Source organism: Pteronotus mesoamericanus, unplaced genomic scaffold (genome assembly GCF_021234165.1).
Source record: "Pteronotus mesoamericanus isolate MK-2021 breed Mesoamerican mustached bat unplaced genomic scaffold, CSHL_Meso_final contig_263, whole genome shotgun sequence".
Classification (NCBI taxonomy): Eukaryota; Metazoa; Chordata; class Mammalia; order Chiroptera; family Mormoopidae; genus Pteronotus; species Pteronotus mesoamericanus.
Window position 1 is genome coordinate 622,781 of NW_026555112.1, and position 70,779 is coordinate 693,559.

Sequence of the window (70,779 nt, forward strand, 5' to 3'; positions counted from 1 at the left end):
AAACACTGTCATCTTATAACAGTTAAATAACACTAAAAGGCAGAAAGCAGAGATTTAGTCATATTATAATTCTAATCTTTGAAGATTGAGAATACTAGCATTCCTTGCACGAACGAAGTCCCTTTAAAAATTCTATTTCATGTTTTAGAGATTTAATTCCTTTTAGGCCACAGATCCTTCAAAAAAGCTCTTGTTTGAGAACCGTTCACATCTCGTGAGAATAAATGAGAAGCAAAATGTCAGTTTTGCCATGTCCATCTTTCACAAAGACAAAAATATCAAAATTAGTTGCAGATCCATGATACATTATTTTGAGGCAGACACAGTGAAAACAACGAAGAGAATTAAGACCAGCGGTGGTATCACAGATAAACGAGGCTCCCCAACCACTTTTTGTTCTTATTATTCAAACCGCAAAACAACAGACTTCACAAGAACGCCTTAGGAGTCTCACATAGGCACAAAATGCTTCTGGGAATGAGAGCGGTTGACCGCCCACCATGGTCAGAAGTTAAGGATGGCGGCGCTGGGGATCTGCCTGAGCCATGGATGTTGAGTACAGAGTTCCCGCGGGACGCACCCCCCCCACCCCCCGCTCCTGCCTGAGTGACCTCCGACTGCGCACTGGGACATCAGAGATGTCCGGTGTGCTGGCAGAACAGGAGTGTTTATCAGCATCACAGCAGCGGTCTCAGGGGAGGACACCCAGAAGCACTGACAGCGCTGAGAAATTGCTGTTATTATCCAGACAAATGTCAGCACTTAAAGCTTTGAGACTTACATTTATAATAATAAACTTGCAGTAATGTTCCATTTCTGGTGGATAATGTTTCAGATTTATTATTGGATCCGAGAAGTTTGTTCCAGGACAATGATGTGGACACAGGCCTGCAGGGGCTGTGCTTGGGGCACAGGCTGACAAATGCCACCTGTTAGCCACGTGCCGCAGATGAGGAGATGTCAAAACGAGGGCCAGAGACAGCGAACGGCGCTCCCTTGGTGACGCCGCCAGGTAGAAGCCACGTGGTGGCTGGGGCTGTGATCTGGGCTCTCGTCCCAGTAAGGGCTTCCTGGAGCGGAGGTGGGGGTCACAGCGACTCGTGCCATGCAGCTACTCCGGCTCCCAGTCCAGCCCCGGGGCCCGGGGAAGACAACCTGGGCTCCTCCCTTGACTTCGTAGGTCCTGGCTGTTTCTAACCGTCCTTCTTTGGGCTCAGCCTTTCTGGTGTGAGCTCGCTGTCAGGGAATTGCGCCTGTATCTCCTCACTTTATTTTCAACCTGACCTCACCTCCACATGCCCGCCCAAGTGGAAGGAGGCCCCAGGCTGACTCTCCTACGTAGAATTGTTGTGTCTCTGTCTTGGGCCCAATTGTTCCAACACACGATCCTTGTCCCCTTCACATCCGGGGCCCCACCCTGGTGGTTGCTGTACCACCCAGGGTCCTTCTTGTCCTGCCACTCTCTCAGCATCCCTTCTGACCCCGACCTGACCGAAAAAGACGTGCCGCTTATCAGAAAGACACTGGCTGAGACTGAGGAAGTGAACAGGACAAGTGGGATGGGCGTGCGGGTGCCTGAGAGATCCCCCGGCCCAGAGGGGGCCAGGTCCCCGTGGACGCCACCTCCCGGAATTCATTAAATAGCCAGGGAGTCGCTCCCCTCGGGGCTGGCTTGGGACAACCCTGGGGACAAAGGGCCTTGGTGTAGAGACTTAGTGAATCAAACATGTGGATGAAATGAGGAGGCATGGCTGGGGGCCAGGCTTCGGGACTGTTGTGGAAGGATAAAAAACTGAGGCCTTTCAGATGCCGCCTGAGTTGCCACCAGTGCCTTCAGTGGCAACAGTTTCGTCATGCGGAGTGAGTTCCTACAACCCTGTTCTGTCCCAAGTGCTTTATCCCATTCTACACAACAGAAAACTGAGGCACAGAGAGGTTAAGTAACTTGCCCAAGGTCACACAGCAGCAAGTGGCAGAGCTAAGATTTGAACTCAGATGGGCCGGCTCCAGCTCTGTAGCTCACTAGTCACCACAGGGCATTGCTTCTCTTGATACTTCCTCCCCAAGTGGACCCTTATAGCTGATGGTCATAGCCGGACCCAGGACTTCCCACAAAACTCCTTTGTCATCGTTTAATTTTCAGATATTTCATTGTTTTCTATTTTAATGTGCTTATAAAAAGATACTATTTTAAAGTGTGTAGTTATGACAGTGTTTATAAAAAGGTTTCGCTTCAATCATTTCTTGTGTTGCATTTTCCGTTTACTGCTTCACGGCTGCCTGGCTGGGCCCAGCCCCCGTCCCTCAGGGCAGCTGGAGGCTGAGCTGCCCCCTCCCCCCGCCCCTGCAGGAAACGCGCGTTCAGGGTGGTGATGGGGGGGGAGCACGGAGAGCACCAGATCCCACAGCGGGGGCCTCGGGTGCACCCCCACCCCGGGCTGAGCCCCGTTCCTGTCCTCAGACCAGGACCTCCCCCCGAGGGAAGGGTCAGCTCCACTCTCCCTGGCCAGGGGTGCCCTTCCTGGCAGGAAGGACTCAAAGAGCCAGGAGAGAATGCCCATAGCTTCCCCGCCCTTTCTCTCTCTTCCTCCCAGCCCTTTACTCCATTCCAGGAAAAAGGCAGGAAAAAAGCAGGTTCCGGTGTCTGGATTCTGAACGTCAGGCAGACCTGCCTGTGGTCTACACTCTGCCTCTGGCTTGATAGATCAGCAGGTGGGACGCCCAGTTCGAGTGCCCGGTCCTTTGCCTGGCCGGACAGAACCAGAGCAAGAAGGGAAGGGGTGTGGGCTCTGGAGCCTTTATCCTCAAGGAGTTACTCGTTTCATTCATTCATTCATTCATTCATTTGGTCAGTCACTCTTTCCACACAGTCCTAAGGGCTGCCTCTGCCAGCGTGTGTGCAGACAACCAGAGAAAGAGGTAGTAACCAGGTTGGGGGTGGTCATGAAACACAAGGACACCAGGACCATGCGGAGAGGTGCAGGGTGGGGGGGACTAAGGGGAATAAAGGTGATTTCAGCCAACACTGGCTGAATGAGGGCTAAGATGTTCTGTGCTGGGTGGCACCTTGTTGACTCCCTTCAGAACCTTTCTGAGGTTTGTAGCCCATCACCTCCAAGTAACAGATGAGGGTCTTAAGGCTTAAACTAACATGCAGATAGTTTGCATACACGTACTGTCGGAGTTTGCTCGTGGTTTTGCTCAGCGAAGTCCCACAGACTGTGGCTAAAACAAGACACATTGATTTTCCCATTGTCCCAGAGCTTGGAAGTCCTGGATGACGGTGCTGGCTGGTTCAGTTCCTGGTAAGAGCTCTCTTCTTGGCTTCTAGGCAGCCACCCTCTCTCCAAGCCCTCCGGTGGTAGAGAGCAGCGGAGTCGGGGTGGGGCAGAGAGATTGAGAGCTAGAGCGAGCCCTTGGGTGCCTTTTCTTTTAAGGACACTAATCCCATCAAATCAGGACGCCACCTTTAGGACCTCATTTAACTTTAATTACTTCCATGAGGCCCTGTCTTCAATGCAGTTGCATGGGGGGTTAGGGTTTCACCATAGGAATGTTAGGGTCCCCATTCAGCCCGTAGAATTCACACGCTGAGCAGTAGTGGAGGTGGGCGTTCAGCCCAGGCCCCAGTGGCTCTGGGCTCTCCCCGGCTCGGGACATTGCAGCCACCTCCCCCCTCGTCCCCCTGCGGCCTCGGGGGAGGCTACACAGAAGAGCTTGGCATTGAGCTGACCGTTGAAGGAGGGTGTGTTGTGTTCACAGGGAGACAAAGTGGACGTTACCCCAAGGAACATTTGCAAAATCGTAAGATATAAGATAAAAATTGATATCCTGGTGTCCACAGTTCTAAGAAGCTGGGTGACCCTGTGAAGAGCCACTTGCGCAGAAACGGGCCCGGGCATCGCTTCCTCTTTCTGCTTCTCGGTTTCCTAACAACGTCAGCATAAATAGGAAGCGTGAGAGGCGCTCTGCTGCCTGGAGACTCCGGCAGCAGCTTGGTGTGTCCCACCTCAGAGAGGTACGGCCCGGCCTCGGGGGCCAGGCTGACAGGCGGGCGGGGGGCAAGGGGATGTGGGGAGGCTGGGACGGAAGGGACAGAGAGAGCCTGGGGGTGTCGGAGAGGCAGGTGTGCTCTGGGGACTTGGGGTGGTTAGGGTTTGACCTCTTGGAAAGACCTGAGCCTGGACTCAGCTACCTACCAGCTGGCTGACCTGGGACAAGTTACGTAACCTCTCTGTGCCTTAGTTTCCTCACTTATACAAGGGAAGGGGGAAGATAGCATCTGCCTCAGAGGGCTGTGGAGATTAAATGAGCTGATGCTGCTAAACCCATTGGGCAGCCCCTGCCAGAAATCAGCTCTCAATGATTCTCAACTATTTTTATGGGGAACTCAGTCTCTTACTTGGTTTTTTGCTCTCACTAGAGAGCAAATACAGGACATCCAGTTAAATCTGAATTTCCAACTCCCCTCAAACTCACCGTCTTCATGCAACTGGAGTTTCAAATAGCGCCCTTCCCCAACTACTCCAACACATCCAGTGAGTTTAGGGCATTGGTTTTATAATTAAAAAAAAATTTATTGCATTCTTTTCCAGTTAACAATGTTCGAACATTTTGGAATTAACATCTTGGACTTCTTTCTGATCTATGTCTGTCGACCTCATTCATTTTTAACACAGGTTTTTACTTTAGAATGTACAAAAAGTGTTGTTATTAATTTCTCTATTGGTGAATATTTAAGTTGTTTAGAATTTTCTGGGCCCACAAACATGGCTGTGATGTACAGGAATTTGTGAACAAAAGGTAACAAGAACACTTTCTCTGCCATATATTGAAACACACTATAAAGCTAGAAAGCAAAATCAAAATGGCGGGGCACCTCTCAGAGAACAATGTAATAAAATCAAAAGCTTAGAAACAGACCAAGTGCATACCAGGAATTTCTATATCATAAAAGTGGCATTTCAGATACATGGACAAAGAACAGGTGATTCAACCAATAATGCAAAGACAGCTGGGCCTCCCGCTGGGGGAGGGCAGAAGGCCAGCTCTCTGTCTCACAGACGTGCATTCCAAAGTCATTAACATTTTACATGAACAGGCCAAAACACAGAAAGAACTAGAAAAAATAAATAAATTAGGACAAATGCACTTTCGACATGGGGGAGGCCTTGGTGAGGTTGGTACCAGCCTTGGAGCCACGCTGGCGTCTCCTGGGGGGTTTAACAGGAGAATCTGCTTGTGGACACCCACAAGCCTCACGTACACAGTTAAAAGACAAACCACAAACTAGGGGAAAACAATTGGCACCGTGCGTGAAAGACCATACGTAAGAGTTTTAGAATCTTCATCAGGAAAAGATGAACACCTGGCAGAACGAAGTTCATTACTTCATGAACTTAGTCCAGTAAAAAATACCAAGGCCGGGGAAATATAAAAGTACGTGCAAACTTGAAAGGTATCAAATAATGAAAATTAAAACAATTTAATGCCATCATTTTTGCATGTCAGGAAGGCAAAGACTTAAAAGAATCATAGTCCCCTCGTAGGCCTAGACATAGGCCAAAAGCCCTCATGCTTGGCTGGGCGGTCGGGCTCGCACGTCTTTCTGCAAGAGGGAGGCTGAGACTATAGTCGGACCATAAGCCCGGATGTGCGCATGCCCTTCCTGTCATTTTCCTTTGCTGAGCAGTCCTTTCCAGCTTCCCTACAGTTGGCGAGGGCCCTGGACTCCCCTCTTCTCCTGAGTTTTCCGGGCCCCACCAGCCTGGGTGAAGGAAGGTCAGCCAGGAACGAGCACCACACGCTGCTTGGCCCCGTGGCCTGTCCCTGGTGCAGGTCCTAGGGCCCTGACACTCCCCGTGGCCTTGCGGAGACCCGCGGGGGGCTTCCGTGAGCTCAGAACAGTGCTTCCCCGGCCACACCCACTTCTCGGAGTGACAAGCTGGTGCTTGGTCGCCACAGGTGGAGCTTGCAGTGCCTGGCGAAGGCAGGTGCAGTCCTGTGCTGCTCTGCCAGGCCCGCGACCCTCGATGGTTCCCGCCCCGGCGCAACCCCCTGTCCGCCACCCCTGCACCTGGCCTGGACTCTTGCGTCTGTGCCTCCAGAAATAGGTTGCAGACACAGGTCCTCCTACACAGGCAGACACGTCTATGTCAGAACAGGATGTCACCGAGACGTGACCTCTCGGAACATGCTTAGCTTGGACCTCACACTCACTCTAATAATAAATCAGCGAAAAGAGCAACAAGAAATGAGCAAAAGCAGGAAAACCTGGTAATAAAGAAAATGAGGGCAAATGAAATGAGTGTGTGCAGAATGTTCTAATAATTCAGAACCTAAAAATACGTGAACTTGAAAGAAACGTGTGTATGTCGGTGGGATGGGGCAGGAGAGAGAGGCTCTTGCCCTTGCTGAAGGCCGACAGAGAAGTTAGGCGCTTTGCTCATTTTCCTGGTCTCCTTTCCTTGGCTTTGTAGAAATGAGGGTGGGAAAAGCCAGAGGCTGGCAAGAGAAAAGCAGGCGGGCGAGGAGGCAGGCGCTCTCCTCCCCGTGCCCCCCGAGGTCTGCAGGCTCTCAGCACACCTCCCCGGGCCTGCTGACGTCCCAGGGGGGCAGCGACAGGTAGTCTTGCTGCTTCAGGGCTTTGAAGAGCTGAATGGCTGGCACCTGGGGAATGGCCTGGCATGGGGGCTTCTTGGCCTGGAACGCCGGGTCCAGGTCCCTGATCTCAGGACAGGGTCCAGGGGAGGGGGCCTTACTGTGCGGTGAGAGTGGGCCGGACCCGATGCCGGGGAGGAAGCAGTAATCGCCGACCTGCTGCAGCACCAGGAGCCCCTCGGGGTGTGGGGAGACCGGGGTCCCATCGACCCGGGGCCCCCTTGGACTCAGGGCGGGGCTGCTGGCTGCAGGAGGGGCAGGACTGCCCAGAGGGGGCTGAGGGGGCTGGCCCATGGTTGAGGGGAGCTCCACATAGCTGTCGAACGCTGGCTTCCCGGGGGCCGGGGCTTCAGGGGGCCCGCCAGCCAGTCCAGGAGAGAGGCTGAGGTTCTGGTCTGGGGGGAGGCCCAGAGGGGGCACCCGAGAGGCCGTTGGCGCCCCTGCGGGTGGGGCGAATGCCAGGTCTGCAGGGTTGATGTAATCAGAGGCCACGACGCTGTCCTCAGGGCGCCCAGGCCCGGTAGACAGAGCTGTGGGGCTGTCCTTCGTGCCCTGGACACCCGTCGCGAGCCCAGGTGCAGGAGGGACAGCGTCTGTCCCTGACTCCAGGGAGGGGCTCCCCTCAGCCCCAGGACAGGGTCTTCTCTCTACACCCCTGGCCTGGCCCTGGCCCAGCACCCGGGCCAACGGGACCAGCTGCACTTGCTCCCCTTCGGGCAGGCACATGTACTCCAGGGACCCTGTGGGCAGCGGCTTCTGGCTCTCACCTATCTGTGGGAGCGCCTCCTGGCCCACAAGCTCCGGCAGGGACAGGCTGTGTGGTGGCCCCAGGTAGGGGCCGTTGAAGTCAAAGCCAGAAACCTGGCTCTTAAGTCTGCTTGAGGGGGATGACAGGCAGGGCACGGGACTTGGGGGCGGCTCCGTAGGCAGGTCTGAGGTGGCTGGAGTCGTTTTAGGCTCAGAGGGTGAGTCACGGGCATTTTTAGGGTCCTCTACAGTAAGATATGACACCTCGCTGGTCATGCAGTCTACAGGGGACACCCTGTGGGAGGAACAGGAGCAGAGATGTTGGGACCACCCTGGGCAGACATCTTGGTTCATGCAGGAGGGGCTGTGGAGGACGTGGCTCTGGAAGGTCAGGGACCAGCAGGGTCACAGAGAGCACAGAGCCGGGCCAGGGGCGGTGGGAGGTTGGGGGGCGAGCCCAGAGCAGGAAACCGGATGTTCCTTCCGTCTCCTTGTGGATCCGGCCCTCCAGCCTCCATGCTCTTGAGCAACAGCTTCCTCTCTCAGGTGTGTCCCTCTCATTCCCTGCTCCTTGGTATGGCCCCAGCAGGGCCAGGCCCGCGCCCAGCCTGTGCCTGCCCAGCCCTCCCTGCGCTCCTCATCCCCAGCGTGCAGCGCCCTCTCCTGAGGGTTAGCGCAGGGCTGGCGGCTCGGGCGCAGACCAGGAGGGTTTGGGGCTCCTTGGCCGCCCCTGAGGCCGCGGCCGTGCGGGCAGCAGGGCGCGGAGAGGTTATCTGTGGGACCCGAGCTATGGCTCTTGCTAGCCTAGGCATCAGGAAGTGCTTCCTGCCGTCCCTCTGGGATGCCCCTTGCCTTAGTGCAAGCCACCGCCCTGGACCTCTTCACACTGAGCCCCAGGCCAGAGGCCACCTCCTCTGAGCCTCCGATGTGCACAGTGGGGCCACCCTCCCACCTCCCCGGGACCCCAGGCCCAGACACTCACCACCTCTCCAACCCAGGGAAGTGGCTGTCCCATGGCCCCTTGTGTGAGGGGCTCTTGCGGGTGAGCGCAGACATGCTGTCTGGGAGCCGGAGCCCCAAGCTCCCGTTCTGGAAGAGAAGGACATTTGTGCCCCTGGGTGTGGGGCCTGGAGACGGTGACGGTGGGGGAGGGCTGCGGGGCGATGGGGGATTCAGGGAGTCCTCAGACACGGGAGAAATCTCAGCACGGTCAGGACCAGACACGGCCTTCTGACACCAGGAGGGGAGGCCAAAGGAGGGCCGGGACTTCGCTGGGGCCCTCCACTCCAGCACTGAAGGACGGGGTGCCTGTCTGCGTGAGTCTGCTCGTCCGCGGAGCTGCTGCCTCCATGCGCCCCCCGGACTGTGCACACCGGCAGCCTCCGCAGCCCCCTGGAGACCCTCTGCACGCAGAGCAGGCCCCGCCTGACCAAGGGGCTCTGCCACTCTGTGGTACTCTCGGCCTCCGTGACGGGCCCCCAGCCTCATCGTCTGCCCACCTCTGTCCTTCATGACGTGGTCCTATCTCATGCCCCACTGGCTACATGTGCCTTCTGCCTACAGTGATCTTTCCCACCTGGCACCACGCAGATCCCTCAAAGCTTAGCTCTGCTGTCCTGTCCTCAGGGGGCCATTCTGCCTCCCACCCACCCTCGGTAAAACTAACCCCTTCCTGGGCCCACCTTTGCCCTCCCAGCATCTCCACACTCAACTCTCTCCTGCTCCACGTGGGCCCCTGAAGGCAGGGCACCCCATGCATCTGCAGGGCCCAGGGGTCTTCAGGGATGAACTTGCAGGTGCTGGCCTTGCTCTTAGAGATTCTCTGCCCCCTCCTGGCCACCTGTGCCCCACTTCCAAGGGAAGGAGGATGGGCATGGGTACATGGGCACTGGCACAGAGGGGCCCTTACCCCCCCAGCTGCCCTCACAGCCAGATCTTACCTGGAACAGGTGGCTCTTACTGGGGTTGGGTATTTTCTCCTCCCACTTCCGGTTCAGCCTAGAAAGACAGCAAGGAAGTGACAGCCGCCAGAGACCTCAGGGCAGCTGCCCATATTCATGTACAGAGGGGAAACTGAGGCCCAAGGAGAGGGCGAGATATGTCCAAGAACCCCCAGGGGGTGGGTGGCAGAGCAGGGACTGGAGTGATCAGTGCTGGGATCCCCGTGGCCCCGGGGGTCTCAGGTATCCCTGCCCCCACCCATCATGGAGCCCCCTTACCTGTACCCATACATGCCACAGAAGCGCAGGGCCGGGAGTAAGGCGAGGGTGGCGAGGACCAGGATGAAGGCCAGGCCCCACATGGGCAGCACTTCAGGGTGGCCAGGAAAGAAAAAGGAGCATTAGCATCTGGGGAGGGAAACGCGGGAGGCTCTGGAGGGGGGGCGGGGGGGGCAGGCGGGGCCCGGCCAATGCTGGTGAGGTATGGAGGGGAAGAGGGGCCAGACACAGGCTAAGAAGAGGGCCTTGCTCTGCATCCCCCCAACCAATGTTTTGGTGCTAAAGAAGACACAGAGGGGTACAACTTTACCAGTGGCAGGAGGTGCCTGGGGCAGGGGGGCAGTGACTATAGCCCATGGAAACCATGGGGGACTTCCTGAAGAAGGTTGTACATAGGCATACCCTGGGGATATTGCAGGTTTGGTTCAGATTATTGCAGAAAAGCCAATTTTGCCATGATGTAAGTCACATGAATTTTTTGGTTTCCCAAGGGCATAACAATGTTATGTTCACACTATACTGTAGTCTGTTATGCATGCAATAGTATTATGTCTTAAGGAACAATGTATAAAAATAAAACACCTAGGAAATAAATTTAACCAAGGAGGTAAAAGCTCTGTGCCTGGAAAACGTCAAAGAAAGAAACAGAAGATACAGATAAGTGGAAGCATATACCATGTTCACGGAGAAGAATGAACATTGTTAAAATGTCCATACTACCCAAAGCAATCAATACATTCAATGCAATTCCTATCAAAATACCAATGGCATATTTCACAGAACCACAAAAGACCCTAAATAGCCAACACAATTTTGAGAAAAAAAGAACAAAGTTGGAGGTATCACTGTATCAAGATATCAAGCTATACTATAAAGCTATTGTAATCAAAACAGCATGGCACTGGCATAAAAGTGGACACATAAATCAATGAAACCAAATAGAGAGCCCAGAAATAAACCCACCTTATATGCTCAATTAATATATGGCAAAGGAGGCAAGAACATATGATGGAGTAAAGACTCTATTAAAAAAAAGGTGTTGAGAAAATTGGACAGATACATACAAAAAAAAAAAAAAGAAAGAAAGAAAGAAAGAAAGAAAGAAACTAGACCACCTTCTTACACTCTATACCAGAATAAACTCAAAATGGATTGAAGACTTAAATGTTAGACTTGAAACCATAAAACTCCTTAGCAGGAAACATAGGAAGTAAAATCTCTGACAGTTCTCTTAGGTTTTTTTTAGCCTGATATATTTCCTTGGACAAGAAAAGATAAACAAAAGAAAAGAAAAAATAAACAAATAAGACGACATCAAATGAAAAAGTTTTTGTATAGCAAAGGAAACTATCAATAAAATGAAAAGACAACCTACTGAGTGGATGAAGATATTTGCCAATGATATATCCTGTAAAGGGTCAATATTCGTATTTTATAAAGAACACAGACAACTCAACACAAAAATAAAAATACACCAATCTAATTAAAAAGTGGACAGAGGCCCTGACCAGCATGGTTCAGTTGGTTGGGCTTCGTCCCATGAAGTGAAATGTTGCTGGTTCCATTCCTGGTCAGGACACATGCCTGGCTTGTGGGTTCAGTCCCCTGATGGGGTTCATGCCAGAGGCACCTGATCGATGTTTCTCTCACATTGATGTTTCCCTCCCCTTCTCTCTAAAAATAATTAAATAAAATCTTTAAAAAAAAACGGGAGTACAGAGGACCTGAATAGGTACTTCTCCAAAGAGGACATCCAGATGGCCAGTGTACATATGAAAAGATGCTCAATCTCACCATTCATCAGAGAAATGCAAATTCAAACCACAATGAGAGATCACTTCACACCTGTCAGAATGGCTATCGTGAATAAATTTAATAAAACAAGCACGTGTTGGCAAAGATGTGGAGTGAAGGGAATCCTCATGCACTGTTGGTGGAAACGCAGGCTGGTGCAGCCTGCAGGGAAAGCAGTAGGGTGCTTCCTCAAAAAATTAAAAGTGGAACTGCCTTATGACTCAGCAATTCCGCTTTCAGGTAAATATCCAAAGAAACCCAAAACAGCGATTTGAAAGAATATTTGCTCCCCTATGTTCATAGCAGCGTTATTTACAATAGCCAAGATATGGAAGCAACCCAGGTACCTATCAATAAACAAGTGGATAAAGAAAAGTGGTCTCTATACACATATATACAAAAGGAAATATTACTCAGCTTTAAAAAGAATGAAATCTTGCCATTTTTGATAGCATGGATAGATCTAGAAGGTATTATGCTAAGTGAAGTAAGTCAAATGGAGAAAGACAAATGTAACTTCACTTACAAGTGGAATCTAAAGAAGAAAAACAAACAAAATAGAAGCAGACTCATATATGCAGATAACAGACTGGCAGTTGCGGGGGGTGGGGCGTGGAGGACTGGGTGAAAAAGGCGAAGGGATCGAGCAGTACTGATGGGTAGTTACAAAATCGTCACAGGGATGTAAGCACAGCATAGGGAACATAGGCGATGGCACTGTAATAACTGTGCATGGTGCCCGGTGGGTACTGGGGATATCGGGGGGAGCACTTTGTAAAGTGTGTCGTTATCTAACCACTATTCGGTACACCTGAAATTAACATGAAATGGTACTGAATGTAAACAGTGATTGAAAAGAAAAATTTAAAAAAGTACATATTTTAAATAAAAATACTTATTGCTAAATACTGTTAACCATCCCCTGAGCCCTCAGCAAGGGGTAATGTTTTTGCAGGGGCGGGGTTTGCCTCCATGTTGATAAGCGCAGTGAGGAGAAGCGCAATAAAAGGAGGCACACCTGTGAGGCTGGGCCTTGGGGACAGGGAAGACCAGAGAGGCAGGGGTGGGCACAGCTGCGCTGATGGAGAGACCAGCAGGTGCACAGGCCGCCCCCGGGGCCCCCGCACTTCCTGCTGGGCATCCACCAGCCCCTCAAGGGCTGGGCCCCTCCAGGACACCCCTCTTCTCCTTCTCCTGGGAGCCTCGTGCTTGCCTCGTGGCAACCAGTCTGGTAAAAATGAGAGGCAAATGAACGTGGCAGGTTCAGGGGCATAGGGAAGATTAGAAGCCAGACTCAGACCTTCCGACCTCAGACCTCTGTCTGTGGGCCCTGATGTTTGCTGATAGTAACTAGAATCTTGGGCTGAGTGACCACTAGGTGGAGGCTGATACAAAAGCGAATGAGACCATGGGTCATATTAATAGAGAGCCGAGGCCCAGTCTGAGGGAGGAGGGATGGTGAGACCTGCGCTTCTCTGCCCTCTCAGGGCCTTATCTGCAGCCTGTGGCACACACCAGGCGTCACTTTCCAATGACTGTGATACATGGGAGGGAAGGATGCTCAAGTGAGGTGGGGGTCACAGCTGTGTCCATATCGCCCCTATCACTGTAGCTGGGCTAGAGCGGGAGAGGTGGGCAGAGGCGGGGGAGACGTACCCCACTCCGTGTCCCAGGAGCACTCCTCACTCCACTCGCTCCAGATCCCGTCGTAGCCATTGTCGGGCTTGACCCGCACTCTCGCCTGGTACCTGGTGGAGGGCTCTAGAGGTGGCAGCGACATGATGTGGGCGTTCGGGAGCGGCTCTGTCTTGCTCTCCTGTGGGTGTAGTTGTGTCGGCAGGGGCGCTGAGGTAGTTTTCGGGCTCCCGTGAGCACAGCTGCACGCTCCGCCCACCCCAGGACCCCAGGGCTCTGCTACCTGCCAGCCCCCTTCTGTGGTCACAGTCCCCAGGCCTGAGGCAGGAGGCCTCCCACCAGGAGGACCCTCCTTTAGGCCCATAGACAGAGAGCCCTCTGAGTGGGACCAGGGGCCATACCCCTACACTGCGCCCCGGTGCCGTATGGTGACAACACCAAGGCCCAGAAACCCTAAGGGGGTCACCCTGTTCCATCTTCACCTTGAGACCCCTCAACTTCCCAGCTCCTCTGGGGCTGCCTGGACCCCAATTGTGACCTCCCCAGACTGCCGTGCAGGGTCTCTGGGTCTGGGATAGGGGGTTTAGGGGGGCGGGGCCTAACCCCAGATCTGCCACTGACCCATCCCCTCCTGGCCTCAGTTTCTCCCTTTGCAGCCTGAAGGCCTGGGGCTGGCTCCGAGGTCCCGGTCTGGCCTTTGGAGCCTCAGGCTCTGCACGTGGACCGAGGGCTGCCCGGGGCCGGGCCCTGCCAGCTTCATCAGGCACAGCTGTGTTCTGAGAGGCTGACCCTCCTGTCCGGGTGAGATGCCTCTGAAGGAATGCCCCCTTTATGACCTGGAGAACTCTTCGTCCGGCCTCTCTCCGCCCTCCGTGCCCGGACATCTAGGCTCGCTTTGATATTCAGGGTCGCCTGTGTTACTATTGGCCGAGTTGCCTCATTTCTCTGATTTCACTCCTTCACCAGAGGATGAGACAGTGACCCACTGATCACCTACGGTTGTGACCGCCGAGTGCCAGTGGCTCCTTCTGACTGATCAGCTGCAGGAGCCAGGCCTCTGACAGGTGGCACCTTCCCAGGCTTGGCTCACGTGCGCCCCCTGCCCCTTACCCGCCACCACCGCAGGCCCCTCCAGGGCACGTGCCCTCACCTGCCACGAGTCAGCAGCTTTCTTGTACTGGACCTCGAAGGTGTGCACGATGTGCGAGTAGGCCATCTTCTCTACTTCCCAGTGCAAAATGTAGCCGTCCCCGCCCTTGGTCACGTTGAGCTTCGGGGGAGCCATCTGGACTGGAGGAAGGAAAACTTTAGGGAACAGTGTTCCTAACATTCCTCCCATGGAACATTCCTTGCATTCCATGTTGGTCCCAGGCGCTGTCTCCAGTGGCCCAGGACCCCAGGTCCCGCTCTTCTCAGGGTCTTTGCACCTCCACCTCGCCACATCGTCCGTTTTGATGCGAGCCGCCCTGTTCTTGGCTGATGCCGGGTCTCACCTGTTTTGCAGTGAGGTGACCCAAGGCACAGGTTACCGTGTTTTGCTGTGTATAATGAACATGTTTTTGCCCAAATGTTTGAGGGAAAAATAAGGATGTGCATTACACACGGATAGTACTAATTCTCATCCATATAAATGTTTTTAATTCTTTTATTTATGCTTATGCATTAAAAGCGTAACTCTAGTAAGCAATAACGATATCCATATGCAAAATAATACCCTGGAATAGGATATCGGTTTTGTTTCTAAATACAAATAAATAAAAAATTGCATTAAACAATTCGAATGAAAGATTTTTTTCCCTGAAAGTTTGGGCCAAAAACGTGGATGTGCATTATACATGGCAAAATACGGTATTCACAGTACTTACGTTAAAAAAAAATCACTATAATCGGTTCTATTCTAGAGCCGTGACTGTTCTAGACATGCTCAATCTGCATGAATTAGTTCCCTCAATTCTAACAACAACCCTACGGGGGTTGTCACATTTTGCAGACAGAGAAACTGAGCCCCAGAACAATTAGTCGCTTGTCAAGGACAGGCAGCTAACAAGGGGCAGAGATCAAGGTTGTAACCTGGCTGATCCCCAGAGACTAAGTGGTAGACTGTAGCCCAAGTGACTGAGACAAACTGACTCCTGCCTGGAGACGGGGTGGAAGAACTCGATCACCCCGAGATGGCGTGGGGGTCCCTTTGAGCGGGTGCTTGCCACATAGCAGGAACCAGGGACATTAACCTGCAAGGAGCGTTGGCTTATTTGCCCACAGCCAGATCTCATCTGAAGAAGTGAATCTAGGTCAATTATTTTGAACACTGAAAAGATCCACTGGGGGAGAACTCTGGAAACCTGAGAGCAAAACCCAATCAGGGAAGGAAAAGAAGAGTTTGGTGGCAGGACCGGGGGGCAGGGCTGAGAGCGGGAAAGCTAGCGCAGCTACAGGGTTGGAGAGGCAGGCAGAGCTCAAGCAAAGCAACGGCAGGGGAGGGGGGGATGGGCGTTCGAGAGGCACTCCTGGAGGATGCCGATTAATCTTCCTACAGGTTATTTGTCGTTGCCATTGTTGTATTATTTTTTAAATATTTATTTATTTTTAGAGGGAAAGGAGAACGAGATGGAGAGAAGTATCGATGTGTGAGAGATACATTGATCTCTTGCCTCGTGCACGTCCCCAACTGGGGACCTGGCCTGCAATCTAGGCACATGCCCTGACTGGGAATCGAACCAGCGACCTTTGGGTTTGCAGGCCAGCACTCAATCCACTGAGCCACACCAGCCAGGGCACTGTTGTGTTTATTGCTTCCTGAGAACTGAAAGAGGAGATTCTAATGACCTTTGTTTACTTTATTCACTGGACTGCGTTTGTTTCTTGAAAGTGACAAACGTAAAGATGGTAACATTGGGAACCCTGAATTTACACAGGTTACATATGCAATGAAACACAGCTGTCCCAAGATCCTCTTGTCCCCCCATAGAAGGCTGAGGGCAAACTCACTGTTCTCTGAGCTCTTTATGTACTTCTCTTCCACCTTCGGCTGAACGGAGACGATGTACTGGCTGTGGTTCCCGGGGTCGGCCACGGGCACCTGGCACCGGTGCCGGATGTAGTGGCCGCAAGCCTCCTTCAGCACCGGGGAACATTCTTTCTCCCTGAGAGTCACGGCAGAGGTGAGGGCAGCAGGGGCCAGGGACCACGGGAGGGGTGAGACCATGGGATAAGCTGTGGCTCCTGCTGGGCACCCAGGGGCAGGAGGAGACCTGGGGAGGGCAGGGGACAGAGGAGGGGAGAGGACAGAGGAAGAGGATACTCACTCTGTGTTGGGGCTGGGCTTGTAGAAGAGGGTGAAGGAGACAGAGCTCGTCACCTCGGACCTCACTTCCCAGGAACAGCTGAGTGTGGCACCTCCGTCAAAAAAGCACTGGAGGTTCTGGGGCTGGGCCTTGTCCCCTGGGGGGTGGGGTGGGGGAAGACAGTCCATCCCTCACTCCCTTCTCCATTCATTCCCGAGCTCTTGGTGGCTGCCCACCATGAGACTCACCACAGAGAGGTCCTGGGCTTTAGGGCCCAAAAGCCCAGGGGTTAAAGTTCAGCCTGAACCTGCCAGCTGGGTGCCCACAGGTCAGAGAGTGAGCGAATTTCATGAACCCTCAGGCCCCCGTGGGAATGGGGACAGCGCCTAGTCAGGGTTTGGGGATTTCACACAAGAATGGTGTTTTGTCTGCACATGGCACAGCTCTCACGAACACCCAGCTGCTAGGCAGCCACGGTTCGAAGGCAGACGGTGTGTAGGCCCTGGGGCCCAGAGTGGGCACGACGCTGGGCTGCCTCTGCAGAGTCGCACGGGGCAGCTGGGCCCCGGGGGGGGGGGGGGGGGGGGGGAGGGCGGGCGACCTTAAACACAGGCCACAGAGGTGGGTGGAATCCGCAGTGCAGACCCCTGGGCTCCGGCTGCTGGGAGCTGCGATGAGCCGCCCTCCCCACAGAGGGGCCGCTCCCCCCTCGGCGCCCTTACCTGTCTGGGAGTCCCAGGAAACTTCTGGACTCCACGGGCTGGGCCTGCCCGAGAGCTTCGAGCCCGGGCCCAGCCGGGTGCGCACTCGGGCCACGTAGGTGCTGCTGGGCAGGAGGTGCTCCGGCCCCAGATCGGCCTGCGGGGAGGTGGTGTAGAGGACGGAGGCATCCTATCGGGAGAGAGGGGCCGTTGGAGCCGCTGCAGGCTGGGCCGGGTTCCTGTGGGCTCAGGGCCGAGCTGGCCGAGGTCCCTACCTCCCAGGAGTCCTGACGCCGCTTGTAGACCACCTCAAACTCCAGGTTTGACAGCCACTGGCCCTGGGAATCCGCGAGGGCCATTCTCCAGGTCAGCAGGAAGCGGTCGCCGGCAGTGCGGATGTAGATGTCCTGGGGCGCGGGGGGCCGCACTGAGGGAGAGGAGGCCAAGGGACTGTGAGGGGCTGGGCTCTGGTGGGGGCGGTTAGGGACCTGCACGGTCTTTGTGTGGACAGCCTGGGGTTCCGGGAGGAGCGCTGCCCCCACCAGCTGACCGACCTTGGACAAAGCCCCAGTCCTCTGTGGGCTTCAGGCTCTTCCTCCGCCAAATCGTGGGGACTCAATGTGACTGTGAATAAAGGCTGTGCCGATAGCTGTGCCTCGCTCGATGCAAGGTGCTGGCAATTAAACTCTAAATGCAGCCTCCTCCCTCTTGTCCCCAGGTTCCACTGTACAGGATGCTGTGTGCCCCTCCCCACCCAGCAGAGGGCGCTGTGGCTCACGTTACTCTTTCTGCTCCACCTTCTCCACCTGCCCAATGTCCTTCACCTCTCAGGGCCCAGCATGTTAAGTTCCTCTTCTGGAACCTTCTTGGGTCCCCTCCCCCATGCAGGATCTTTGCCCCTTTTCCAGTCCTACATAGCCAATTGTATGGCCCTTACCCTGGTGGGTTTATATGTTTCCACATCTGCCTCCCCAAGTGGTAGGGGGGCTGGTGGGTGACAGAGTTTGGGCTTTGGTCCCCTTCCCTCTCCCCAGGGCCTGCAATGTAATGGTTTCAGTGGTTCAGGGGCCAAGAGAACAAAGAAATGAAGGAAGGCATGTAGGCAACCTTCAGAGACTTTTCACAGAGTCCTTCCCTCAACCAACAGCAAGCACACCTCAGCTGGGGCCTAGAGGGCTGGGCGGGCAGCTTCATGAGGGGCGGGACAGGTCCTGCCCCCTGAAGCCTCTGTGTCTGGGTGCCCAGGGATGACTTTCAAACACAAAGAATTCAACGAGAGCCCGAACAAGATCTTCTCCATGTTCTACGCAGGACGAAGAACGTGGCCCAGGAGAGCGTGTCAGAGCTGGAACCTGCGGAGCAGCAGCCCAGGATGGCAGAGACAGGGTGCCCCCTCCCGCCCAGGGCCACGCCGGGTGTCCTGAGGCCATCGCTGCGCTCCCAGCCCCCCAGCCTGCCACGGAGTGGGCGCCCTTCTCTGCATGGAGCCCTGGGAAACTGCTACCAACGGAACTGACTGGGAGGCCAGTGGAAGACCTATTCATCCAACTTGGGAGACGTTAGCCCACCAGCCCACTGCACAGATGGAGAGGCCGATTGAGGAAGTGAAACATCCAGATCTCCAAACATGGGAGCCTCGAGCCTGTCGGATGCACCCCTGCCTCCTCCCCAGCACCTCACAGCCTCCCTGACTCATTGTCATAATAACTGGGGTGGACCTGACTTCCCAACTGATGTATGTTCCAGGAGGCAAATGGCCCCCTCTGTCCCCATTTTTATAGTGTCCCCATATCCACTGTGACACCTTCCCTGTTCCCAGGCCATAAGCTTCGCACGGGCAGGGACCCTCCCAGGCTTGTCCACTGCTCCCTTGGTGTAAGCAGTGCTCAGTGCAGGAACAGACCAATGAATGAATTGCATGCACAGCCTAACTGCTTTATATTGCCCATGTCCCCACCCCCCGGCCATATCTCAGTTGAATCCTCATCATTTCTACATGGGATTAGGGCCTTAGGCGACATTCTGGGCTCCAATCTCCTGCCACTTCCCATCCCCTGCCACCCACCCCTGCTGGTGTCCTCACACTCACATCTGATCTTGTCATGTCCCTTCAGTGGCTTCCCATTGCCTAGACTTTGACCTATCCACGCGCTTACAGGGCACAGACGCCTCGCCAGACCAGGTCCCGCCTTCACTGCCCTGTCCTTCCTACCGCTGGCCGGCCCTCTGGGAGCTGATGCTCTCAGGACACAATTACCAGCGGGTTTTCCAACTTGCCTCACACTCCTGAGCCTCCCGGCCTTTGCACACACTGTTTCCCTGGCTCTTCTTGGTGTCTTCTCCCACTCACCCTGCAGGTCTCCCTGCAAAGCTCTTTCCTTTGGAAATCCCGTCCCAGCCTCCCAGCGTCTCCGTGCCCACTGCCCCTCGGCCATGTGGCATGCACCTGCCTTCTGTAAGAGTTTGCACCAGACAACGCCTGGTACCCCCTCTCCAGCATGCACGTGCCACCCGGCACAGGTCTCTTCCTCAGCCATCAAACACATGTTTTGAGTTTGAAGTGAATTCTGCAAGGCCTAACCCACCCCCTCCTCCAGAGAACAGCTTTGTGCTGCTGGGACGGAAAGAGGCAGGAGGCAAAGGCCGAGCCCCTGACCCTTGCAAGATGCACCCCAGGCTGGCCAGTGTTTGGGACCCAGGGCACTAACGTCAGATACCAGATCTGAGGAACCTTGGGCAAGTGGCTTGCTCTCTCAGTCTCAGTTTCATCATCAGTGAATTGGGGTTGAAAAAAAAAAAATAGCACCCAGCACCATACGTTATTGTAATTACAACATATTATCAGACGGTGTTTCCCAAAAGCCAGCCATTGGCAAGATTCTGGCCATGTGAACATTAACTTTTAAAAATGAACCCCTGCCCTGGCCAGCGGCTCAGTTGGTTGGCGCGTCCTCCGATAGACCGAAAGGTTGCAGGTTCGATCCCTGGTTGGGGCACTTGTGAGAGGCAACCAATCAGTGTTTCTCTCTCTCTCTTCTCTCTCATCCTCTCTCCCCTCCTATCTCTCTAAAAAGCAATGAAAAAATGTCCTCGGGTGAGGATTAAAAAAAAAAAAATCCTCTCATCTTTACTTTAGGCTCATTCTGGGCACAAATAAAATTGAACGAACGAGATTGAAGTGTCGGTTACACTTTTGTCTAATATGTAGTAGAAGGAAGCTTAACTATTTATGTAAATGACCATCAAGACCATGGACTGCCCTGGGCCGTGTGTGGCACTGGGGGCACTCAGCGAGGGCAGTAAGGCGGCGGCTCCATCTAACGTACAGGAAACACCTGGCCAGTCTGACACAGAATTGTCACTTCTGCTCAGTGGTGGCACATTGGATAAGTTACAAAACCTCTCTGGGTCTGAAGTGCCTCATCTATAAGAGGGGTATTGCAGACATTGGATGAGACAACAAAGATGAAAGAGTTTTATAAATTAGTAAGTCTTTATGTGAATCACAGAACGGTTCTTCTAGAAGGGGAGCCTTCGGTGCTGGAAGGCAGTACCTCGGCAGCTGGTGGAGCAGCCAGGGCCGGGGGGTCACTTTACCCAGCGGATGCCCACACCGTACCTGCTCTAGCACCTTCCTCATAAGGAGCCATATCCTCTTCCTTCAACAGACCAAACCCACCCCCACCCCAGGCCAGGGTCTCCGTCCCGTGAAGGCTCTCACCCGCTGGCCCACCCCCCGCAGTCTGGGCACCCCCCGGGTGCGCTGTCTACACTGGGGATCCCCCCCCACAGCCAGGGACCCCAGGCCTCACCATGCTGGGTCAGAATAACAGTGAGCTGGGTGCCCAGACGCCTGTCTGGTTGGAAAGAGAAGTTGTCCTTGTCGGAATTGACGAACAGCTTGTAGGGAATGACGCATCTTCTGGGCACGCAGGGAGGAGCAGGGCAGTCTGACCAGAGCTTGTCACTGAGCTCACAGGACACTAGCTGCAGTGGGGTACTGTTGGGAGAGGACCAGGGTTAGACCACAGTGAGGACTAATCTCTCATGCACAGCATTATCAGGTGGTTCCCATGTGCGAGGCTTTGCCCAGGGCCGGGGGCCTGGCAGTGAACAAAACACGCAAATCCCTGCCCATAGGAGCGACATCCTGCTGGAGGGAGACACACGTGAACCAGCTGAACAAAAGAAGTCGCGCATCAAGTGGAGGAAACTTCATGTAAACAAGTGCAGCAGGAAAGGAAGAGGAGCCCAGCAGGACTGGAGTGGGGAATGCAATTTGAAACGGGGGTGACAGGGAAGGCCTCCTGGAAAAGGTGCCACTTGAGTAGAAACTTGAAGGAGGTGGAGGAGGAGCCATGCACATTCTGGGGAAAAGAGATTTCAGGTCATCGAAACAGCAAGTGCAAAGGCCCTGGGGCAGGCTCTGATTAGTAGGGCTGTATGACGAGGCAATTCACCATTGTGTATGGAGTAGAACATGAGGTTGGAAGGCCTAGGAGTCTAACTGAGTAAGGTGACAGGAAGCCAACAATTAAAAAAAATTTACAGAATTTGGATTTCGCTGTCAGTGGGAAAAATGAGAGAGTTATGAGCAAAGGAGTGACATATTCTGACAAATGTTTGAAAGGATTCCTCTGGCTGCCAGGTGGTGGATAGATTGGGTTGACAGGGTTGGCAATATTGGAAGCAGAAGGAGCGGTTAGGCGGCTTCTGGAATATCGCAAGTGATAGGAAATGGTTTGAATCAGGGAGGTGGTAGTATTGGCCAGATTCACATTCTATTCGAAGATGAAGTTGACAGATTTTGCACGTGGGCGAGATGCTCTGATGGGGAAGGAAAGGTGGTGAAGAGATTCAAACAACAAAAACCTCCCAGGTGTTTGGCTTGAACCCCTAGGAACCCCCATTTAGTGAAAAGAGATGGCAAGACTGGAGCTGGAGCGGTCTTTTGGGGATAGAGTAGAAATCTGGCTGAGAATGTTTGGCGTTGAAGATAGCTATCTTCTAAGGGACAATGAGGAGACCAAGTGCCCCTACTGGTCTGCAGCTCAGAGGGAGGTCTGGGCTGCTCAGGGCACGGAGGGTCCGCAAGGTAAGAGTGCAGGACTGAGCCCTGGGGCATCTCACCCTTCAAGTCCAAAGCCAAAGAAGGGAGCTGAGAGAAAAGTCTTCAGAAAGACGCTGCGGTCAGCCCCATTCAGGTGTGGCCCCGGGTCCCGAGCGGGAGGCCCAGGCTGGCCATCTGCCTGAGCGCCAGTGAGGGCTTTGCTGGCTTCAGCAGGAGCGGCTTGGGCGGCCGGCTGGGGGCCGCAGAGCCCTGGGGGAGGAGGTTCAGGAGACACTCGCTGGAAAGGCGCTGGTACGCTGGGTCTGGGCACCTCTTTAGAGGAGCGTCATTACTAAGCGGGGCAGAGGGTGGGTGCCAGCTGGAGGAGATGGGATCAGGAGGCGTCCCGGAGTTGCACCCTGTCTTGGTAAGTGGGGGCTGGACACATGGGCTCAGTGATTGTGAACGATCCCAGGGTGGGTCCACTGATGGCATGGGAAAGAGTGGAGACCACGGCGGCAGTGGTGTCTTTGAGCAGCAAAGCCGGATGGGAGCCCGGCTGCAAAGTCACCGTAGGAGATCCCTACCGGTGGGTCCAGGGAGGCGCAGACGTGCAGCCTCGCATGGAGAGCATGGAGGGGCTCGGGCTTCTTTCCTGGGAGCCTGGTGTCTCAGCACAGGAGGAAGAGGACACGGCCAAGGGTGGGAGGTGGCGGAGGTAATGAGGAGGGTGGAGGAGGAAAGGTAGACGTTCCCAGGAGAGCGGAAGGAGAGCTCAGAGGCTACGCTGTGGATGACAGTGGCTCCTTCCCAGAGTGACACCCCCAGGGGTCTCCCCAACCCTGTGACACCAACAGTTTAATTATTTCTATCACTGTGAGTCAGAGCGTCACCAAGCCCCTGCACTGTGTGAGGCACCTCGCCCAGTGGCACATGCTCCAGAGGCCACCTGAGGGGAAAGGACAAACTCCTCAGTCTGGAGGTTTCAGGGTCTTGGGGACACATGGAGCCCAGCCCCCAGGCCAGACACAGGATCCTGGCCACTCTGTGTTGGGGGGGAGGGACCTCAGCCCCACAGCCTCGATTTCTTCATGTGTGAATGGCACAGTCCGTCCCCGCCCTCCCTGCCTCAAAACAAAACTTGTGCAGGATGATTTCGTTAAATTGTGGTGAAATCAGAGAAGATTATCACCGTTGGCAGCAACAGCATTAACACGGATGCTCTCCCTGGAAACCCTGGCATGAGGCGCCGGCACCCGGGCCTGGGAGCCACCTGCTGGAGCTGGATCCTCTGGGCAGGAGCCCCCTCCTCTGTCCTTTGTGCAGCCCCCACCTGGCTCTGCCCACCCCGCAGCCCCCTCCCTGCCCTCCGCCTGCGCCCTGTTCACTCACTCGTTCAGTCTGCGGTGGAGGGTCACGTTGATGAGCCGCTGGGCCTCCTGGGTGTCCGCCCACCCGCACACGATGCTGCTGGTGTAGTCATTATGGCAGCGCAGGGTTTGCAGGGGGACAGTCCCCGGCCCGGGAGGGACCTGGAGGGGCTTGCACCTCTCCTCTCCCCTGTCTGCATAGAAACACAATATTCTAGTAGATTCCCAGCGCAGTTCATGAGCCCCTGCCTGTCCTCCAGGAGCAGGGTTCTTGCCCCCACCCCCTCCCCCCAGGGCAGGGACGTGCATCAGGCACAGGCTCTGCCCCCAGAGCCCCTGGCCCACCCCGGGAGGAGAGGCGCAAGCCCACCGAGAGGCAGCAGCGCAGACCCTGCTCTGGGACCTCCCGGCCATACCCTTGGCCAGTGACCAGGCCTGATGCCTGGAAATGGGAATGTGGTTTCCCGGCTTTCAGAGAACCCAAGTTCCCTGGGAGCCCTTGGAAAGCGGGGTTCATGGGCCTCAGGAGCATCCCCACTGGGCCTCTAAGCTCGAGGAGGTTGCTGGAGCCCAAGTAGGGAGAAACTCCCTCAGGCCAAGAGCCCTGGGGAGGGGGGAAGCAGTCAAGGCCACTGTCAGAAAGCGGGGAGGGGCGGGAAGGGAGAAGAGGCAGAGAAAGGGCGGGAAGGGCCGGCCTGGAGGTCAGAGGCCTCGAAGGCCGCACTGAAAAATGTGGGCAGAGAAAGGGCACAAGCGGAGATGGACTTTACAGGAGGCCTGAGAAAAATAAGCAGGAGCGTGGGAGGCCGGAGGGCAGGGGCGCCGGGAAGATCAGGGAGAGAGAAGAAATGCGGGAAGGGAGGGAGGGAGGGAAGGCCAGGGCTGCTGGCGCCGGGGAGCTTCCTGGGGCATGCGTGGGGGCCAGTCCCACCCACGGGGCGCAGCAGCGAGGACTGGAACTGGGATGCGGAGGGAAAGGGGAGAGAGCATTAGGCTCACCTTGGGCCCTCACCGTGCTGGGCCCCCAGCACAGAGCCAGCAGGGTTACCGGGAGCAGCCACCAGGGCGGCACCATCTTTGGGTCAGCTCTGGATGAGCAGGGTGCAGCGCAGGTGGGTGCAGGTCTGAGCAGGGTGCGAGTCCTCCTGGCCGGGAATCTTGTGTCTGTCCCCAGCTGGGGGCCAGGCTATGCCCTGGTCATCTGCTCTCGTGAATCCGCCGTCCAGAACTCAGCCTCCTTCTAGGCCTGTGGAGAAAACACCATCTGGGAGCTGCCCCTCCGGGCCCTGCATCCCCCAGGCCCCAGCCTACTTTAGGGGTGACCCCGGGAGTGGCCCCGATGCATGGGCTCCAGCCCCCACTGCTGCCTCACCCCAGCGCCTTGGACAGCTCCTGCCCCTGAGCCTCAGCAGCTTTGGGCCCGACCACGAGGGAGAAGGACCGACGGCCCCTGCGGAAGCTGGTTCCCAGTGGGCCGCGCATCAGGCACCCCTGTGCGGGCCTGGGTGGTGGGGAAACCTGAGACAGAGGCCTGGTCTTTGGCTTGCCTTGAGTTCCCCATGGCTACTGACCTACATCTGCTTTGGAGAATCACTGGGTGCTGGGGACATGGTGTCCTCCCCTGGGTGTGATCACGTGCTCACTCTCACGCAGGGGAGCCTTGTACTCTCCCCACCTCTGCCCCATTTCCTGGCATTCCTCCCACACTGGTCTCTGAACACCAGTTCCCTATTCTCAGCAGGAGGCCGGGGATTTCCTCTTTTCATCCCTAGGAAGACAGCCTGAAGCTCCGCTCAGGTTGCAGGAGCAAGCACACACCCTCCCATTCCCGCAGCCGCTTTGCTGGGGAAGCGCCGCTCTGTCCTCAGACAGCTTGACCTTAAACCCAGCCTCTGCCCCATTCTTGCCGGGGGGGCCTGACTCACTCACCCACGCTCTTTGAACCTCACTCTGGGTCGGTGAAGTGTCCACAAGTACGTGTCTCACTCACATGGCTGTCACGAGGAGAACCGAAGGGGATGGTGTTTATAGGCCGGCTGGTCTGATGAGTGCTCGGGAAACAAGAGCAGGGGTGCTGGGAGCTGGGGAGAGAGCGCCATAGCTTTAGCTCTTGCCGGCGGGGCAATGCCCTGGGGCGGGCGGGGGGAGGCACGTGGGAGGCCGCGGGGGCTGGTGCCAGCACGAGCGGGAAAACGCAGAGCTTCGCTGGGGTCTCGTCACAGGTAGAAAGGCTACACGAGAGAAGGGAGCGAGTCATCCCGAAATAAGTTAAAGGTTTACCACGAGTCTTATAAAAATCTAAGACTCTCTGCAGAAACGCAGTAGAAGAGAAACATATTTGTGGGGAGAGTTAACAAGATATTTAAAGATAAGGAGGCTTAATTTTAATTTTAATTTTGCTATTGGATTACAGCAAAATGTATTAGAAAGATCTGACAAATAAAGGAGTGTGTTCTCTCTTTCTGTCTTTCTCTCACACACACACGCACACACGACATATCAATGGACACAGACCAGACAAACTCTGTTTTATCCAAGTATGTGCTCGGTGATGGAGGAGGAACCGCGATCAACATGCAGGGATGGAATAAGAAAAAGTGCTAAGATAACTGAACAACATAAAACATATCAGCCCAAACCCCTATCTCACACCAGTCCCCGAATATCAGGCTACTTCAAAATTTAAATGGAAGAAGTCAAAGCACATTAGACTCGCAAACCATAGAAGGGAATACTTTTAAACCATTCAAGCTTAAAAGCAGTGGAAGAAATCAGAGAGATGAAGGCTGACGAAAAGTACATAAAGACAATTTTTTTCTATATTTTATAAAAATAACCAGACCATAAAGCCAAGGACAAAGGGCAAAAAAAGAAATATTGGCAGCAAAAATACAGAGAACAGGTTACTACCTTTACATAGTAAATGGTTAAAACGAATTAGGGTCATCAAACAACACAAGCATAAAATTCACTCACATACAGAAAATTCCTATTAGTGGCTAACAATGACAAAATTCTGATAGAGCCCTGGCTGGTGTGGCTCAGTGGATTGAGTTCCTGCCTGCAAACCGAAAGTTTGCTGGTTCGACTCCTGTCAGGTACATGCCCATATTGCGGGCCAGGTCCCCATTTGGGGGTTGTGAGAGGCAACCGATTGGTATCTCTCTCACACATTGATGTTTCTCTCTCTGTCTTTCTCCCTCCCTTCCCTTCTCTCTAAAATAACTAAAGACTAAAAAAGAAATTCTGACCATGATTCTGGTCTGGTTCAAAGATCTTTACAGATATTAATAATCCATGTGTGGGTTACTATTAGAATCTCCACTTTATCGAAGAGGAAACAGGTAAATGGTCCACAACAACGCAGCTAGTTAAGGAGAGGCTGGGACTGAAGGCCCCAGCAGGTGGACGCTAGAGTTTGTACTCTTACTCATTCTCTTAATAGCGGCTCTATTTCCCAATCTACTGTGGCGTACACTGACCTAACGACAATTCTACAGGAGTGCATAAATATAGCCAACACACAACAAAACTTGAAAACATCCTAACTAGTACCCTCAGGCAGACGTGAGAAATTATGGCCATACAAAACAACAACAACCCCCCCCCCAAAACGCCGCTATGCAAAGAGCAAATAAACAGAGATCTTGGAATTTGATGGTAAGAAAATCCATAGTTGAAAAAAAAAAACCCTCAGTAATGGGCCAAATTATAGAAAGAACACTACAGACAATCATGTTTGATGGTACATATTAAAGACAGAGAAATGGGCAAGGAGAAGGAAAGCCTTAGAGAAAAGCTGAGACCTAGACAGGAAATTCAGGAGCTCCAGCCTCTAGAACTGAGGGCAGGTATGGTAGACAGTGTCAGCCAGCTAGCTGACAGAAGTTCAGGTTTTATCTGGAAATTTTGCTGCACAGAATAAAAGACTATTCCCTACAGTCTCTTATCGTTGGGTGTGGTCATGTGACTAAATGTTGTCCAAGGAGATACGAATGGAAACAGAGATGAGCTATCCATAACAGCTGTTTAAAGGGAGTTGGCTCAAGTGGAAGAGGTCCATTTTTGTTACCTTTCCTCCTCCTTCTAGCCTGAAACTTGGAAGTGATGGCTGGAGCTCCAGCAGCTGTTTTGGACCATAAGGTTACCTTGACGATGAAAAGTCTGTTTCATGTGCAACAGAAAGAGGGAACCTGGGTTCCTTTTTTCACTGAAAGAAAACCACTCCAGCCTGAAACTGCCTACTTCTAGACATCTTTTATGTGAGAGAAAAATAAACTTCTGTATTGTTAAACCACTATCATTTGGGGATTTTTTCCAGGTGCACCCAAATAGATACAATGAGAAACAGAAGAAAACTTCACAGGGCTCTGAAAGAGACAACAGTTCACTAAGTGAAGAGCCAAATTAGTTTTTAAGTGCCATACTCAGTCCTATACTGGTGAACTTTCAGTCATCCAAGAATAAAAGGGTAATCCTAGAAGCTTCCAGAAAGAAAGAAACAAACACGTTATTTTTAATGCAACAAGGGTCAGGTTGGAAAGATTTTCTCGAGAAGTTAGTGACCCTGAACTCTAAATAGTGCTGTCTTGAAAATATGAAGAGAAAGTATGTTTAAACCTAGAATCATAAAATGTCAAGCTTACTTTGAAGTTCAAGGGCAAAACACCCCCTCCACACACACACACAACATTTTGGAAATGTAAGGACAAAAAAAAAAAAAAAAGCATTTTAGATCTTTTCTGGAAAAAGAAATTACTCTGGGATTTTTTTTTTTTAAATCCAAGAAGGAAAGAAAGCATGTGATGCTGGAATAAGTGATGAGAAAATAAACCAGTAAGACTTAAGAGTTAAGTAAAGAAGAAATGCTTCTTAGTAGAGAGAGAATATATAAATACAAGGAAGCAGTATTAAATTAAAAAAATCAGATGATTTTTACACTTGGTTGTGAGGATAGGGTGGACAGCAGAGAAGTGAAAGCTTGCTAAGGATCTTGTCTGGTTTTGGAAGAGCCTACCTACAGTAATTAAACCCAACTGCTGACGGAAAATACGTGTGTTAGAGACCTATGGGCTGAAAGTCACAGCGAGCAGAAGTGACCCCTGGGGGCGAGAGGATGACAGAGAGGAAAAGGAGAAGGAGGGAGAGGAGAACAGAGAAGAGAAAAACCAGACACCTTCTCACTCAAAATAAACACACACACCAAAATTCCCAGACTTGTGAAGAAATTGAACAATAGGGATAAAAACTGGAAATGAAAAAAGAAACCTAAATTCACTGCAGAGGAAAACAATTTCAGAGGATAATCTGACAGACAGCCATTGAGAAGTCTATTTATGATAAAAAGAAACAGATGAACTGATTAAAGGGGGAAAAACAGGTAAGTTTATCTTATTATTATTATTATTATTATTATTATTATTATTTTATATTCACCTGAGGACACTGTTTGCATTGCTTTTAGAGAGAAAAAAAGAGAGAGGAAGGGAGAGAAAAACTTTGATCTGAGAGAGAAGCTCCAACCAGCTGAGCCATACCAGCAAGGACGGGCAAGTTTACATTGATAGATGCTCCTAAACAATTGATACAAAAGCGATTTGGTACAAAAGCCATTCCTGATTAAACAAACGAATAAATCTTGGCAAATGAGGAGACGAAGGAGAGGTTGTTGGCTTTTCTGGTATCTGCTAGAAACCTGTGGCAACATCAGGGGCAAAGAAAACATTAGGGCCGTCCAGGTCAGAGGCGTGAGGGAGAAGCTGCCCAAGGTGGTCGGTCCTCTCCCAAATAATCTCTAAATTCAGTGCAATCTAAACCAAAATTCCAAAGACGTTTCAAAAGGATTTCTAATGGGTTTGACAAACTGATTCTAAATTATAACAAACCAAAGATGAGAGACTTGCTCTATTACCTGTACAAATAACAGGGAAGATAACAGCAGATGGAACAGAATACGGTAAGGAAAATAAGCAAGTAGGAGCTCAGGGAGTGACAATGGCATTTTAAGTGGCCACGGCCAGCCTGGGCGGCACACAGAGCGTTGCTGATGTTGCCACAGTTAGCCAACGGCTTTTTAAGTTAGATTATCGCTCTACGTATTAGCCTCCTCTCTAAATTCTAGGTGGATTAAAAATCTAAAATTGAAATGAAAATGATAAAAGCGTCACAAACATGTCTTTAATCTAAACAAGACATCAAATCCAGAAAGCATTAAGTAAAAAAATGATGGCAGATTTGATTTAGAAGCAATTAGTACATTTTTAAATGGAACAAGCTATTTTAAACATGGTGAAGAAAATAGACAAGCGATAATCTGGAAGAATATATTTTCAAAATATGCAAATAAATTGTTAATGCACACAATGAATGACTCATTTCTAAAGTAAAGGCGTACAAGTCAAAGAACCCATCAGAGAGTGGATAAAAGACAGACATCACCAAAGGAGTTCATTTGGTGAAGATGTACAACTTCCCTAATAATCAGAGAAAAAATCCAAGAAGAGCCAGATAATTTTCATCCATTATGTGGGACCCAACTAAAAGATTCTTTTTTTAAAGGGAAATCAGCCTTTTTATGCATGGCTCTGTGATTATATGTTAACTATGCCACCTTAAGGATGATTGGAAAATGTCTATATACATGTTTAAACATGCAATTTCTTGCACATCAATTCTGCTTCTTGGAATCTGGGCTGTAGAAACACTCTCACGGGTGTGGAAAAATTGAAAACAACCTAAGTGTCTATCAATAAGGGACTGGGTAAAGTGTGGTGTGTCCATACTAATAGATGCTACACATTTCTTAAGGTTAATAAATGAATTAAATCTATATGTATTGTTTTGGAAAGTTGCTAAAACAATATTAGATGAGAACAATATGTATGTCATAGAATACATAAGCCATAGAACAATATGTATGTAATAATCCCATTTATGTATAAAGAAAAACTCTATATTGCCCTGGCCAGGTGCCTCAGTTGGTTCGAGCCTTGTCCCATACACCAAAAGGCCGTGGGTTTGATTCCCGGTCAGGACACACATCTCGGTTGCAGGTTTGATCCCCAGCATGTTTGCGAGGCAACCGATCAATGTTTCTCTTGATGTTTCTCTCTCTCTCCCTTCCTCTCTCTCTAAATCAATAGAAATATATCCTCAGGTGAGGATTTAAAAAAAAAAGAAAGAAAAACTATACACTTACATTACGCTTCGAAAATGTTGCGGAAGGATACACGTGATGAAGAACGTGGGATGTGGGACTAGAGGATAGAGATGACTGGGACTTTGTTTTCTTTGCTGCATAACTTTGGATTATTCTAATTTTTCATAGAGCAGATATCCATGCCTTTACTTGTTTAATATTAAATATGCGCATTAACCGTATTCACTTGTAGGACTGGTGAATACAGCACAAAATAAGAAAAACTGATGAATAATAAAGAGTGAACTAAAGCTACAAGGGAAGGTTTTACTCACTTAAAAGTATTTGACAGTAGGAAGGATGACAGGTGGAGAAAATTAGAACCTGGTTACAGAAGATGTAAGAGGGCCTTGGAAGAAGAAAAGTGGCCCATCAGCAACTTGTCACTAAAGGCTGTCGGGGGGCCCCACAGCCTCACACCCCAGTTCGGACCCATATAAACACCTGCCCCGCCATCCATTGGGCACATGCACCCACCTGCACACACCTGCACCCACCTGCATGTCTATGCGGACACCCCGGGCGCCCATCCACCCACCAAGGCGACACCCTTGGGGACAGAACACACACTCAGCTAAGTGATCGCAGTTCAGGGAGAGTGTGATGGCAAAAACATTCCTTGAGGAAGAGAAATGTGTCTGGGGGTAAAGGACTTGGCTTCTTCTCGTTTTCCAAAGCGAGCTTCCCCAGCCGCACCAAGCCCTGGGCCTGGGCACAGCAAGGTGGCCCGTTTCCCCTTCTGCCTCTCCGTCTCCCCACATCCCCGCATCCCCATGGACACCCTGTGTCCTCTCCCTCTCTCTCCCCCCCACGCCCCACAGCATGTCCGACACTATTGGTGCTCTTTCCACCCTAGAGATGACACACAGCACAGCACAAAGGAAATGTTCCCTCTGCCTCCAACACCTAGTGACACCTTAGTAAACAAGGCAGAGATGGGCGGTACACGGTGTCTGACTCCCAGGCCTGAGAGCTCTGCCCCCACCACTGCCGGGAAGTTGAATCCCACCAGTGGGAGCTGTCCTCTCCCCGAGCCCTTCATACGGCACCCAAGCAGGTCAGCCTCCCAGTTGCCTTGTCACCCATCAGCTGCCCTAGGAATCCGGGCTCAGGTCTTTCCAGGAGGTCAAGCTCTATCCGCCCAAGTCCCCAGAGCATAACTGCCTCCCCGACACCCCCAGGCTCTCCCTGTCCCTTCCGTCCCAGCCTCCCCACATCCCCTTGCCCCCCGCCCGCCTGTCAGCCTGCCCCCCGAGGCCGGGCCGTACCTCTCTGAGGTGGGACACACCAAGCTGCTGCCGGAGTCTCCAGGCAGCAGAGCACTTCTCACGCTTCCTATTTATGCTGACGTTGTTAGGAAACCGAGAAGCAGAAAGAGGAAGCGATGCCCGGGCCCGTTTCTGCGCAAGTGGCTCTTCACAGGGTCACCCAGCTTCTTAGAACTGTGTGTGCCAAGATATCAATTTTTATCTTAAATCTTACTGATTTTGCAAATGTTCCTTGGGCTACTGTCCACTTTGTTCCCTTGTTAACTCCTACACACCCTCCTTCAACGGTCAGCTCAATGCCAAGCTCCTCCGCGCAGCCTCCCCTGAGGCCGCAGGGGGACGAGGGGGGAGGTGGCTGCAATGCCCCGAGTGGGGGAGAGCCAGAGCCACGGGGACCCACTTCCACTGCTGCTCAGAGTGTGACCTTGTGCAAAGTCCCTGAGTGTAACTTTGCCAGGTTTTAGGACCCCCATATGTTACTTACAAGCACCCAAAACATCAAAAGGCTACTGAGAAAACCAAATTTGATGCTGCACGCCAAGACCTGGGCTCGGACTTGGCCACAGCAACCCCCCAAAGTGAGTTGGTATTATTTTCTATCCCCCCAGCGTCCTTTCGTCTTGCACACTGTCCTACACTGTCCCACAGTCCTCTGTGTTCTGGGCTGTCTTTCCCCAACCTGGCCTTGTGGGTGGCTCACATTTCACTCTCCCGAACCCAGCAGACGCCCCAGCACAGACAAGGCCCCGAGTGACTGGTGGCGAACGAGTCCCTCCCGAGCACGGCAGGGCTGGGGGGAGGCAAACTGCGTGAAGCACCCCCTTGGGTACAGAATTTAAGTGGGCACCCAACCACTTGGTAATTAAGATACCTAATGGTTTAATGCAATATTGTGAAAAGTCAAAATTCATGCGAAAAATTCACAATAACCCAAAAATGAAATTTTAAATAAAGACAAGCCCAATAACAGCGTCACACCAAGCCCTACCGGAGTCTGAGGCAGGAGGGAAAAACATAGACAAGGTGAGTGAGGAGGAGGACGCCTCCCAGGGAAGAGGGTACAGTGGCAGGGACAGGGGCAAGAGACAAGAGGGTCTGAGAACGTGGAACAAAGCCACTGGACTCCTGGCCTCCCTCCGGCCAGGAAGGCTGAGCCCGGGCAGGAACAGCTTGGCCCATCCCCGGTGGAGAAGACCCGGGCTTCCGGGGGTCGGAGGTGGTGGGGCCGAGCGCTCTGGGGTGGGTGCTGGTGTGAAATCCCCTTCCCCCTATGTGGACAGGCCGTGCAGGGGTCTGTCCAGGGCAGGAAGAGAGGGAGTTCGAGAAATGTCCAGGGCTTGTCTGCTCTCCTAGCTTCTCCCACCTAGCCAGTCCCGAAGGGGCCACACTCAGGTCTGGTCAGCAAGAGCCTAGCTAGGGGGAGAGGGGCCCCTCTGGAGATCAAGGTAGGTGGGTGGTTGGCTTGGCCCATCACTGGCCAGAAGCATCGGGTCTGTAAACCAACAGGGGCGCTGGGCTCTCCAGGTCGCTGGGGATCGCTGCTGCCGGGGAGCTCAGGAAGCTCCTTTTCATTCCCCTGGGGGGAGTTCTAACCCCCACGGCCCACCAGGAGAGGGCAAGAGGCCCACACTGCGAGGGGTCCCTCCGGCTCCCAGTTCAGGACCCGTGTGTGATCGGCAGGCCTGACCCTAGGCGATTAGAAGGCTGCCGTGCACCGCGGACCCCTGCACAGAGTTCAGGGCGCCCTCCGAGGGCCTTGCGGTCAGGGACTCAGGCCCTGGCCGGTCATGCTGTCACAGGTTCTCATGCCAAGGCCTCTGTCTTCTTCAGGTGTCTTTAAGGAGGCCTCCTTATTGTGGACGGGGGAAGAGGGGAAAAAACCCGGTTTTCCTTACTGACTCAGCACCAGTACTGCTCTGCTCCTAGCCCTCCCCTGACTCCAGGGAATCTTTTGTTCTATTTCCCTCAACAGTGAGAGGATCCATCTGACCCCCCAAGGGCACTTCTTCCTCTGGGGAAACACGGAAAAGGGGAGATTGGGTGCTTTCTTGGGTTTTATGCTCTTGCCTCTACCATCAGTAGTAAGTGATTAAGGCTTAACTCTTTATGGGTGGGACCTGTTGCTTTCCGGGTCCTCCCACACCTGGCAGCTCAGCTCCCTCTCCCAGCCCAGGGGTGCTCCTGACGGCGGGTCACACCCCTTCCCCAGGGGGGCAGAGGTGCCCCTCAGCTTCCGGGATCCCCATGTGACGAGGACTCAGCAGTCAGATGGCCTGAAAATGGAATATCAGGATTTAACATGGTTCGACTCTGGAATAGAATATTGCCGGTGATAGTAAAACAAGCAAACTAGCAACAGCAATAAGAAGCCAAGCAAAAGTAAATCAAGAAAAGCTTCATCATGCTCTTGAGGACGCCTTTGATGTGGGTATGAGATGCCACCGGGGAGGTGGGGCTGTGGTTACTCGAGCTGGCTCTGCGGAGGGGCAGGGGCAGGAACACGTGGATGAGTCTGGTCCAGTTCACAGGCCCGCTGCTCTCCGCTCTGTGATGCCGGCTCGCTGCCTGACGGGACCCTAGCTCCCCTCTGCCTGGGACTCAGGAAGTTTCACTCATGGAAGTCTTTTTTTAAAAGTTCTCTACTTGTATCTGCTTTAGATTATTTGAAATTTCCATACTTTAAAGTGTACACATCTTAAGTGGATAGCGCAGTGAATGTTTATAAACCTACACACTCATGTAACTACCAGTAGATCAAATAGAGAACAGTCCAGACCCCAGAAGCCCTCCTTTGTTCCCCCTCCCTGTCACTATCGCAAAGGGAAGCATTCCTTTGGTTTTTCTCACTGCGCATTAGTTGTGCCTGTTTTTCAAAATTGCGGTAAAACATACATAACAAAATTTGCCCTCTTTATTACCATTTTTAAGCCTACAGTTCGGTGGCAGGGGACACGTCCGCATTGCTGTACAGCCATCGCCACCGTCCACCTTCAGGACCGTCTCATCACCTCCAGCTGAGACTCTGTCCCCATTGAACACTGGCTCCGCATTCCCTGCCCCTGACACCCACCGTTCTGCTTTCTGTCTCCTCGTTTGGACTCCTCTAGGTGCCTCATGGAAGTGGAATTATACAATATTTGTCTTTTTGTTTCTGACTTATTTTACTTGCCATAATGTCATAACATTGTGGCGTGTGTCAGAATTTCCTTCCTTTAAGGCCGAATAACACTGCATTTTCTGCATGTGCCCCATCTTTTTTGCCTATTCATCCGTAACTAGTCCCTCGGGTTTTTCCACCTGCGGGCTGCTGCGAACGGGGCTGCTGCGAACACTGGTGCACGCGGGTCTGTCCAAGCCCCTGCTTTCGGTTCCTTGGGATGCACACTCAGAAGTGGAATTGCTGATCATATGGTGCTTATGGTTAAATTGCTGGTGAGCTGCCATACGGAGCTGTGCCTGTTTTTGAACTTCACTGTATGGAATCATATTATATTTGGTTGCATCTCAAACGCTCCGATTATACAAAGTGACAGGCAGAGGCTCCCTGACACCAGCATTGTTCCCAAGCCTGCTCTGTCCTGCTCATTCCTCCCAGCTTGATGATGGCTCCGATGGCCCCCCTACTGGGCTCTGAAATGACGGGGCCAAGACCACCCTCCGAGGTGCTATTAGAAACACAGATTTCAGACTTCCCCGTTATGTGAGAGAGTAAAGCGAAATCACAGGCTATATCTCTCAGGGTCTAATCAAAATGCATAAAAAATTGGTTAAGAAATTCGGACAAAATATACCAAAATGTACGAGGGTCATGGAAGTGACCTGCTGTTGATGATGCAACGCAGAAGCGAGGAAGGTCACGGAAGAGGCTGGCAGGCCAGTGTGGGCGTTCCTCTGCCCCTCCAGCCAGGAGCAATACTTTGAAAAGAGGGTGAGTCAACAACTCCTGACGGGAATAGCCATCGAGGTGGAGAAGGACAGGTTAGGGACAAAATATACGTCCTGCTAAAATCTGGGGGAGGCCCTCAAGCCCCTTGCACACCACCTGCATGGGATCCAAAAAGGCTTGGCCGACGTGGAGAGTCCCATGGCCCATGGTGACTTCCCACCGTGGGTCCAGCGCTGGAAGACAGTGGGAGGCCTAGTCCTTTAGTAGATCTGGGGTTTTACGCTCCTGCTTCTACCATCAGTAGTAAGTGATTAAGGAGCGTTGACCTAAATACACAAGTGTCCCTTTACTAAAAGACTCCTGGATCCTGGATAAAGTTAGTCTTTAAATGCATTGCAGGAATCCCAGGAGGTGAGGCCACTGTCTAAGGCAACCCCACTCTTCAAACCAAAACCAAAAAGTAAAAATCAACAAGAATTGTGAGGTGAAACCCGAGTGTTAAACAAAGAGGAGCCCGAGTGTCCATCAGTGGATGAGTGGATAAAACAACTATGGGACATCTCCACAATGGAGCAGTACTTGGCTATAAAAAAAGAAGGAAAGTTTATCCTTTATGACAGCATGGATGGACCCAGAGAGCATGACGCTAAGTGAAGGAAGTCAGTCGGAGAAAGATAAACACCATATGATTTCACTCATGTGTGGAATCTACTGAACAAACTGACTGAACAGGCAAAACAGAGACAGACTCAGCAGGATGGCAGCTGGTGGGGGGGGGGCCAGGGCTGGGGGGATTGAGCAAAAAGGAAAAAGGACTCAGGGACACAGACAACAGTGTCGTGGTTGCGGGGGGAAGGGGGGGGTACCAGGGGACTAAATGGTAATGGGAAATAATGCAATAAAAAATAAAACTAAAAAAAGTAAACAAACAGGAAATGTGGTCTTGAAATAGCTATCAGTGCAAATGCTGAATTCGCAGTTCTAACCACCTGAAATGGAAATGGATTCCCAACAACATAAGCAGATTCTCGCCTCGAACTCAGGACCCTGGAGGGACAAAATTGATTCCAAGGTCGTGGTACTCCTGCCTCCCGGCAGAAACAAATGCAAATCTCTCTGGAGGAAAAGACTCCCAGTTTCCCGTCTATAAGCTCACAATCACTGATCACCAAACTCAGAACGACACAAGCTGCCATGCAGAGAGTGAGTAGAAACAACAAGCAATAGATACAGACCCCGAGAAACAAAGATATTGGAATAATCAGATATTGGCTGTAAAATAAACTCTTAAGAGAGAGACACAATTCGTAGTCACTCTCTCCTACCTGCCCTCCCTCTCTCTTTCCTTCCTTCCTTTTTCTCGTTGAATGAGTCAGAATACATGCAGCACTGGTGGCTGGGAAGGAAATTCCAGAGACAATCGTGGAGCGGTCATGCATGCGACGCTGCACCTTCGGTGCCCCTGATGGCCCGGGGGCGGGGAGGGGGGAGGGTGCTGACAGAAAACAAAGACTCGGGCCTCCGGGCTCCATCCAAGTGTGAAGACATCTTAGGCTCCCTTCAACCCGTTCATTTTGCCCACACTCCCCTTTTTATTATGTGTTCAATAGAGCGACATAGGATTCAAAAGCTTACATTTAAAAATACGGAAAGAACTCTGTCAATAACCATTAAAAATTCTAAGTGAGGAGAATCACTTTGTCAGTTTAGCTGGCCTTGTTTTTATTTTCCCAGAGACATAGAAATTAGTAATGTGTCTTACAATGGATGGTAGCTTAGAGTCTATGAAATACAGCAAAATATCAGCCAGAACATAACAGTAATAATGACCACAGATTGAGCATTTGCCCCCTGCTTTACTTACATGATTTCTTCTGCTTCTCACGATAACTTTTAGGTACCTGTTGTTATTTTCATGTTACAGATGAAGACGCTGAGGCATAAAAAATGAATAACTTGCCAGGAGTAACATAGCCAGTCTGTGGTAACACTGCATTCTTTTTTCTTTTATTCTCAAACAATTGCAAACTATGGAAAGTGTTAAGGGCAGTACAAAGAACTCCAGTATACCGTTTGCAAGAAACCCCTCACTCCTTGCCTCAGCGACGTCTTTTACAGCAAAGGGTCAGGCCCAGAACCACGTGCTGCATTGAGTCTTCACACTTGTCCAGTCTCGCTCTGTCTGGGGCAGCTGCCCCAGTTTCCTTTGACATCTTGAAGTCTGCAGGCCGGCCGCTTGGCAGGATGTCTCTCTGCTTGGGTTTGTCTGATGTTTCCTCACGATCAGACGCAGGTTACGCACTTTTGGCCAGAGGAACAGATGCTGGACTCTTCTCAGTGTGTCCCATCAGGTTTCAGTTTCAATTTGTCCCATTACAGGGATGTTCACTCTGATCGCTTGATAAGATGGCATTGGCCAAGCTTCTCCACTATAAAGTTACTCCCCTCCTTTTGTAATTAATAAGTATTTTGCAGAGAGATACTTTGAGACTGTGTAAAATTCCATCCATCACCTCGCTATCACCTGCTGATTTAGTAGTCAATGATGTTCCTTAACTACATTAAATATCCTGATGGTTGGCAATTTTTTAATTGCATCATTTCTTCTACATTAATCAGTTGACATTCTACTATATGAAAGAGGTTTTTTCCCCTCCCTACATTTTTATTCACTTAATCAATGTGGACTCATGGATTCCTATTTTACTAAGTGAATTGCAATCAATTGCTATCATTATTTGTTCGGATGTTTTAATCATCCCAGTTCTGACCAGTGAGAGCGCCTTCCAGTTGGCTCCTGTGTCCTTTTGACACATCCCCATCATTCCCTGAGGGGTCTTGAATTCCAGATATCATAAAATACCCCCATCTTAGCTTAGACTTGGGCATTTCTCCAAGGAGCTCTGCTTCCTTTTAGTGGAAAATGGTGTTTGTCACTCACTGCGGCTGGGGTGGCACTGCCCTCAGACCTTCTCAGCGGACAGAGCCAGGAAGTGGACGAACGAGTGAATGAGTGAATGAACACGTCTGTAGGTACAGCTCTATTTATTTCTACATTTCTTGAAAATCATCATACTCCCGATTCCAGGATATTGGATTCCAGCTTCCTCCCAAACATCTCTGTGTTTCTCCACTTGGTTGTGAGAAACCAGACTATTGTCTCCCTGTGTTTCCTTAGTTGCTCACCCACCTGCTGGTAGCCCACCTCCCTGCTGCTACGCTGCTCTGACACCCACACTATGGGGTTGAATTGTGCCCCCGCAAGATACATTGAAGTCCTAACCCCCAGAATTTCAGATGTGATCTTAACTTGCAAATAAGGTCTTTACAGAGATTATCAAGTACAAATGAGGGCATTAGGGTAGGTCTTCATCCAGTGCAACCGGTGCCTTTATAAAAGGAAGAGTAGGACACAGAGACGGGCACAGAGGGAGGCAGATGCGACCACACAGAGAGAGAAGACGGCCATGTGACTGGAGCACCTATACGCCAAGAACACCACGGATGGCCAGCAAGCACCGGAAGCCAGAGGGGCAAGGCAGGCTTCTCCCTGAGAGCTGTCAGAGAGAGAGTGTGGCTTGCTGACACCTTGACCCTGGACGTCTAGTCTCCAGAACTGTGAGACAGTAAACTTCTGTCATTTTGAGCCACCCTGTTTTAGGGACGCTGCTGTGGCAGCCCAGGACAGGCACACGCCCTCCTTGCACGAGTCCCATTCACCTTCCTGCCCTGTCTCTGTTCCTCTCCTCTGGGGCTGGGAAGGAAGAAGGGAGTCTGGAGTGAGAACTTAAATAGAGGCTCATCTGTCGCCCAAAGCTGTGCTCTTAATTATTTTACTCTTTTTATGCAACAATAGGAGAGACCAAAATAAGCCTGGTAGTAATCGGGGCTTGGCACACAATGGCTTGCAGGCCAAACGTGGATGACAACCTGTTTTTGTTCGGCCCACGAGGTAAAGCTGGTTTTAAACTGTATATTGTTGGGAAAAATCAAAAGAACACTATTTTGTGACACATGGAAATCATATGACATTGAAATCTCAGGGTCCGTAAATAGGGTGATTGGGTCGCAGCCACACTCCTATTTTGTCCGAGGCTGCACTACGGTTTTGTGCTATTTGGTAAAGTCGAGCAGTGGGAACAGAGACCATTTGGCCTGCAAAGCCATTTTTACTACCTGGTCCTTTACAGAAAATGGTTGCCAGCCCCTGTCCTCCAGTAGAAAGAGTCAAACAGCATGTGATGAGAGTATGAGAGAGGACGTCCGCCCCGAGGGGCAAGGGAAGGCTTCCAGGGGTGTGGGCTGCCTCTGAGCAGGGAAAGAGGACATGAGATTTTTGACACTCGTTCCGCATTCAGCCACTCACTAAGCACTGAGCCCCTGCTACGTGCAAGGTGATGGAACACAAAGGTGAGTAAACCCAGCGTCTGGCCACATGGGATTCAGTCTAGGCAGGTGATATGCAAACCTCCCCCCCGCCCCCATTGCCTGTGAGGACCCCGACTCACGGTGGGAGGGTATGGAAACCAGAGGCGCATCTCCTGGGAGGTGAGAGGGGGCTCCACTGAAGAGGCGCCCCGCGGAGCTCGATCTTGGTGTTTATGAAGGCTCTTGCCAGACAGAGGAAAAGGGGTATCTGGAAAGCCTTCTCGGAGGTGAGGGCTTTTGCTTGGACTCCTCATCCCTGGGACCAACTCGTTGGGCTGGCTCTCTAAGGAGGGCAGCAGGCCGTCCGGAGGGCCGAAGCCTCCCAGGCAGGGAGTGGCATCCCCAGGCCACAGCTGGTTAGTGGCTCAGGGGACGCCAGTGCTACCTCTTAGGACTTGGAGCACAGGAAGGAATCCCAGGAGAGAACTGGAAGTCATGTGCTTTCTGTGCCCTTCCCCTCCCCCTGCACCCTCTGGTTCCTGGGGCTCGGAGTAGAAAGATGACCAAGGAGAGATCAAGACGGCCTCATCTCCAAAGGAGACCCAGCAAGAGGAGGAGCCTTAACTCTCCCGACCCTCTCCTGCCTCTGCCCTCCCTCCGCGACCTGCAGAACTGCCACTGTAGCATCTTCCACGTTCTGTGGTAGTTGCTTGCATTTCTGTCTCCCTTGTTAGCCCAACAGCCAGTCAGGAGCAGGGGCCACACCATTTATTTCTTATTTCTGATGCTGAGGAGTTGTAGATGCTCACTGAACATCTGTTGAATGCACTAGAGCGTCGTTGAATCGGATGGAGTGGACAGGATGGGACTGGGTCAAACGGGAATGTAAGGACACCAAAGGCCATCTCAGTGGACACAGGCCGCCTCCCTGCATCATCTCCAAAGTCACAGGTTCTTTCACGAGTCTTGTTGGGTTTTTTTGTTTTTTTTTGTTTTTTGATAAGTAGTGAATCCCTTTTATGGGTCATGCCTGGGAATTTATCTACAATCATACTTTTAAAAAATGTCATGGTATCTAAGTGGACTTCCTTCTTTCCTGAGCAACAGCAACTATCAAAACCTCAGTTCATTATCTCCTCGACACAGCCAGGCCTGCTCTGAAGGACTTTCCAGAAACAATTTACACTCAGTACATTGGACCATTGGAAGTTCCCACCTATGAGGCCTGAATTTGTGTTACTTTTCCTCTGGCAACAACTCGGGCTTCTGTAAGTCTCGACCTGACCCTTCTGCCACCCTCCTAGTCAGGCCCTATTACATCTCCAAGAGCTCCTCATTGGGCGGTCCTGCCCCGCACCCCTCTTGGCACCAGCCTTCCCGCTGCACAACTCCAGGGGGCAGCATCCACCCTGTGTGTGCTTTATGGGGTCTGACTGGTATTTCCTGAGTTGTGCAACGCAGTGATCCTGAGGAACCACCAGAGCGACCTGCTATTGTCTTGCTCAAAAAGACCATCGGCCCTGGGATTTCCCTAACCCAGAGCATTGGCTCGGAGCCTGTCAGAGCCTTTTAAGACACTCCATGAACCTGCCCTCCCAGCCTTTGCGTCACTGCTCCCTGTGCCCCGAACCCAACTGTTCTCTCCACATGTGTTGGACACCCACGTCTAAGCCATCAAGCCCCACTTCTCTCTACTATGGTTTTAAACCAAGAGTTTCCCTCAGCCATACACATGATCGGGTTGCTGCAATCTTTAAAAACAAAACTCTCTTTCCCCCTACAATCTTCTTCCTTAAACCCCATTCTTCTCCTCCCTATTCATTCATTCATTCATTTATTCAGTATTTTTGAACACCTACCGAGTACTAGTCCCTTGCTCTAGGCCCTGAGGATTCATCAGTGAACAAAGCAGTCGAGGTTCTCTGCCTTTGGGATTCTTACAGCCTCAGAAGGGAGATGCACAACCTGCAAGGAATGTAATAATTTAGTAAAGAATGGAATGCACACAATATTTGGGAAGGGGATATGTGCTCTGGATAAAAGCAGTAGAGCTACTTAAGAGGACTGGGCAGGTGAGGGGAGAGCAGGTTGCAGCAGGGGACACCTCTTTGGGCAGAGGAGACACTTGCCATTTCTATAGAGCCTTGTCTACATGTCCTGTCACCACTTCTCACCTTCCATCCTTATAGCTTATCCCCCAGCCCAGGGAAATCCGCTCCATAACACCCGCGTCAAGTCCGACAGGGACCCCCGCCTTGCTGAAGCAGGGTCGCCACACAGCGCCACGGAAGCAGAGCTTCAGGCTGTTGAACACCGAGTGCTTGTCGTGTGTTGTGCCGTGGCCTCCAGAACACCATATGTCTTGGTTTTCTTCTATTTCTCCTTTGCCGTCTCTCCTTCCTCTGCCCATCCCCAAAGTGACAGTGTTTCCAAGTCCCATCCAGGCCCTCGCGCACGGCGAGCTGTGTTTTCCCTACAGAGTTCCCTCCACATCGGCTATGAAATCCAAATCTCTGTTCTAGCCCTAAACTCCCTAAGCTCTGGAGAGACCTGCAGGCTCCTTTTGGTTTAGGAAAGGTGAGGCCATACCCCTCCCGCCAGCAACCTGCTCTGCACTACAAAGTTTTAGGAATCTGAAGGGTCCCTGGCAGAGCAGGAGGGAGGCGGTGGGTTAGGGCCTGAGGTCTGGGGCAAGAAGAGGACTAGAAGGTCTGCAGTGGGGTGCAGGGACCCTGGAAATACGCTCACAAGTGCATTCCAAAGGCAGGCACCACCAGGGAGAGCTCCTTGGCGGTGAGAATGGCCTTTTTTGGGAGGTGTCCTGTTCCGTGTGCACCTGATCCTGGAACCGTGGGCCTGAACAGTACAGGGTGTTAGGAGAGACAGCTCCCTTCTCTGCCGGCCCTGAGTGACTGTTTTTCTTGGTTTCCCTTCAAGGAAGCAGGTGCCACACTGTGGACATGCAACCACATGACTTATTTGAACAGAAACTTGGCCAGTCACCAGAAGGAGCAGTGGGCCAGCTGGACCCCAGATGTCTCCCAGTCACCAAGCTTCAGTTAGCTGTTTGTAGAAGACACCACGCTGATGTTCCACAAGGTAGCATCCTTCCATCCATGCGCTCCTGACCGAAAATCACTAACCACAAAAGGGAACAGCCACCCTGGGCGAGAGTGAGCAGAAACAACAAACAATAGAAAAGATATTGAAATAATCAGATCTTGCATCCATGCCTGTCCCCGGTTCCAGGAAGGCAGAGCATGATTCATCTAAGCTACTCAGGATAATTCTCCCCCTCCAAGCGACTGGCTTAGTAAGGGGCACACGCCCTTCATCTGGCCGATGAAACGTGAAGGGAAAACCTTCCCTTGCAGAGAAGACAGCCTTTCTACCTCTGGAAATTGTCCTCTCCATGTGACACCTGAAGCCATCTGAGCCACCATCACGCACGGTCTGAGCTGTCGAGCAGAAGGAGGGGAAGCACGTGGGTTCAGGCTGAGGCTGGGGCTGAGGCTCTGCGCTGACTCACTGGGCACTGCCCTGCCCGTGTGTCACGGCTCAGCCACCGTCAGTAGTTTCTGGCTGCTTGCACCTGACAGGGCCTTCCCCGCTGCACCCTTCTGCATGTGCTGTGTTCTTTCCCTTTCATGACATCCTCCTCTGCCTGCTCCACAAACCGTCCCAGAGCTTCCTCAAAAGTGACGCCAGCCCGGCCCTTGCTACTCCAAGTGTGGTCCCCGGACCACCAGCTGCAGCGCCATCTGCCATCTTTCGGGACCTCAGGCCTCACTGCAGACCCAGGGGACAGAATCCGTATTTCAACGAGATCCCCACGTGGTGTGTGAGCCCGCCAAAGCTTGAGGTGTGCTAAGTGGCACCCCGCGCTGCCTCTGTCGTCTGTATTTGACTTTTCTCATCGGCAATGCCATTACTGCGGGTGCGCGGGGCAGCACGTGCCAAGCACGGGCAGGGGGGCCCTGGGGAGCCCCTTGACTCTGCCTGGCCAGGCTGGGGCCCTGCTCTGGGGAGCCCCACTCCTAGGGGTAGAAGCGTGTAAGTCGACCCTCAGTGATGGCTTGTTTTCTGACCTTGGTTTGTCCTCTCCAACAGATCTGTCTACGCAGCAAGGATGTGATTTCAATGGCCAAACAAACTACTCACCTTGCACCTGTTTAAGCTACAGAATTTACCCATTTAACTCCTTGATGCTTTTCCTTCTTTTCATACCATAGGTAGCTCCCTTTGATCAACACCCCATACGTGCCCCCAACATTTTGGTGTCTCCTGTGGGGCGCCCCGAAGCACCGCCCTGCGTGAGCCTCATACCGGAGCTGCTCTGCCCCAGCACAGCCTCGTGCGGAGCGTGCTGTGAGCGTTACCACTGCTTAGCACCCGTCCAAGGGACACCATTTTTAACAACTCCAGTGTTTTGAATTTTCCCCTTGCAATTCTGTATATTAGTTTTATAATCCTGAAGAGATCCTAGAACCTGAAGCTTTTCGTGCTTAGTGTCTGTGCTGATCATCAGGTTGCGATGAAGAAGTAGCTGTGTGCATAATCCCCTTGTAATCTAAAAGCCAGGGGAAGTTTCTGTTCTGTACATTCAGCTAAGATGTTATCAGGAAGTAACTGTGCATCTGAGAGGAACTGGGTATCGCCCTCACTGGTGTGGCTCAGTGGGTTGGGTGTCGGTTGTTCCGCAAAGCGAAAAGTCACTGGTGTGATTCCTGGTCAGTGTTGCGGGCCCGGTCACCGGTTGGGTTGTGCGTGAGAGGCAGCCCATCGATGTTTCTCTCCTCCTCCCTTCCTTCTCCTCTCTAAAAAATAAATAAAATTTTTTTTAAATGAAAGGAATTGGTCATCTTTTTCTTACTCCACTAGCACTTCCAGCTGGGAACCTGGGCAGGACTTCACAAGACGGCCAGCATCATAACCTTCCATCTACTTTGATGTAAGTCCCGGTACCAGACCACAGGCTTTTATCCCCTCTCCCCCAAAGACAGAGCACTGGGTTGCAAACTGGCTTTCCCCACCCAGGTCCTCCTCACAAGCCGGCATGGCCTCCTGGAGGCACGGTCCTTGGTCCTGGGTTTCCATGTCTCCAGAGCAGACGTGAACCAAATGCTTTCCACTGCACCGCTCCCCACCTTAAAAAAAAAAAAAAAAAAGCCCTAGGAAAAAACTAGGGACAGGGGTAGATGTGTGGAGACGTAGAAAGATACTAACCAGACGGCATCTGTGGACTTGATTCAAGTTTTTACTGTAGAAAGGTAGGTGCCTTTAGAATCACTTAAAAATATATAATAAAACTCAATTTTTAACTCTGACCTTGGGTGGAGGGAGACTCTTCTGGGATCAGAGGAAGAGTTCCCATTGTAATTTTTGATTGTATTACCTATTCAAAATATGTACAACAAAATAAATTCTATTCATCCTTGAAACCCACTCCAGATTCATTGCACTTCCCCATGAAACACTTCCCCATGAAACCTTCCTCGATTCTCCACCCAGATGTCTCTCCTGTTCTTAACCCTCACAGGAATGTGTATGACGTGGAATTCCTTGAATATATATATATATATATAGTAAGACGCTGTCGGTCCCCTAAGAGCTGCCCTATGTTGTGCGCGACCTCAGCGGCCTCAGACTTTGGAGAGTTACACACTAGCAACATTCCCCATCCACTTTTCCCCAGATTATTGCAGGGACTGTTGTAGCGTTGCCAGGATTTGGCTGGGGGGGTGGGTCCTCGGTAGGGACATTTTTAAAAACAACTTACTGGCCAGTCAGTTCCTTTCCGGTTCAGGGCCGCTCACATAACTTGTCATCAATTCCTAATTCTTAAATTGAGGATGTCCTTCTTCTTCTAGTTCCCTTCCTGGAATGTTAGGAATAAAAGGAACTATGGGATACAAAGATCAAAGTGGCCACCATGCCATCTACCATTGCTGATTTCTCCAGAGAATTTTTCTTTTCCAAAAAGAGAAAGAAAGATTTAATCTCAGGATAAAGAACAGTCCTTTAGATTTATAATTGTTATTTTTCTCCCTATTACACTGTGTATTGGTGAGAAACTTGGTCTTGGACTTGAACCTGGGAACAGTTGGATAATTGTTCTTCCTGGGAGGGAACCTCTGCAGGTTCCACTCTTGGATCCTCAGTTTCTCGAGGACACCTCGTCTGGTAGCAACAGCACTTGGGAGAATCACGCGTCCCTTCTGCTTCTTCCCATGGACGAGGGCTCCGTCTTCTACCCACACTCAGCAGCAAGGGACAGTGGCAATGCCGCCTTTATTCATGGTGACTATTTGTATTCGCTTCCTAGAGTTGCAGTAACAAATCGCCACAAACTTGGTGGCTTAAGACAACAGAAATGTATTCTCTCACAGTTTCACAGGCCAAAATCTGTTGAACCGAGAGGGCTGTGCCCCCTCTGGAGAAGCCAGGGAGGACGCAGGCTGGCCTCCTGCAGCTCCGAGTAGCTCCTGGTGTCCCGTGGCTGCGGCTGTGTAACTCCCATCTCTGCCTCTGTCCTCCCACGGTCTTCCCTCCTCTCCCCTGCACACTTCCTGGCCTTTTTCTTATAAGGATACTTGTCCTTATAAGTGATTTAGGGCCCACTTGGGTAACTCAGGATGATCTCATCTCAAGATCCTTAACTTACTACGTTTGCACAGAGCCTTTTCCCAAATAAGGTCACACCCACATGTTTTAGAGGTTAGAGTGCAAACATATCTTTTGGGGCTGGGCACCACTTAACCCAATACACTATGTGTACAGTACAAATTCTTTTTTTAGGAATCAGGAGGCACAGGCACTGAGAGACAATGGGCAGTCCACCCCCTATAAGGGAGGATGGGTGTCCCGGGGAGACCCACAGAGCCAAGCTTTGCAGAACCGAGAAAGCGCTTGGGGAGCTGCAGGTGGGTGAGAATTTGAGACAGCTCTAGGAACTGGTCACGTTATCAGTCACTCCGCAGCAGCACCTGCCACCACTGAGACCACTCTGCTCTATTTCTGCCCCATCCCTCCTGCCAGGGCACAGCAGCACCCTCAGCCCGACCCCCTGAGCCACTCACAGCTTCCCTGGGCTCTTCTGTCTCAAGATCTGTCCCCCGCCTTCTCTCTCCATGTCACAGGCTGGGACTCCTCTTGAGTAGACTCTGAGATGGAGTTTAGTGTGTTGTAGGGTGTTTGTGTGCCCTTGGGACCCAAACCTAGAAGAGGGAAGGACAGGAAGCAGGACAGACAGCAGAAGCCGAGCTATGATACAGGCCAGCCACAGCCTCAGCCCATGATGAGTCTATATTTGTTCTAACCTTGGTTTGCTTCTCTTTCCTCCCAAAGTAAATGTGCAGATGCCCTGCCCAAAGCGCTACCCACTGGGAGGACTTTTCCCTGCCACTGTCTTTCAAGATCACCCCTACGTGGGCTGGCATCCGCATACACAGCTGGCCCACGTATGAATCAAGCATAGCTTTTACTTCCTCTGTTGGCTACTCCCATGGGGCCTCCCACCCTCTCCAGCCTACGTGTGAGCTAGATAGGGGCCCTGGTGCAGGCAGGTGACCTGTTCCTGCCGCTTGTTCGTTTTCTGCCCTTGGTCCTGTTCATGATGGAGCCAGGTGCGCCACCTCCATCTGATGGTGTCGTGCTCGGGCCTGCCCCCCGTGATGACCTGGTGTGTTTGACAGAACGCAAATCACTGTAGCCACTGTGACCACATCGTCATGGGGTGCCCCATAACCAAGCATTGTGTGTTTATTAGGGCCCCGTAGCATGCAAAGGATTGTCTTCCAAACAGTGTGCAGTTCTCCCCTGCAGCTGCATAGCCTGGCCCCAGAACCCCAGGGGTCTCCATCATGATTCACTGGGGCTTGCCCCATGGCGTCTTCGTCCACTGCTGACTCTTCTAGTATTACACTGTCTGCTGAGCCATGCTGCCCAAGGGGCAGGGCTACTTGCACCTTAGCTTGACCTACCACCAAGCTCTTTCCTTCTCTGGATCCTTCTCAGATCTGGCAGCATTTTATGCGGCCCCACAGGGGGGTCATTGACATATTCCCAGGTTCGGCAGATGCTCCGCAGAAGCCTACCACGCTGTGCGTTCTTAAGGTGGAGTGCGCAGGACGCAACACTTTGTCCTTTACTTTGGATGGAATGTCCCAGTACTCCTTCAACCACTGGACCCTTAAAAAGTGAAAATCCCTGAATTTTCACGGGTTTCTTTTTGACCCACTGGAGTATATGTGTCACATCAAGGCTCCTAATGTGCCAGCCATTTCTTGCTCACCTGGTTTGGTGAGTATGGTGTCACTGATGCAATGGGTCATTGGGGTCAATGTGATGCTCTACAGGCTGTCCAGGAAATCCAGATGTTTCTGGATTATATTATTACCAAGGATAGAGAATCAGCATGTGGCACGTCAGCTGCAATTGGAGCTGTGGCTACTTGGTTGAGTCTGTAGTAGACCACTGCCATTCTCCATGATCTATATGTTGTTTTCAGGTGCCCTCTGCTAGCGGATTAAATGGAGTCATGATGGGGACCACCACCCCTGCATCTTTTAGATCTTGAAGTGACACCAGCATCTGCTGTCACAATCTATTGCTGGTGAAAAGGCTAATGATTGAACCGCCACTTTGTGCTGGAGGCCATTTCTGTTCTGCTGACCACCAGGGCTGGGTCGTGCTGCTGGGGGTGGGGGGTGGGCAGCTCCAGAACCTCATCTTCATGTCTGCTTTCTTGAACTGTGACAACAGGTCAGGTTTCCCAAGAAGTGGGCTCTGAGGATGCTTGGTGTGCAGGGCATTTACTAAGGTGAGCCCTTGGAATCGAAAACTGGGGAAGGGAAAGGCTGGAAGCAGGACTGAGCAGAGAGAGATGCTGGACTGTGATTCAGACCCACAACTTGCCCCAGCCAATCCCACAGGGGACAGAAGGTCCCTTCAGAGTTGTCTTGAGTTGGGCCAAGATGGTCAGGACTTTTGAATCCTTTAGTCACTGTATATTTCCCCCCTCCCCTGGGAAAGGGCATGACCTTGGGCAGGGTGGAGCTGTGCAGCTGAGGCTGTTTCTGAAAGGGCTGTCAGCCAACGGCACTCCCAGCCCCTGGGGTAACAAGCCCTTCATTGACGAGGAATCTCAGTGGGGAATCAGTGGTCACCATGGTGCAGTTCTCAGCTTCTGTTCCCAGTACCAAATCCTCACTGTCTCATCAAGCCTCCGTTGTTCATAGATGAGAATCAAACAGACTCAACTAATCCAAGCAGCACAGACAGATGGCCAGCTGTGGATGGGGACGGCTTTAGAAAGGGTCAACTGCAGGGAGGGCAGGCTGCGTGCATCTTATTCATGCCTCTCTGGTGTTCTTATTCATGTGACGAAGACATCACCGCCTACCTGCCATAGTGCTGTTGGGGAACGTCAATGAAATGATCTCTGTACATGGCTGGCATGTAGTAGGCATGAAATTAGTGTGAGCTTTCTTATCTTTTTCCTTCTCTTCACCCTGGAACCCTTCACTTCGACTCAGTTCCTTCATTTCTTTTCAGTTCAACTCAACACGCATGCAATGTGGCAGCCAAGATCCATTGTCTCCTCGAAGGTTGTCTCCAGAATCACCCCCAGGGATTCCCGCCTTCTGAACTCACCCACAAGCATGGAGTCCCACCCACGTGGTGCCGGCCTGTGGGACCAATAGAACAGGACACAAAATGGCATGTCATTTCTGATATTAAGTTATAAAAAGACCCCGTGGCTTCCATCTTGGCGCTCTCTCTCCCTCTCAGCCCCAAACCCCCACCAGGTCCCTCCCTCTAGAAAGCCAGCTGCTATGTGGTGAACAGCCCTTTGGCAAGGAACTGAGTGAAGCTTTTTGCCAACGAACACGTGAGTGAGCTTGCACGTGGATCCTTCAGCTCCAGTCCAGCCTGCAGGTGGCCGCTGCCCCATCCATCAGCTTGAACAAAGCCTCATGAGAGATCCTGAACCAGAATCACTTAGCTAAGCTGCTCCCAGATTTCTGACATTCAAACACTGTTTGAGGTAATGTTTGTTGTTTCAAACGGCTAAACTTTGGGGTAATTCCACGTATAACAATAGAAAATTTCTGTATTTCTTTTCCCCACTTTGCTCTCTTCTAACGGAACCATTATTTTTCAAGGTATCTAGAGAGATGGAAAAGGCCCAAGTTCTGGGGGGTTTCGGGACCACGGTAAGAATTTGGGACTTTATCCTGTGGGCACTAAGAGGCTATGAGAAGTTCAAGGAGAGGAGTGATAGGGTCAGATTTACCTTTTGGACAGACGGCTCAGGATGCCGTGCTGAGAACAGGCTGAAGACGGGGACACCACTGAGTGGGCAGCCACCAGGGGAAGATGATGCTGGTTGGGATTCTGGTGGTGACAGTGGGAAGAGAGAAGAGTGAGTAGATTCCAGACCTATTGAAAGGACAGAGACAGTGTCTGGTGATGACATTACCCTGTAACCCTGCAGAGCCGGGAGGGGGTCACCGGGTGTTTCTCTGTGCAGCTGGGCGGGTGGAGGGAGGGCAGGGGCAGGGCTAGGGGGCAAGAGACCTCCAAGAGCAGTTGCTATGGGGCAGTTGCTGAGCCCTGCTCATGGAAAACGTTCTTTCGGGATTTGTGGGAGGAACCGGTTTCCCTGATGGGGGAGATGCTCTGACATCCTGGAGTTGGAGAAGTTGTGTTCTGAAGCCTCAGAATTCCACCCCCTATCACTGGACCATCTCAGCAGCTTTGCCTTGGACCGCTAGCTCTTGGCAAGGCCAGAAGGGTGCCCGACACACATCTATTGGCAGGGGCACCCTGACACCCAAATGGGGAACTGTAAAGGAGGTCCCCCCAAACCACCTGCTGTTTTTCACGGGTGAGCCAAAGTGGTGAAGGAGATGGCAGGGACCGAACTGCATGGCTCAGAGTCATGTGGAAGATGAGAGCCTGTCGGCGTTTCCTCTGTGCAGGGGCAGATAAGCAACCGCTCTGGGGTGAGGGATTCCAGGAAAATCCCTGCCTGGCAGGCCACTCCTTTCTGAGAGATGGGTCTGATTCACATGATCTCTGGGTGGGAAAGTTCAGAGCTAAGAGACTTCAGGCAAATACTAGTGGCAGGCAGCAGTCACCCAAGGAGAGGGACGTCCCCACTCCAGGCTGAGTAGAGTGACAGGGAAGGCAGGCTTGTTCTGAAGGGCAGGCTGTCGACACACCTGAGGGCGGGGGTCCGGGAGCACCCGGCGCCAGGTTAGGAAGCCAGCTGGTGAGGGGCAGACCAAGGCTGGCCTTCATCGTGACTTTATTTTTCTTTTTTTTAGAGCAGTTTTAGGTTCACAGCAGAATTGAGAGGAAAGCACAAAGGTTTTCCTTGTACCCTTTGTTCCCACACATGCATAGCTTCCCCCACTATCAACATCCAGTACTAGAGTGCACATTTGTTACAATCCATGAACGGACATTGACACATCATTGCTACCCAAACCCACAGATTGTATTACGGTTCACTCTTGGTGTTGCACATTCTATATTTTGGACAAATGTATAATGGCATGGATCTACCATTATAGTACCACGCAGAATAGTTTCATGGCCCTAAAAATCCTCCATGCTCCTATTGGCTCCTCCCCCAACCCTAGGCAACCACTGATCTTTTTACTGTCTCCACCATTTTGCCCTTTTCAGAATGTCATATAATTGGAATCATACAGCTTATAGCCTTTTTGGACTGGTTTTGTTCACTTAGTAGTATGCATGTAAGGTTTCTTGGTGTCTTTTCATGACTTAATAGCTCTTTTCTCTTTAGTGTTGAACAATATTCCATTGCCTGAATGTTCTATGGTTAATTTATCCCTTCATCTACTGAACATCTTGGTTGCTTCCAAAGTTGGCAATTATAGGAGAAGCTGCTGTAAACATCTGTGTGCAGGTTTTTGTGGGGACATAAGTTTTTAGCTCCTTTGGAAGAAACCACCAAACTGTCTTCCTAAGTGGCTGTACCATTTGCATTCCGGCAGTAATGAATCAGCCTTCCTCTTGCTCTACCTCCTAGTCAGCATTTGGTGTTGTCTGTGCCCTGGATTTTGGCCATTCCAATAGGTGCATGGTGGTATATCTCATTGTTGTTTTAATTTGCATTTCTCTGTGACGTGTGATGTGGAGAATTTTTTCATACTTTTATTTGCCATCTGTTCATCTTCTCTGGTGACCTGTGAAGGTCTTTGGCCAATTTTTTAGTCAGGTTGTTTGTTTTCTCACTGTTGACTTTTAAGAGTTCTTTGAGTATTTTGGATAATAGTACTTTATCAGATGTGTCTTTTGCAAATATTTTCTCCCACCCTGTGGCTTGTCTTCTTATTTCCATGACATTGTTTTTCATAGAGCAGAAGTTTGTAATTTTAATGACGTCCAGCTTATCGATTTTTTCTTTCATGGATCATGCCTTTGATGTTATATGTAAAAAATCATCATTATACCCAAAGTCCTCTAGGTTTTTTCCTATGTTACCTTCTAGGAGTTTTATAGTTTTGTACTTTATATTTAGGTCTATGATCTACTTTGAGTTAATTTTTGTGAAGAGTGTCTAGATTCATTCTTCCCCCGTGTGGATATCCAGTTGTTCCTGCACCATTTGTTGCAAAGACTGGCTTTGCTCCATTGTATTTCTTTTGCTCCCTTCTCAAAGTTCAGTTGACTGTTGACTGTATTCACGGAGGTCTGTTTCTGGGCTCTGGGCTCTCTATTTTGTTCCATCTGTTTCTTCACCAATATTTTGATTGCTGTAGCTTTACAGTAAGTCAATGTCAGGTAGCAGCAGCTCTCCAACACTGTTCTTCTCCTTCAATATCATGTTGGCTATTCTGGGTCTTTTGCTTCTGTACGATTAGTATCAGTTGATAGCCACAAATCAAGTTGATAAGAGCTGACATCTTGACAATAATGAGTCTTCCTGTCCATGAACATAGAATATCTCTCCATTTACTCTGTATTTTGCCATGTATAATGCACACCCATGCTTTTGGTCCAAACTTTCAAGAAAAAAATCTTTTATTTTAATTTTTTAATTCAATTATTTATTTATATTTAGACAAAAAGTGATTATCATATTCCAGGGTATTATTTTGCATACAGAGATCATTTTTGCTTTCTAAAGTTGTACTCTTAACACATAAGCATAAATCAAAGAATTAAAAAACATTTATATAGGTACAGAATTAGTACCACCCATGAATAATTCACATCCTTATTTTTCCCTCAAAAATCTGGGAAAAAAAAGTGCACTTTATACATGGCAAAATATGGTACTTTGTTCTTCTTTGATTTCATTCATCAGTTCTATAGTTTTTCTCATATAGATCTTGTATATTTTTTGGTAGATTTACATATAAGCATTTTATTTGAGGGACTAGTGTAAATGCTCTTGTGTTTTTAATTTAAAATTCTATTTGTTCATTGCTGGTATAGAGGAAAGAATTGACTTTTGACTTTTGTATATTAATCTTGCATCTTGCAACCTTGCTGTAATCACTTACTATTTCCAGAAGATGTTATATCAATTTTTTCAGATTTTCTACAGAAGCGATTATATTATCTGTGAACAAAAACCAGTTTCATTTTGTACTTACCAGTCTGTATACCTTTCATTTTATTTTCTTATCTCACTGCATCAACTAAAACACCCTGTGCAACGCTGAAAAGCAGTGGGGAGAGGGAATACCCTCGCTCATGCCCAATCTTAGTGGGAAAGCTTCATTAGTATAATGCCAGCGGTTGATGTTCTTTGTAGATATTTCACCAGTTGAGGATCATCTTGAGCTTTTTAGGGAGAAATGTAAGAATTCAGTAGCCAGGCGAACGTGGGCCTGGCTCTCAGAAAGAAGGCTGGGCCCAAGGGTGCGAACCGCCTCCAGGGGACCTGAGGAGCCGTTGTGACTCTATACAGCCCTCCCCTCTCGGGTCAGGGCGATGCTGGGGCTGAGGACGAATCTGAGGCTCCGGCTGGCGGGTGGAGGGGACAGTGGCTCAGCCAGGGGTACAGGAGAACCTGAGGACGTCAGTGAGAACACTGCCCTGGGGCTGTGCTCCAAGTGAGGATGCGGAGGCCCCTGGGAGGCATCTTGGGGAGGGGCCTGGACAGACAGACCTGTGAGTGTGACTTAAGGCTCGGAGCTGCCGCTGACCAAGGATGCTCTGAGGCTGAGGCGCCAGCAGAACAGCCGTGAGACGTGGGCGTGGAGGGCTGGGCTCAGGGAGGCCAGGCTGGGTCAGGGTCCCACACAGCCGCAGGGAGCCCGGGGCTCTGGCTCCGGGTGGGGGAGTTGACACAGAGATAGGAGAGCTCACGCGGATCCCCTCCCCATCCTGGGAACCCCCGCCCCACCCCACTGTTGGCAGGACCTGTCCAGGATGCATGGGGTGCTCAGACTCTGCTCCTAGTTTCAAACGCATCTCCCCCAAGGCCTTGCGTCACCCCCGGCTTCTGTCTCTACTGTCATTTTGGCCAGCTCTCTTTCTCTAGGCTGTTCTCTCTCTGTGTTGCATAATTTGAATTTTTTGACCTGATAGTTTCTTGAGCACAAGAGGGGAAATGGTGAGCATGTGTCTTGGGGTGATTAGAACGGGAGTGGGGAGCTGACTGGACGCCTGTGGTTTCTCACACCGGGCCGCCTCAGGTGATGGGCGGGGAAGGCTGGGCCTTGGTGAGGAGGCAGCGGCGGAGCCTGAGTAGATTCCGAGTGCGCAGGCTCCTCAGCCCGCGGCGTTCAGCAGTGCTCACTTGGTTCTGACGGCTGCAGGGGGACCTCCTGCCCCTTTATTTCTAGGAGGAACTTCTGCCATGTTCCACACTGCCTGAGAGAGCAGCCGCTGAGGAGGCCTTCACTCCCAGTAGGTGCTGAAATGCAAAGAGTGGACGAGAAGGAGCTAGAATTGGTACCTTCTTCCCCAAGAGACCACCAGGGCCAGGGCCGGTCCGTCACCTCCCTGGTTCACCGCTGTCACTGCCCGAGTCCAGCCTCCCAACCCTCCCCCGTGGCCCAGAACTTGGCTCCGGAGCACTTCGTGTGCTTCCCGGTCAGACCCCTGGCCCGACCCCTCCGGCTCCCCTAGCCCCGGCCTATACGTGCGCGGGGGCTCGTGGAACCACGGACAGCTCGCTCTCTCAGTCTCCTCTCCGACTGCTCCTTTCATCCTTCTTAAGGTTGAGCTGCACCCCTGCCCTCAGATTCCTGTGCTGAGGGCCTAACCCCAGGTACCTTGGGACATGAACTTATTTGGAGCTAGAGTCTTTACAGAAGCAGTCAAGCTACAACAAGGTCTTTGGGGTTCAAATTCAGTCAAAACGGGCCCCTAACCCGGTATAAGCAGTGGCAGAGCTGTGGTTCAGACGCTGTTCCTTTCCGCAACACCGCAGCCAGAGGCAAGCACACGGTTCTGAGTCGGGGACCTGGGCCGACTGCTGGCCCCGCCCCGCAGGGCTCCGCGTCCTCGACACCTGGGTGTCAGCACCGCTGTGTGTAAAGTGAGGGTTGTACTAGTGTCTACTTTATGGGCTGTTTTGGAGGCTCAATCGGACAATACAAATAGGGAACTATGAGACACATAATAAAATCATCACGATCAATAGTATCATCATTATTAGTATAATACTAATTACACTCATAATTAAGAATAGGCTAGCACGTAGAACATTGTAACCCAAGAGGTGGGAGCAGAGTGAGAGGATGAGCCGAGCGATCGTTTACTCGGTTACTTCGGAAACTAGGATGGAATCAGACCTGGGGTACCGGCTTCCTCAGTCCCGGACAATGACGGTGACATACATATAATGAACATATTTATTGTACAAGCCCAAAGACAGAAATCACGCCAGTGACTTGCACAGAGAGAGTGTAACATAAAGATTAGCTAATTAGGTATAAAGTGAACTGGGCATTATGTCAGGTGAAATAAGCCAGCCAGAGAAAAACAAGCACCATGTGATTTTACTTGTATGTGGAATCTAGTCAACAAACTAAGCTAAGAAGCAAAACAGAGACAGACTCATAGAGAGAGAGCAGGCTGACAGCTCTTCGGGGGGTGGGGGTCTAGGGGTGTAGAGGGATTGAGAAAAAAAGAGAAAAAAGAGAAAGAACTCTCGGACGTGGACAACAGTGTGGTGATTGTGGGGGAGAAGGGGACGAGTCGGGGTGGAAGAGGGTATATGGGGGCTAAATGGTAATGGAAAAAATACAATATAATGAAGTAAAATAAATAAATAAGTATCGTGTTAACTGGGTAACTAAAAGTTTAAAAAGAGAGAGGGAACTTTAAGACATCAAGAAGGTAGCAACTGAGGGAAGCAGCTGCCACCCTAGGGCTGGCGGTAGGAGAGGGAGGGGAAGGGTTTGGAATTACAACAATTTAGAGATTGAGAGGAGGGACCCCATAAAGGTGGGAAGCGGGCCCCTGAGTAGGGGACACTTAGTTGGTGCTGGAGTCTGGGGGACGGGTGTCGCTCGGTGAGGCTGGTGCAGCCATAGGACGGGATTGCCACAACCAGGAGGAAGACACGTTCCTGCAGGGGCGCCCTGGGAACAGCGGGGCCTCTGCCTCCCCCACAACAGTGGGGCCGGAGGGAGCCAGGCCGTCTCCTCCACCAGCCCCACCGCTTCCCCCCAGTATCTGCCTCCCTCCCTCACCCCACTTCCCGACTAACAGGAAACCAGCTGACAAAGCAGCAGTGGGCCTGGGCTTCCTCAGCATTATGACAAAGCAGGGGACAGAAGGTCCTGAGGGACAATAGCTTAATAACTGGCACAGGGAGGCTGTCAATCGGGGAGGAAAAGGAGCAAATGGGCTGGGGGTGGTTTAGGAAGGGGCTCGGTTATTCAATTAGAAGATGAATTCTACCATTAATGCCAATAAATTGTGCACTTCACAGGGGGTCCTGCTGTTTTCTTTCATGCAGTTTCTTCCTTTCAGCCTGGCCAGTGGGTGGCCTTTGGTGTGATGGATTCTCTTGTAGGTTCCAGAAATTCTCCGTATCACTTGCTTCTCTCCCAGGGGCCACTCCCCCTGCCACCTTGGGGTCCCTGCTCCTGAGCTCACTGGAGAGGGAAGAGCCAATGGAAAGGGCTAAGAGCAGGCCCTGGCCGAAGGTGGCGTTGGGAATGGGTCCCTGTGGTCGGAACCCTGGACGTCCTCGACTCGGGGCGACTCGACCTCTTCCGTGTGGTCAGCTTAATTACATCAAGCAAGTTGTTTATTATTCAAGGATGTTTTAGTCTTTGAACCGTTCATCTGATAGAAATTGATGCATTTTAAAAATATTTTACTAATTTTTATTTACTCTTTAGCAAAAAAAAAAAAAAAAAAAAAACCCCAACAACAAAAAAACCCTTTTTTTCTAAAGGAACTTTACTTTTCCCCTTTGGCAACACATCTTAGCACTTCCCGCTGTTGATTTTTTCTGAGTTATCCACTTCCTTGATGATTTTTGTAAACCCTGCAGAGCTGGAGGTTGGGTGCCAAGAGCCTTAACGAGATGTTCAGAGCCTTCTGAGAGAAGCGGAAGGGGCATCTGGGGTCATCTGCCCTCATCCTCAGGCTGCCCTTTCTGTGACCGTGCAGAAGGCTGTTGGTAGTAGCACCTACCAGATGGCCTCTGCCTTCCCCAGGACAAGGGGACAGGTAGCAACACTGATGCATCGTCACCAAGTGTCTTTCTACTTCAGGCTTCAGAAACATTTTGCCTGTTGTGTGTGACTTTGGTCTCACCCATCCCCTGTTAGCTTTGTTGTTTTGGTGTTTCTGCCCCACACCCCTCTCCCAGCGCATGCATGCACATGAGTGTGCACACGTCCACACACATAGGGCTTCAGGGGGTCTATGACTCAGTCACGGGGATCCCAGTTGCCCAGCTTCATGAGGCTCTAAGACTTGAGGACTTCTAAGGCCCCATTTCCAAACAGGAAAGACATAAGCCTTGGACCCAAATCACCAAACATCCCAACTGGTGTTATTTGTGTTCGAGTGTACATTGTTTAAATGTCAAATGGTTGAACAAGCTGATCTGCTTTACAGGAAGCCTACCAATGAATTCCTGTAGGCATGAGAGGAAAGGAAGGCAGTTTGTGAATGCCCACTTCATGGTAATAACTGTGTCGCAAGCCCACATCCGGGATGACTTCATGTGCACGGGGGCAGCTTTCTTCTCAGAAGAATTGCTACAGGATGGCTCGGGCAGGGGCATGCTGGGAGCTATGGTGGCAATGTTTGCAATTCCCCCCAGACTCCAGCAGGCTTCGCCGGGCCCCTGTGCCCTGCTGCGTCACGGTCCCCAGCTCGAATGCTCAGTTTCTTGTTAAAGCTTAGTGACTGAAGCCTGCATTTATTAAGGAAGTGCTGTGTGCCCAGCAACATGCAAGATGTAGTTCTTTATTTTCCGAAAACAGCTTAGGACAAAGGAAGGTGATATTGTCAGCCCATTTTACACATGAGGAAACTGGGTCTCTTACATAAGTTACCCAGCCAGGAAGTAATGGAGACAGGACCCAGGTTTTCACCTGTGGGGCCAGACAGCCCCCCACCATTTTATTCTCTTCACAGCAGCCTCCAAGGGGGCAGCCGCCTCCCTTTCCTTTTTAGGATGATCTTTCCTCTCTACCTTCCACCCTCCCATGCCCAGGCACACCTGCCCTCGCTTCCTTTATTCCCATTCCTCCTTGGCCCTAAAGACAGACAACCTTCCAAACCAAAGCTATTCAAGACTTTATTGCGCTTGCTTGTGGGGAAATAGAACATTTACCAGAATGTCAAAGGTGGAAAGTCCCAAAGTTTTCAGCCTGGCAAGAGAGCTCCCAGCCTCTCCCCGAAGACAGACCAGATCCTGCCCCTGCCTCCTTTTCCAAGGCCAGGCTCACCAGTCCCCTCGGTTTTCAGGAAAGCCCCTCTTCCACCACATTCACTGTTCAAAGGCGCAAACACTGCGGTCACGTTCACATGGCAGCCTTGGACACAACAAAGACTAGAAGTCACTCTCAGAAATACCGGGCATCATCCAATCACTGCAGGGAAGGGAAATGCCACCTTCAGTCCTGCTGTGCCCCTTCTGGAGTCAGGAGAGAAAGAACTGACCATTGTCACAAATGTGTGAAGTGACCCAAGGCAGGGAAGGAGCAAATGCTCTCTTAACAGAATAGATCAAAGCAATTCATTCAAAAAAGAAAAATAAAATAAAGCCAAAGTTCTAAAAACTAGAGGATATGGGTTTCCCCTGAAAGCCAACTTTTAAATTTTTAATCTGTAGTATATCTTCCATGTCATATTTGAGACATAGAAAGCATATGTGTAACAGATATGTAAGCTACAAACTGTAATATAACAAACAGCTGTGAGCACACCATTCAAACCTACTAGAACACGTTATCAGTCATTTAAAATGTCTGCATCTTCCTCCCAGGACATAACCTTCCTCTCTCCCTCCCTCCCTCCCAGCAGTAACCATTAGCCTGAATTTTGCGTTTACTAATTTTTTCATAGTGTAAGCCCCGAGAAAGAAGACACAGGGTTCCTGGCGGTTAAGTGGGGCCTGTTTTTTAGAAACAGAACCTAGCAGCTGTTTCCACACAGGGAACTTTCATGCAAACTGCACTTCGGGGAGAAGCCTGCATGGAGGGCCTGCCTGTACTGAGCTTCTGCCATCAGAGCCATCCCTGATAAAGGAGTTTCTGGGATCCTGTTTCAACCAGTAGGACTGAGGCTTTCCCCATCTCATTGGAGCTGCGCACCTCTATTCTGACCAATCAGGACAGTGCCTTTTGAACCAATTGCACTGAGAGGATTTGCAGTCCTCTCCTGCAAGAGGACACACCAGTCAGGGACGAGGGGCAGGGATTTCTGTCCATATGAGCCAGCTCCTCTCTGGCTCTGAGAGTGGATCCCTGGAACAGCCAAGGTTTGCCCCTGTAGCACAAAGCGAAGCAGCCTGGCATGGAGCAGAGCAGGCCATCCAGGGAGAGAGCAGAGCTGTCCATCAGGAGAGAGGCCCGGCCCCCGGACTGCCTCACAGCCAGGCTCTATCACAATTGAGCTGTTTTGCACTAAAATTTTTTCACCACACCCCAAATTGGGGATCCCTGTTGGCGTTGGTGCCCAACAAACATCGATTAACTCTAATTTCTGAACTTTATAAAAATAGAATCATGTCTTCCAAGACTTGATTTTTTCATTTCTATAAGTCATTCATGTCTTCATGTGTGTTTCACCATTGTGTTACAATCCATGGATGAACCTACTGGTGTCTGGACAAAGATTTTGGTTGTTTACCTTTGCAGGGTGTGTGTTATTGAAAGAGAGCTGCCGTGACTATTCCTGCTTGTGTCTCAAGAGTTCATTGTTGGGTCACAAAATACATGAATGGTCAACTTCACACAATAATGGCAAATGGTTTTTCAAAGATATTGCATTAACTTACATTCTTATTATTACTGAACATTTTTTCATATATTTATTGCCCATTTATTTTTTCTTCTTCAGTGGAAGACTGACTGACTCATCTCTTTTGCTCATTTTAATATGACTGTCTGTGTTTTTCTTAGTGATATGCAGGAATTCTTCATATATTCTATATACCAGTTTTTGTCTGTTATATATCGTGCAAATATCTTCTAGTTTTTGGCTTATCTTTCCATGAACAGAACTTCCTAAGTTTAATGTAGTCACATCTATTAATATTTGTTTATTTTGTTTAAGAAATCCTTCCCTACCCCAAGATTGGGAAGATAGTAGCCTATATATCTTCTCAAAATATTACTTTTCCCTCTTCTGGCGTAAGTGGTCTAAAATTGCATTTTAGGATAGTTTGGAATAGTTCGAATCAGGGACCCAGTCTCATTTGTTTTGTGTTCTCTATAGCTGAGCAATTTGCCCAAGCATCATTTGATTTTGTTTTTCTTTTTCCCTACTGATCTGCAAAACTACCTCTTTTATATGTCAAATACAATGACTATCAGCTATGCATGGTATTTCTGGGCTCTCTCTTCTGCGCTATTGCAGAATTCTCAGTCCCTATGCCAATAACACACTTTTGTCAATTCCATAGCTTTATTTTCTTCATACGTTTTAAGAGTCATTTAAAAAATTTACATAGCTTTATTTTATAATAGTTTTATTTTAAAATTAAATTTATTGAGGTGACATCGGTTAATAAGTTTACATAGGTTTCAAGTGTACAATGCTATGATACATCATCTGCATATTTCATTATGTGCCCACCACCCAAAGTCAAATATCCTTCCATTCCCCTATATTCGACCCCCTCTACCCTACTCCCATTGCTCTGTGATAAGTCTTGCTACCCAGAGGGCATGCCCTGTTGCTTTCTTCTTCTTCAGGAGTATGTTGGCCATTCCAAGTCCTTTACTCTTCTGTATACATATTAGAATAAGTTTATGAAACTCTAAACAAACCAGTAAGACCCCCCAAAAGTTAGAGTGTTTTTCCTAATTGCATTAAATTCATTGATATCTGTGGGTCAATGGGGAAAATGGACATCTTTATGTATTCTCTTCTTATCCATGAACATTGGATATCTTTCTATTCTTTAATATTTCAGTTGAATGTTATAAATATATACATACAGGACTTGCACACCTTTGGTTAGATTTTTTTCTGGTACCTGGAAGATTTTATTGGTGTTGTAACATTTCTTTTCAAATTGTTTATTGCTGGAGTATAGAAAGGCAATCAACTCTTAGCATTACTATGATGTCACATAGTTAAACTTTAATAACTAGCTAAACTCTGTTATCACATCTAATAATTTGCCTGTATTGGGTTATCTATGTAGATAATTGTATCAAATGTGAATAATGACAGATATGTTTTTGCTTTCCAATCCTTTCATCCTAATTTCTATTACCTTATTGGCCTCTCTAGAACCTCCAGTGTTGAAGAGATGGGTAATAATAGGTATTCTTGCCTTCTTCCTGCTTTTTAAAGGAACTGCTATTAATACCCTAATATTTTCCTCTTAAGAATGATGTTTGTTGTAGGTTTTCTCAAAGACAGTCTTTATCAGTTTGAGGACGTTTCTTTATTCCCAGCACACTAAGAGGTGTGTGTGTGTGTGTGTGTGTGTGTGCGCGCGCGCGCGTGCATATATGTGATTTAATTATGACTGGATTTATGATTGTTTCAATTTTCTTTTCCTCCATCTGTTGGGATAACCATACAGTTCTCCTTTAATGTCTTATGAGGTGGTGAATATTTGTAGATGATTAAATGCTGAACCTCCTTTGAATGCCAGGTTTAAACTCAATGTAGGCATTTGGGTTTCTTCCCAGCCTGCCCCCTTCTTCACTGCTCCTTTGCTGGATTTAATTTGCTAAAATGTTTATCTATATTCATATATGTGATCTGCTTATACTTTTTACTCCTTGTACTATGTTTGGGCATCAAGGTTCTGCCTGCATAGAAGAGTTGGGAAGTATTTTGTCCTTTATATTCTGGAAGGTTTTTTCCGTCATATTAGCATGCTCTATTCCGTGAATCTTTCGATAGAATTTGGTAATAAATCTCTATGTGCCAGATGAGGCCCGATACTTCTGCTTCAGTTTAGCTAACTGATAAGGAAAAACTCAGGTTCTAGTTCTCTTGATTTGTTTTTACTAAGTTACACTATTCTAAGTATTTGTTTTGTCTAAAATTTAAAATTTAAGATATACAGCTTTTGATACATTTCTCTTCATTTCTTTGAAATCTGTTTTATCTGTAATTATGCTTCTTCTCATTTCTAATACTGTTTTTTTCTTCTTTTTTATTGTCATCAGTCTTGCCAGAGTCTTTCCAAAGAACCAATTTTTGGCTTTATTTGCTGGTTTCTATTGCATTTGTTGTTGACATTGAGTTCTGTACTTATCTTTATTATTACTTCCTCTTAGTTTCCTTGAGCTAATTGTATTGTTTATTTTTTAAACTTTTGCTACGGGAAGCTTAACCTGTTAATTTCCAGCTATTTTTCTTTTTATGCACCTTGTGTCTTGTTGTTATTTTACAATGAAAAACATTTTTTTTTTTATCCTCACCAGTTTAGAAATTTTAAAAACCACTTCTAAGGAACTGATAGCCCAAAGAAAGTGGTGATCATAGTTGAATTTAAAGAACATTTACGATAGAATGACGTATCAAAACTTGTAGGATATGGCAAAGTCACATTTTAAAAAATTAGAGCCATTTGGGGTGTGTTGGGCCACCGAGCCAGCAGGCAGAGAAAGGAGTCACTGTACTGACTAGTGAATGATAGGGTGGGGGAGATTAAGTCCATTGTTGCTACGCAGAGGAGGCAACGTCTGGAACTACAGTGACTCATGTGGGCTCCTCTTAGTATCTTCTTACCCAGTAGTCCCAGTCAATGGAACACTGAAGCAACCCAAAGAAGATAAGACTTCTAGGAACCCAAATCTCATAAGAATGAACCCTTGGGCAATCCCACCAAATGAAGGCCCTTATTTGACCAATGCACTGACAGAGAGCAACGGAACATAGCATGAACAGTGAGGGGGAGCTTGAACTAGCAATTTAAGACCTGTGACCAGCTGGGGATGCAGGGGCTATAACAGCCATGGGTGTATTATTTAAAACACCGCCCCTCCCACTGTTTTATATAGAAAATACCTGTGATAGTTCACATTTAGGTTTCAGTTGAGAGTATGGATTGATAGTGCCCTACGATGTTACTGTAGCTAATGAATATTCTCATGGTCACTGCCCAGAGAACATGGGATTTTCATTTGGATGAAGGGCAAGAGCGGGAGGTGAGAGATAAAATGGGTGGATTGTCAGGTGTCTTCATTTGTCTACTCCTATCTTGCCTATGCTCTACTCTACCCTGCTCTGTGCCCTTGGGGACCGGCCTGGGTGAATTGTAATAGCCCAGTCCTATGGCTCCTACTTAGGTCTGGCAATGGAGAAGCCCCCCTCAAGAGATTGGAGGGAGGAAGGAGGAAGAGGGTGGGATATATATTTCTCTGGTTCTCTCCTTGCGGGGTTACTTTGGGTCAACCACATTCACCAAGCAAAGGCCACTGGTCCTCTCCAGGTGGCCTCCCTGCCCAACTCTCTCCTTTCAGATCTTGTAAACACATCTTTTTTTTATTCCCATAGACCCAGGAATGCAACAGGTCCATAGTCCTATCTCTGCAATATTGAACTATACTTTGTTGTTTTCCTACACACTGCCTCTGTCTTTGTAAGTAGCTCTTTGATTAAACCCTCCTTGAATTATCCTAACGTGAAGATACCTCAGCCTTCCTAGTGAATGTTTGATTTTGGGTCAGGAGCAGGTTCTAAAGTGAAGAAGCAGCGTGGCAATTGATACTTGTTTAATGATTTCTCCCAGGGATATATCCCATTAGCTTCGCTATCTACCTAAGAAGTCTATTTCTAATCAGGTAATTTTCCATTACTGTCTCCTTACTTTGACCACAACTAGTCACTATGTTATCAGTGAGAACGTTTTCATCTGCGTTCACGTCATCACCATTATCATGATTACCAGTCAGCTCTTATCTGCACTTCACACCACTTCAGCGATTTCCCCATCACACCAGGAAGGAATGATAGACAAATCACAGGCTCAACATTTTTCTGCTACAGGTTCCCCTATCTTATTCAGACCTTTAGCTGATAAATGTTTTGAGCAAGAATGAAGTTTTATATCATCTTTTCATTTGTCATAAAAAAGTCTTCATAGTTTGTATGGGCAGGTTCATTTTTTGAACATTCTTGTAGACAGAGTCTGTGCCAACCTTTCAAGAAGGTTGATTTATCACCATCATTCCAAACATTGGCAACTGTATAAATGATGTTCTTAAGACTGAACTCTTTCAGGAAGTCACAGAAACTACACCCTGTGATTGCAGCAAGTACACAGTCTGAAATAAGTATTTATTCTGGCTCTACAATCCTTTGTACACAGGCTGTAACACACATATCCCACTGGGGAGAAATAAAAGCTGAAACACCTCTTTTCACATGTTCAGGAAGGAGGTGTACATGGCAATTTTCTGGGAATGATGATAATATCTTACAGCTGGTGGTTTTCCAGTTCGGAATGCCTGCAAGGAGTTTGCACCAGTGATACAAAGTGGTTGTCAATTGGTCAGAAAGCCTGTCTCTGGTTATTCCTGCTGTCTTCTTAGTGTAACAATGGACCATGAATTGCAGGCACTCTTCAAAGATGGCGAACATTGGCTTGTCCCAGGTAGCTCCAAATATATCCTGTGTGTGCCCACAGTGCTTCGCGCTGAGAACAGTCAACAGAGTGGAACTGGTTGGTGGGCCCTCATATGCAATTCTGCAGAACAGGTTTATTCCTACGGTCGATTGATTATGTCAAAGTTTTCATCAGGTAATATCATAGCAAATCCACTGATGCAATTTTCAGCAGCCTCATGTTGAGTAAAATCATTTTCACCTCTAAGGTTGACATTTTCTTACTTTGGTTAAACATAAATTAAAGAATCATTCCCTAAAAGCAACAAAATATGAAAGAACCCCAGTGGCAAGCATGGCTGGTAAGCATAACTATTCGGTTTAGGGTCAAGAATTGCCGCTAAATGAGTTTTGGTGCCAAGTTTACACAAAAACAGATTGAGAGTCTCATAGGCTCCCCTTGCAAATGCCTTTTGCTTAGTAGTTGCCAGAAATATATTTTGCTATGCCTTTACTTTCAATGTGTCCATGTCTTTACATTCTATGTGTCTCTCATGTGTATGCCACTTACATGGACTTAATTTTTAAATCCACCCTGATGATCTTTTAATTGGTGCTTTGAGTCCACATATATTTACAGTATCAAAATTATTGATATATATGGACTTTTACCAACTAGCCTTTTGAATCCTTCTTCTTTTTTCCTCTTGCCTCTTTTTTAATTGATTTCTCTTTTTCTTCTCAATTTTGATCTAAGTATTAGGAAATATGTATGTTCTATTTCTATTCTTTGAATGATTTTCATTGAAATTTTACCATGAGCATTTAATTTGGCAGTCTAATAGTTAACAATTTTTAACTCTTCTTATGAATAACATAGACAGCTTAGAATATTTTAATTCTGCTTTTCCCAATTCCATTATTATTATTATCATCATCTAGTATTTTAGTTCTGCCCTTTTTTTTAACCTGACAAATTAGACACTATTATTACTTTGTATTGAGAATGTTTGTCTGAATTTACATGCATGTGTATCAGTCAGGCTTCCATCAGAGAAGCAAGGTCACTAGGAAAAATATAACAAGAGATTTGCTTTGAGGGTTCAATCTTCCTCCATTATGGGGGCCAGTTAGACCATTTACATGATTCTGTTGCACCTGTGTCAGATCTGCCAAGGCAGGCAGGCAAAAAGAGCAGGTACACGGGAAGCGAGAGAAACAAAGACAAGCTGGAACCTGCAGGCATGAGCTGGAACCACAGGACAGATTGTAACCAGGTCAGCCTCTCACCACCTCCAAGACTCCAGTTGAGGGTGCCCTTTGTCATGAAGCTAAACACACACCTGGCCCAGGAGAAGGAGAATCCACAGGAGCTGAAACCTGACATCAAGGAGGTTACTGAGAAGCCTGTTCATCAACCTAAGTGTTACTGTTTTGTGGTGACGCCAAGTTGATTTGCATGCTCTGAAGACCTTCTCTTTGACTTTTGTGTTCTGAAGTTTCAGAATGCGAACCAGCAAGCAACGATGTGCACAAGTTGAAACAGAATCTCTTACCTGGACTAAAAAGACTTTGGTTGCTGCCTCACATTTGCCTTCTAAATCTATTACAAAATGTCTCTGATTACCCATGCTAATCTGGATCCAAACAGGAAAGGGAATTCTTGGAAATCTACTTCCAGCCAGGCTAAGTCACCATAATACAAATCCACCGTAATGCTCATTACCATTGTTTTTGCTTATCATTTGTTCTTGCATCTCAGACTGTTCTTCCAGGACCACTCACATTCCTTCTTCTTGAAAGATGTGCTTTAAAGATGCATTTTTGTTCAGGTATCTTGGTGGCAAGTTCTCAGTTTTTATCTGTACTTGTCTTCGTTTTACCTTCACTAATGCAAGATGATTTTACTCAGTATATAACTCTTGATCGAAAGTTATTTTGGCTCAAAAATTTGAAGCTATAATTACATTGACTTTGGCTTCCATAGATGCTGGTGATAAATCTGCTTACCATTCTAATAGTTTTTAATTTGTAATGATCTCATTTTTTTCTGACTGTTTTTAAGATCTTCTCTTTGGCTTTGGTGTTTTGTAGTTTCAAAATGCTGTAGTCAGTTGTGCTCCACTTTTATTTGTCCTGCTTTCCCAGGCGTGCCTCTCGTATCCAGAGATTTAAGGTTTTCATTACCTTTAAAATATTGCATCTGCCAACTATTTAAATATTGCCTCTTCTTTGTTCTCTGTATTTCTCTTTCTGAGATTCTGATTTCAAAGAGCTCTCATCATGTTGTTCATACCTCAACTTCCTTTTCATTTTCTCCAACTACTTGTCTAAGTTATGTTTTGGGTAATGTCTTTGGTTTTATCTTTCAATGCACCAGTTTTTTTCCTTCACCTGTGTATAATATATTATCTAACCCATCTACTGAATTTTCTGTTTCACTGTTTCAACAGATTTATATACACACATATACCTATGTGTGTGTGCACGTGCACGTGTGTGTAGGGGGGTTGTGTGTGTGTGTGTGTGTGTGTATTCTATCTTTATTTTGTAAATTTCCCTGATCATTTTCATTAGCTTGTTCATAGTTATGACTTTGTTCTCTATTTCTTTAAACATTTTAGTCATGTAGTTCAATAATCCATAGTCCCTGGGACTCCTAAAGTTATTGTTTGTTGTCACTGCCTCTTCTCACAGAAATTTGTTGATCTTTGGCAATAAGCCTTTTGCATCACCCTAGTTTGAGTGTCTCCCATCATCCTAAATTGGGAACATTTTACTCCGGGGGAGGAGGGCACTTTTTCTGTTTCTGCTTCTGCCACTGTCCCAGGATCATCTCATCCCTTACCCCCAAGGCTCTGACCTGGCACAAGAGCCCCTGGTCCATCTTCCCCACCTCATGGCCTCCCCAGGGCCCAGTATCCTAACAGAAGCATCGCCTCTGCATTCCAGAACAATTCCAAAATGGGGCCAAATGGATTCTGGCCCCGGCTCTGATCACAGAGGGAGGGGAGAGCGGGAGGTCCTTGGAGAGCCCCACTGCTTCTTGTGAGGCTCATAGCTCTTTGCAGGGCATGTCCTATGTAAGGTCGAGTTGTTTTATAGCAGCTGCAGCCTCCATGAATCTGGCAGGGCAACATGTTAGAAGCCCAACGATCGGATTTGTGTGAACAGATGTTGCAAGGTCTGTTTAATTTTTTTGTTTAATGTTTTTCAAGTGTCCCCTCACTGCCCCAAGGACACCATCAGCTCAGGGGGCTGTGTTGTAGACCTTGTAGTCGTCCTTCTGCGTGATGTGGAGCTTCCAGGGGAAGAGGCGCTTCTGGGAGGGAAGAGCTTGGGCCTGCCTCACCATGAGCCTCACATCGTCATCTGAGAGCAGCCGAACCAGGTCCCCATCAGCGTCCCGGTAGTTCAGGGCAATGTCCTCCCTCTGGAACTCCCGCCTGGTGGGAAAGGTCAGGGTGAACGGAAGGCCCAGCAGCCTTAGGCCTAAGCATGGGGGTGGGGAGAGGGGCAGAGGGGGTTTCAGGGCTCGGACCTCAATATCAGAAGAAGTCAGAGCTTGACACGGGCCTTATCATCTGAGTGACCCAACCTCCTGCTGCACAGATGGGAAAACTGATACCACAGGTGGAAGGGAATCCCACATTAAATATTAGTGGCGTAGCCTGAAATGTCTTGTGTATAAGTGTATCGAACACTTAATATTGAACACAGATGCTGTGGGGAAGAGGGCTGGTTTGCCAGGTGCAGAGTAGAGCAGAATAAAGTCCCGCGAGACACCTGCATGAAGCTGTGAGGATGGGACAGCCTGAGGTCGGGTACAGGTCGATGGGCACTCTTACTGGCTGGTCAAAGTGAAAAATAGTCTGAACTTTCTATGGGTAATTTGACAAAATGAGGCAAAAACTTAATTGATTCACAAACACCATGATCTCAGAATTCCAATTCTAGGAAATCATCCTAAGGAAATAATCGAGTACGTCGCCAAATCCGTCACACAGCATGATTTGTGGTAGTAAAAAAGTGGAGGATAACTTAAAAGGGCAACAAAAGGGCATGGTCGCATTAACTAAGGTGCATCCATAGACTGACACTGCGTAGCCAATTAAAGCAATGCTTATGAGGGGTGGGGTGAGCCCTAAAAATATCTGAGCGTACATCAACTAATGAGACAAGTAAAGCTATGAGGTGATGTCACTGGTGTATACCTTTGTATGATTTCTGAAATTTTTGAAAATAATGAACAGACATTACTTTTAAAGTCAAGAAGGTAATGACGCTATTTCCCTTCTGTAAAAGAATTGTCCAATTTGGGCCTTGGGAGATGGTCGTTCCCTGATGGTGGAGGACCCAAATTCAAGGTTTTTACCTAAAGAGACCTTCGCTTCAGCTGCACACCCTCACTCACCCACTGTGTGGCCCCATCCCCCTCGCAGCCGCCCGCTCATCTCTGACATGAGGGGGCTGACACCCACTCTGTGGGGCGGGGCGGGGCTGTGGATGAAACAAGAAGGCGAGATACTTGCAGAGAGCACTGTGATGCCTTGCATTTCTCCTTCCGATCGCCCGTCCAGGGTATGGGACCCACCGCCCCCACCCCCCGCCCTCCCACCCCAACCCCTCACCTCATGAGTTGCAGCAGGTCCTTGAAGAGCGGAGTGCTACTGAGGTCTTCCTCCACGGCGATGTCCCTAAGGGGACAACAGGAACGGGTGAGGAGGCATTAGGCCAGGAGGGGCACATGAGAATGACCCTGGCCAGGCCACGATGGACCTTGACATCCTGTCATGGCCTTAGGGCTTATGTGGAGGACAGTGGGGGCCACGGCAGGCTCTCAGTGTGCGCGGGGGGAGGGAGGAAACATAATGTTTGATTTGGGTCGCAGGGCCCGGAACATGATACGGAGGCAGGAGTGGGCAAGGAGGGTGGACAGGCCCCGCCCACAGGCCACGAACTTGATGGTGCTGATGGTGTCCTCATAGTAATAGCAGCGCAGCCAGTTGGTGGGGTCATCTTCTTCGGGGAAGTCCTTGAGGATCTTCACGAAGGACAGCGGGAAGATGCCTGTGGCTCCCCGGATGGTGCCCTGAGGAGGAAAGAAGGGGCTGCACTGTCAGCATGAAGAGTGTCAGGAGCGGCAGGAGTGCCACAGCCCGGGACCCCCGTTCCTTCACCGCGGCTGGGAAAGGCAGGCGAGGTTTGGGCTCCCTTATGTAGAGGGAGGAGGAGAAGTGACTGAGGTCACCACGCTGTACACCCCAGGAAGAGCTCCGTTTTAGAACAGGTGGAGATCTGAATTTATCGGAACGTCTGCTATCATCCTTCATTCATTCATTCCCTCCCTCCCTCCCTCCCTCCCTCCCTCCCTCACTCATTCCTTCAAAGAT

General features: G+C 49.8%; 2 protein-coding genes across 2 annotated transcripts in view; both read right to left on the reverse strand.

The window, feature by feature from the left end:
• Positions 1-4,552: 4,552 nt before the first annotated feature.
• Positions 4,553-32,062, reverse strand: CSF2RB (colony stimulating factor 2 receptor subunit beta). The gene is made up of 15 exons (XM_054574515.1): positions 31,927-32,062; positions 25,390-25,541; positions 24,460-24,706; positions 23,483-23,654; positions 20,853-21,040; positions 17,316-17,467; positions 17,062-17,230; positions 16,361-16,496; positions 16,044-16,198; positions 14,206-14,345; positions 13,077-13,236; positions 9,627-9,717; positions 9,348-9,405; positions 8,390-8,496; positions 4,553-7,702 (listed from the first exon to the last, which is right to left on the reverse strand). The coding sequence occupies exons 3-15, from the start codon at positions 24,533-24,535 to the stop codon at positions 6,577-6,579; spliced, it is 2,730 nt and encodes a 909-aa protein (XP_054430490.1). The 5' UTR covers positions 24,536-24,706; positions 25,390-25,541; positions 31,927-32,062; the 3' UTR covers positions 4,553-6,576.
• A 36,549-nt stretch (positions 32,063-68,611) lies between these two features.
• NCF4 (neutrophil cytosolic factor 4) overlaps positions 68,612-70,779 on the reverse strand; it is an 18,038-nt gene continuing 15,870 nt past the window's right edge. The window contains exons 8-10 of the mRNA XM_054574430.1: positions 70,348-70,478; positions 70,018-70,083; positions 68,612-68,832 (exon numbers count right to left, since the gene is read on the reverse strand). Coding sequence (XP_054430405.1) covers positions 68,637-68,832; positions 70,018-70,083; positions 70,348-70,478 — 393 coding nt within the window. The 3' untranslated portion in view covers positions 68,612-68,636. The remainder of the gene's footprint in view (positions 68,833-70,017; positions 70,084-70,347; positions 70,479-70,779) is intronic.

Coding starts and splice junctions, on each gene's coding strand:
- CSF2RB (XM_054574515.1), bottom strand. CDS start 24,535: ATGGTGCCGCCCTGGTGGCTGCTCCCGGTAACCCTGCTGGCTCTGTGC. Junction 17,468..20,852: donor TGTTATTCTGACCCAGCATG/GTGAGGCCTGGG, acceptor CCTCTCCCTCAG/TGCGGCCCCCCGCGCCCCAG. Junction 17,231..17,315: donor GGCGTCAGGACTCCTGGGAG/GTAGGGACCTCG, acceptor CTCTCCCGATAG/GATGCCTCCGTCCTCTACAC.